General features: G+C 36.7%; 1 protein-coding gene across 2 annotated transcripts; it reads left to right on the forward strand.

Moving 5' to 3' along the window:
* The first annotated feature begins 6,528 nt into the window (after window positions 1–6,528).
* On the forward strand, window positions 6,529–56,705 carry MDFIC (MyoD family inhibitor domain containing). 2 transcript variants are annotated; one of them, XM_082280427.1, is made up of 5 exons: window positions 6,529–6,568; window positions 7,002–7,157; window positions 18,412–18,543; window positions 40,626–40,901; window positions 53,249–56,705. In XM_082280427.1, the coding sequence occupies exons 2-5, from the start codon at window positions 7,067–7,069 to the stop codon at window positions 53,494–53,496; spliced, it is 747 nt and encodes a 248-aa protein (XP_082136553.1). In that variant the 5' UTR covers window positions 6,529–6,568; window positions 7,002–7,066; the 3' UTR covers window positions 53,497–56,705. The 2 variants fall into 2 exon arrangements, with proteins under 2 accessions (XP_082136553.1, XP_082136552.1); XM_082280426.1 differs by lacking the exon at window positions 6,529–6,568 and adding an exon at window positions 6,624–6,748.
* The last annotated feature ends 15,384 nt before the right edge of the window (window positions 56,706–72,089 follow it).

Below are 72,089 nucleotides of genomic sequence, written 5' to 3' on the forward strand. Positions count from 1 at the left end.
TGAGGCAGAAGACTATTTTCCCTCATCCCCTGTCTTAGAAAAGTACAAGGGTTTTCAATCCTTACTTGCATGTGTTGCCACAGTGCTCATCTGTCAACCTAGACAAACAATAACTTTTTGATCCAAATGAAGTTTTGTAATTATGTTGTGTAGTATTATTTCGTCAATGTAGTTCTGCCCAATCTAGAGAATTGCATGTTCCTAGCTGCAAAAACACCCTTTATTTTAGGCAAATATACAAATAAACAAAATAATGATGGTTAAAAGTACTAGTGGAACTGACAGAGGTTTATATTTATGTTTGGTTTTTTTATGATCTGCATTTTACATATACTATCTGAATGAGCACTTGATGCTAAGACTTTAGTCCAGTCATTTATATGGATACCAAAATGAAAAACCAGGAGCATATATATTCAGGCAATTAAAGGAAATATTGATTATGATACAGAGCAAAAACCTTCACGAAATATTTTACTTCAAGGAAACTATAACTCCCAGAATTGTTGTGGTACTGGTATTTTTTTTCTTTTTTCAGTTGTTAAGATATAGGTGAGAAATGACTGTGCAAGACAGCACAGTTGTGAGTGAGAAGCATGAGAAAATAAATTCTGTTTCTATGTATAGCAATGACTTTTTGTCAATGATTTGGTTGTGCATTCAGTATTATGGACTCATAATATGCAAATGCATTTGGCTGTTAATACACGTTCACAGCTTACATGTTAGTGATTCCAAAGGAGCTGTTACAATATATGCTCTGAATATGTATGAGGAGTAATACACAATATGTAAGAGCATTCTATATTATGAAAATATAAGATAGAATGCACAATATTTTTAATACCCATTCACAGAGTACTCTCTTGCAGCTCAAAACGAGCATCTGTAGTCCGTATTATGAACTCCTATTAAAGATGTCCAGAATTAACTAAATTTTTATAGAATGTGTTATTGTGATCTCACACAGCAATATAACATACACTATTCTGTTCCACTGCATTATTTATTCTATTTGTAAAACATATTTGGTTTAGTATTTTCAGTTTTTAAATTTTTGGGAACAGATGATTAGATATTCTTTTCACATGGAAATACTTTTGGTTTCGTAGAATTCTAGAAAAGGTATTTTTTTTAAACATCATTTGATATTGGCGATTAGTTTGATACTGCTGAGAAAAGGTAATGTAAATTTCATGAATACTCACAATTGTAAGGAATGTGCATGAAATACTAATGTAGAATATTGCCAGATCCAGATACTTCTTGGGCTGCAAAAGCATAAGGAGCCTCATTAACCTGAAAAGCATCAGAAATATTTAAAATTTTTTTTTGGATGCTATAAATACAGCCTCTAGGATTATTAGGACTAAATGTTTCAGGTAAATTCATTATGTGATTATAAATTTACTAAGTCTCTATATAGCTCCTATTACAATATTCTGTGTTAAGATAGCTACACTTTTTAATCACTATTCCCTTAAAATTCCTGCCTGGTTAACTCAAAAGATGCTGCTGTCCATCACTTGCCTTTGCTGCGATGATCTTTTATGTCAAGACAAGTTCCAAATAAACTTCAGTGCCTTAAAAATCAGTGCAGAATTTGAAAAATTAATTTTTTCTGAATTTTAAGTTTCTTCTGATGCCCTAAATAAGTTTTTTATTAATGCAGGTGCAATTATTAACTGTAAAGTGAAAAGCTGAATAACTGAAGGAATATATGCAAATTAATTTAACTGTTGCAATCCTGTACAGCTGTAATTGTATACCGAACACTTCTTGACTTATTTGTAGAAATGTAGTGAATGACTAGTTGACATTTTGTTGTGATAAAACATCATTTTGCATGCCTCAATATATTATCTCTTATTTTTCATGGGATCTATTACCTGCTTGAGTGAGCTACTTGCTTGAGCTTGCTAAGGAATAGCTGAAACTACCATAAGCCAGGCCATGTGACGTGCTTCGCCCTAAGCAGGACAAAGCTTGTTCACCTGAGTTCATCTCCATGCAACTCCTTGAACTTTATTAAAGTTACATCAGAACTAATTAACCACAGAGAATCTTCTTTGTTTTAGTTATTAATTTATCAATTTTACTGAAATCTTTACCACCTGTGGTAGACAACTTTTTACAGAAACAAACTATTTCTTATACTAGTATATTTCTTATATTTAGTATAAACAGAAAAACAAAATGGAGAAAAATACCTCGAGCCAGCAGAAAGCATTAAGCCTCATATTCCCTTTCCCTCCACTGTGGGGTCCATCCCATGGTAGAAAAACATCAAACCTAGATAAGGATTGTTTATGGTAGAAAAACACCTTGCTGCCAGGTACAGTATTACTGGAATGAGTTGCTTCTCTAAAAAATAATGTATATCTTTATTCCAGTTATGGTTACGGAAGGAGTTAAACCAGCATGTCTCTAGTTTCATTTTAGACATTCAACTGTTTATTTGTTTCTATGTTAGTGCTCTTTCGAGGTGGATTTCCTTGGCCTAAAAGGGGTTGGTTGCCCTGTTAGGACCATCTGGTGTCTAAGGCACCATCAATCCCACAGCACTTCATGCTTTATGAAGTACAAATCCTCATCTAGAACACAGCTGCAACCAGCTTTGCCCCGGCACCTGACAATTTACATGGCTTTATACAGGGTGCTTTGCAGAGGGGTAATGTACAAGCTAGGTCGTGAACACCAGAGACCGAAAGTACTCCAAACCAAGCAAGACAGTGATTTTCAAGTTCTCTTTTACTGTCCTTTTATACATACATTGTGGGTATTTCTGCTTTTAATCTATATTAAAAAAAAAAAATTAAAACCCCCCAAATTGTGTCACTTGTAATTATGTTATTTTACAATATAATTTGGTTTTAACTCCAAATGTAGTTTGTTATTATTTAGTCCTTTATACTGTAACTGTCTTTCCATTTCAGCATTGCTGCACTATAAAATATTTAGGAGAGAGATCCTGCCATGATCCTAATACTGGAAAGACTGGTGAAGTTTAGATTAATACACATATGTAGAATTACATATCACAAAGTTCATGTTGTCAGACACAGAAGAAGAATAACTTTAACTCACAGGTACTAAGGTACAAGCAATCAATCACAAAAAGATTCAATAACATTATTGTCCATTATTCAGAGCTATTTAAGGGTGTTAAGAGGGAAGTAAAATGTTTTTATGACAGAAGGAAATCAGCAAAAGTAAAAAACAGCCTGGGGAAGGAAAGGGTAGTGTTAGGATGTAGGAAAATTTGACTACCTAAACTTTAATTGATCCTTAAATAATAGCTACTGACTATATTTTTAATTTGAAGAGTTATGCACAATTTATTACAGCATTTCTGAGATGGGCATCTCTGCTATCCACAACTTCCTCCAACACAAACTATCTGAAATTCAAAAACCTACAAACACTAAAAGTTTTCCTTGGAAAATTCAAGCTAGAAATATAGCTCCAGTTTTTAATAATGTGAGTAAACAACCTCTGCAGCTGTTAATTTTGGAATGATGCGGGTTTACTTTATAAAAACAACTTGCATCTTTCTAGAACACTTTATTTTGTTCAGTGACAAGTCTATTTTGACTGCAGGTAATATCTTTTGTATGGCTTGCATAGGAGCTCAGTCTAGGAAATGATAATAAACAATTCTGTCCTGAAGAAATATGATTATATTCTACATTTTGTGCACTTTTAATATAAGTGTGCTTTAAAGAATCTTTTTTAATAGAGAAAGAAACTTGGAGGGTTTTTCATGGTGACAGTGGTGTATGGGGTTTTTTACGGGGTGTGGTTTTGTGTCTTTGTTTTGTGGGGGTTTTTTTTGGTTTTTTTTTTTTTTTTTTGTTTTGGTTTGGTTTGGTTTGGTTTGGTTTTTTTTGGTTGGGTTTTTTGTGGATCTTTTTTTTAGGTTGTTTTAGTTAAGGCTTTTTTGGTGGTTTTTTCTTCCATGAAATTTTAACTTGCCTACAAACTGTGTTTATTTTCTATTTACAAGGCTTTTGAATTTCTCTTCACATCAATCCCAAAATCTGCCATTAATTGCCTACAAGACCTGAATTTTATGGTTTAGCAATGGAAGACTATATTGGAACACATATCTGCAACAGTCTGTAACTCAGTTGCTATAGTAAGATACAGTATATCTCAAATTTGAAGCCTACTTGAAAGGCTGCTGGTGTTAGTATCTGAACTGCTCACTTCCTAAGAATTTTTAATAATATTTTAGAATGACACGTATTTTACAGGAAAGTAATACAACATTTATTTTAGATTTGCTGAGTATTTGTTAGAAGTATGTTGCACTGTCAGAAGTGCTTATGCCAATGAACTTTGCCTATCTGTGGTATCTCATTAAGAGGCACCACATCTGGACTCATCTTTTTACAATCACAGCCTTTGGTATGCAACATGTTGTGCATTGCACAGTATTTTTAATGTACTGTTTCATGGAATTGTGCTTTTGGTGTATTGAATTCTCTTACCTTTTCTTAATCTGATTTTGTTTAGGACTACCTCTGACTGCATCAGTTGTAATGTCTGCTGAAGATCCTGTAAACTCAGTTGCTTTTAACTCTACAACTCAGGCATGTCAGGGTGAGCTCATCCCATCATCTTTTTAAAGAAGATAAACTGAGCGTCATGGAGGTTACCATGTGGGTTTCACAGATAAGGTTAAAAAAACCCACCAAAATACCATCCCTGGGTGGTATTAACTCTTCATAGGCATTTATTATCCAATGAAATATTTTGGAAGCAGGGTGTGGTTGGCTAAATTATCGCTCCTCCCACAGCTCTCTGCTGTGTTTCCAGTTTCAGAGGGAAAAACACAAGCTTGTATGTTGAGAGTGAGTCACAACCTTTCTTCTGCCACTGACTCACTTGGGAGTTTGAGGTAAATCATGCTACCTTATGTCTTGATCACTCTGCTCCCAGGACAGCAAGGAGGGGACTATGGAAAGTTATGCAATGTTTGCACAGATGAAAAGTGTAGATATTGAGAACAATATTATTATTACACAGTAAAATAATAGCTTTGTGTGCCCCAAATGGATTTTTTTTACACAGCTGCTTTCCTACATAAAACATCTTTTTTTTCCCCCATTTTCCCATATACATGTTTAAAGAAAGACTATGCTGCATCAAAGAACACCTTAGGTTACTAAAATACTTTAAAATTATAGTATTTTTCAGAGTAAAGCATATGCGCCTTTCACCACACTTCTTCTTCTGCACCACCAATGACAACAATAAAGCTGTACACTGGTGCAAAATTACTGATGACTTCTGAAATAAGTTAGCCCTGAAGGGTGTGGAGTTCACACAGAACTGGCTCCTAGTCAGGTATTTACACTTTGCTCTGGTTGTTTTGCAGGCATGTCAGGGAAAGGCTAAACTTTAAAAAGTTAACTTTTAATACCTGAGCATATTCCTTAGCATGTCTGATATCAAAATGAATATCTATCAATTATAGTCTCTTATGCTAGGATGCTGATAGTCTGCAAGTTGCATATTTTATCTTCCTACTTTTGTTTCCCAAAAAATGTATCTAAATACCTCACTGTAATGAGATGTACCAGTAAAGCTGGCATATTTACTAAACCACAATAAAAAAATCTGCTTGTAAATTTTAAGGAAAATGCATTTTAAGCCTGGGCACACTTCAGTCGAGAAAGGTGACATACTGTGATAGCGTACGCAAGGCAAAGCATGTAGCTTATGGACACCAGCACATGTGCAAGCAATAACTGCAGTACCCCATGTCGTGGGCAAGAATAGAGCATGAGACTGATGATCACATCACACTGTGCCATGGGAAAGAAATGTATTTCCTATATGGAGAAAGTCCAGGTAACACTGCTTGGCGAACGGTAGCAGAGGAAGTAGTTTGCACTTGAGGGTTCTACTTTTAAAAACTGCTTGTTCTATTATTCTTCGTGTTCTTTGAGAATTTCTATGTGCCCGCTGTGAAGTCCTTTTAATGGATATATCAGCATGTTACCAGCCAGGGGCAGGGGTAGCAAGGTCGGCCGCGCCAGCAGGGCCCGGCGGAGCGTGGAAAGGCCGCAGGGCAGCGGGGCCTGCGGCGCTCCACGTGCCGCTCCGCACTCCGAGGCGCAACTGGTGGCGGGCGATCCAGAACACCGCGGCCAACTTGGGAGCCGGCGGCTGCGCCATGCAGCGTGCCCCGCACCGCTGCCAGCGCTGCAGCTGCAAACCCTGCCCAGGCGGGAAAGCCTCACTTTCACATTCTCCTGGGGTTTTTTTCCCCTTCTTGCCTACTTCTGTCTGACTGGTTACGATCTCCTGGGGGAATTTCCATGGCTGGAGGCCCGGCTGCGGGCAGCGAGGCGTCCCGCGGCCGGCAGACCCCGCAGACCCGGCCCCGCGCAGCCCAGCCCTGCCCAGCCCGCGGGCCCGTCGCTGGCGGGCGGCAGGACCTGCACAACCGCCGCCCCGAGCCGCAGCCGCCGCCAGCCGGAGCGGGACGTTTCGTCGTCCGGAAATGATGGAGAAGGAGTGACTGTGGCGGCGGTGGGACAGCGGCTGTGAGTGCCAGGTTGTGCGCGCCACTGCCGGGGGAAGGCCCGCGGGCGCGGGGCGGGCGGCGCGGCCCGAGAGGAGGCGGCTGCCGGGACAGGCGGCGCGGCGGCGGCAGAGCGGGAGCGGCGCGAAGGCTCCCGCGGCCGGGGCGCGGCGCAGGGCCGGGCGGCGCGGCGGAGCGGGAGGAAATGCGGAGGTAGGCGCGCCGCGCTGCCAGCCGGCTCCGCCGCGGCGGACGGGCCCCCCCGGACACCCCCCGCGGCCGTTCCCGCCCCGCGGCCGCCGCCCCCCGGCCCCGCGGGTGCTCGCTGCAGGGGGCGGGGGGCGCGCCCGCCGCGCCGCAAAGTTGCCGCCGCTTCCCTACTGTCCCTCTTCAGTCCCTCGCCCCGAGCCGTGAGTTTTCTGCTTAAAATACATTAACAAGTCCTTTCGTTTGCTTGTTCCTTCAGGGTCGCGTGTTAGTTTTGTTGGAGGGGGGTGCAGGCACTCTGTTACTCGGGGAGAGAACTGGCAGATGTCCCAAGTGAGAGAGCCTCTTCCTCCGGGGCCTGGCGGGCCAGAGCAAGCTCCGACTGAAAACAGCTCTTTGATCTCGCTCCCTCGAGGTAAGTTGCTTTAAAGTTTCTCTGTAATTGTTACGCCTTATATTTGAATGATACATTTACTGATTTGATTTGTGGGTTTTAACCCGTCTTTTCTTTCACCTCCCCTCTTTAGGGTATCTCTGTAGCACTTTCACTTCACCACTTCATTGTTTTAATCTGAAATTCCCATAAAAAAATGAAAAAGCAAAACAAAACAAAACAACAACAAACCCCCCCCCCAAAAAAAGAAGGAAAAAATGCGCTGCTCTCAGCACTGATTTTCAGTACTTGAAAAACTGCAGTGATTCAGAGGCAGATGTTGCTCCTTAAAAATTGCTTTTGTTTTTCTCAGCTTTGTGTTTGTGTTTAGAAATTTTTTCCTGTGAAGCTGTCCTTCCAGGTCTTGAAGTAAATTATGGAGGCTTGATCCAATAGCAAGAGCATTGTTGAGGTTGGAGGTCACTTTGCTGGCTTTTTCTTAGATTACTCTGTGACGCTGCCGCTAAAACCAGTTTCTCAGAATATAACTTGTTTCCTATCAGCTGTTCAGAAGGTTGTTTAAAAGTACTTTCATCTTAAAGATAAATTATTTAAGTTATGTCTTATTTGAACAAAATACATTGATACCCTGATCACCTTCATGTAGGGAAGTTTGACAAGGTATATTGCAGATTATCCTCAAAACTGAGAAGTCTGTTTGCCTGTCAAGTCCTGGTCTGTGAATATGAGACTTTTTTTGTTTATTCATTTACAGCTATGGTTTTCCAGAATTCTCACAGGAGTTTAAACAGTCTCTGAAAAACAGACGAATAATCTTGTTCAAGAACTGTAACTTTATTCATAACTGGTTAACTGGAGCAGAGCCTGGTAACACAGTTGTGCAACTGTGGATTAAAGATGCAGCCTTGTTTTTGTAGCTAGGAAAATCAATAGCTATGTGTAATCAGAGTTGAAGACTCCTTTCAGAAACCAGAAAATATCCGTAGCTAAGTAAAAAATGTTTTGGCAGGGAGATACAGCAAGTTGGCTTATACTTATCTTATTGTTGGATGGTTTTTTTTGTCCTAGAGAATGACTCATTACTTCTAAACAGTAAAAAATAATAATAAAAAAGATTAAATGCAGAAGATCAAGCATGCGGAACTGAACTGCTGGAATCACATTTTTGCCAGAACCATCAGTACCTGTGATATGTGTTTATTTTCAGTGTGGTGTGTTTATCTTTTAGGTGGTCAGCTGGCCACACTGGTTAAATTCTGCATGTAGGCCATACATCAAAGTTGCTGAAGTTATAAGTCAGTGAACTAATAGCATGGAAAGGGGTCTCGTTCTCACAGTGCCACTTCAAACTGAATTTTCACTGTGAAGTGAAAGTCCTATGTATGATTGTAAATACATGCCCTTTTTTTTAATGAAAAGCAGAGAAATACTGATCTGTCCCTGACAAGTAATGCACAGAAAATCCGAATGACACAATTAAACCTCACAGCTTTCTTAGGGATCAGTAAGGTACAAACAAGCATAATGATTATAGTTTGCGCGCTGGCCACACCTATCAAGGCATGTGCTTTTAAAGCTTATATACAGTTCACATATAGACAAAGCTGGTTTGTAACAGAATTCAGCATCCAAATACATAATTTTATTCTAATGAACTTAGATTTAAGGATAATATGGATAATATTGGATAATGTGGATATTTGTTGCTTTTTTCTAGTCTAAGTCTGTTGGGGAAGTGGGGGTGGAAAGAGGAAAAGGTGAGTTCATAACATTTCCAGTCTATATTCCAGCATTTCTGTTGTCAGCTTTGCAGTGTGTGGTTACAGGGTAAGGTAATTCAGATATTCCAGGGCTGAGGAACTAAGATAGTATGTCTGGGACTTTCAACAGCCCCTATCCTTCTATTCTACCCCCAGGACATCCAAAATGACATTGACTTCTCTAGAATTTGGTGATAATTTTAAAAGCTTTGATTGAAGTTCATATTATTGACCTATAAATGACTTCATCTATTTACAGTGAGATACTTGAAATCTGGGTTGACCTAGAATTAAAGATTCCTTAATCAGGAAAAGATGGCTTATCTTCTATGTATAATAAAGTATTAAGTGCAGTCTAATGAGAAGGAATTTCTCATTTTTAACAGCATACTTTAATGTGCTTTGTATATTTGTTTAACTGATACAGATACCTTATACCCTGGGAACAAACTTTCACTCTTCTGTAGTTCTGTGAGGTACCATCAAGAAATCCAGATATACAAAGTGCTCCTTTTGCTTGCTGTCATATACATGCAGATGCTGAAGATTAATTGTATTTTTCCATGAAAGGAAAAGAAATTTCAGTTGAATTTTGCATATTCAAAAATGGCTATCCTACAACTTAGTTAAAGACCAGACAAACTCAATAAAGCTTAGGCAGTATGCAGGGATATTCATCAGTTGTGGACATGGTGAAAACTGGGTTGAGGCATAATTTGGCCTACAGATGTTGTGTGCTCTGGCTTTCATGATTTAAAAGAATTTTTCTGTGTTACTTTGACCAATATGTTCTTTCAACATCTCCCCCGTCACTGTTCTTCCTTGTTAGTTCATTTTTGAATAAATGCATAAATATTAGTGAGAATCTGGACACCACCCCTATACAATTAGTGTGCTGTGAGAGAGAGCAGATGAAATCCTAGCATTTTCTTTTTTAACAATGTCAAAATTCAACTTCAGTCTTTAAACCATTATCTGTGTCAGTGGGGTCTGCTGCTCTAAGAGGCTGGAGGGTGGAAGGTTTAACCATTTCTGTGATCATGTTAATTTCTGCCACATCCTTCCAAAAGTGTAGCTCTACTTGTGCAGCCTTGTTCAAGATCCTGTTGATGCCCTCTTTCTTGTCCTGTAGCTCATGGACCTTGGAACCAAATTATGATTACATCTAGTTGTATTATGTAGTCAGTAAATAGTGTCATGCCTCTGCTCAGACCACTTTAATTTGGTTGTGATCAGGTATTTCTCAACTTGTAGCTACCAAAATAATGTCCCTGAGGAAGGAATGTGGCAATTCATGACCATTGGACTGTTCGCTTTAAGGAAAATATTTCATATATCAGAGGCTATGGTGTGATTATTGCCTGGACTATGGGTAGACTTTTTTTATTAAATCCTCTGCATTTGAATAAACTATGGAATACAAGAGAGAAATTCAGTGGACATGGAACTACATTTAGAGAATCAGGCCACATTTTAGAAAATGCAGGACTGTCATCTATAAATTATTTGGAATGCCTTTATCTTTGCTTTTTGGTAACTAACTGTAACCTAGAATAACAAAGGAATAATGTTTAGCTTTCTCAATTAAGAAAGAAAATCAAAACAATAATTACTATGATAATTAACTTATTATGAAATTGAGACTGATAATTTCACTATGATTACTCTTTACATGATGGAAATCCACATTAATTTTTTATTTTAGTGGGGTGGGGAGGATGGAGAAACCTAGTAGAAATATCAAGGGTCAGATTCTATAAGTGATTGTTCTCTCTGGTGCAAATCATCTCACTGTTGCTGGATGGAGATGCAGTTCTGATTTGCTATCTCAAGAAACCATATGCAGCAACTAATACTTCCATTCAGAAAATGTACAAAGTACTCCTCTTCAAGAATGTGATTCTAATCTCATCATGTTTTCTGTGCTTAACTGTTTTCATGATGAGGAGCACTATAGGAATCTGATGGCTACATGAGATTGGGTGACAAAAGACTTAATGCAGAGAATGTTTGGACGTTCTTGGGGCAACAATGATTGCTATCACAATAATTATTCCACTTTACCAGCAACGCCTCAGTGTTATGAGTAATGTATTTTTATTTTAATGTTTAACCAGTGTGCTCAGATTGCTCAAACTTACCAAATATTTCCTCTGTAATTGTGTTGTCTCTTGCTATTTGACAAGAGTTGAGAGAATCTGTTTTGTTTCATTGCTGTGTGGCAGTACTGAGGCATTTATTTAATATTACTGGCTAAAATATCTAAGACTTTGGTAAATAGGTGTCTGACTCTAGTTTGTCATGAAAGTATACGTCTGCTTTCAGTTTCACGTGCATACCGTTCCAGTGAAGTGATTCATGCCCACATGGGTGTGATAGACTTGTATTTCATAGAGTTGACTGTAAAGGTCTTGTGTCGAGTTTGAAATTTTTTTGTTCCATCTTGTATCACAGGTTTATTTTATATCACAGTAATTCTTCTTCAGTTCAGCTCTGGGCTCTCAGATTTCTCTTTGCTTCATAACGCTTCTTTTTTTTTTCCTGATAAGTAACATCCAGCAATGAGTGTGTTATCCTTCTGTTTTTATTTGGATCAGCCCTGCAGTTTTGAAGTAAATCTGTTCGCCTCTACTTTGATTTGCGTTGTGGAGTGATCCTAGGGCGTGACCTGGATGGGATTCCTTTTGCTCAAAATAATCTGAAAACTGCAGGAATGTGCCCAGTACACTCCAGCCACTAGTAAGCCTTCAATCTTTGAGATTAAATCTGAGAACTAGTTCAACGTAGAAAGCCCCTGGAACATGTATAATATGGAATATCCTTAAAGTTAACTCTTGCTGTACAGGCCCAGTTTTATTGGCCCATGCTTTTATTAATACAGCCACAGCTGCCAAGTATTGCTTAGCACTTCCATGAAACTGGTTTTGTATACATGTGAAACTTCTTTGGATGAATGGCATACATTCATAACTGACTGCATAATTAGTGTGATTATTTTTGAAAAGTTTTCACTTGTGTGTTTGACCTTCGTAACACTTAAAATAATGCAGAATACCTATTTTCACATTGCTGTTCATTTTTACTTTATCATGACTCAAATTTGTTCAGAGCTGTCGAACTTCTAGTACTTTCATAGTTTTACCATAGCTTGCACCTGCAAAATTCTTTGTAAGTTTCCCAAAAAACTGCTCAGTTAAATTGCTCTAATTTTCAGAAACTAATTTTTTCTGTGGCACTTCTGAAGCCATTGAAAGTTGCAACAAGACATTTAAGGGAAAGCCACTGAAATTAAATTGAATCCAAGTAATTTTTTTTTTTTAGTTTTAAAACAATCAAACATCTAATTGGATGCTTCCAACTCCATAATTTGTGGATTATCAGTGTTTATTAGATGTTCTTAATGAAGTGAGATTGTTTCAGGCAAATGCTGGAATAAGCATTCTGTTACACAAACTGTTGAACTTATTTGTTGCGTAAAATGCCTAAAACTTTTAGGTATTTCATGAAGTAGATGGTAGGTGTTACTGTTAATGATTACATTGTAAAATGTGGTATTATTAGGATTTCTTTGTGTTATTGTTGTGAACAGTGGAATTTTCAGCAGGAAGTAGCATTCCTTGCCAGCAAGGTTATTAATGAACAGAGGAAGTGTTAGAAGTGCAGTGTTTGCCACATGCTCTTCAATCCCTCCCAACAACTGTAGGCTTGAGACAGAGAACTGATTGTTACATTTCCTTTTGGAAACATTCTTTGACTTTTTTATTCCTCATAGATCTTCTTATGCGTTTGTGTTTATGTTTTGTGACAATTGTTTTTCTTTTGTAATTTTTCTCTTCTTTGAAGGACAAAATTTCATTTGGGATGATTTGAACTTTGCACATGTATTTTTAAATCTGCATCTGCTTGTTATAGGATAAACTCAGGCCTTCTGAGGATTCATCCCAACAACTGGGTCAACTTTAGGTGCCTAAGTAAACTTTGCCCCATGCCTCCAAATTTTTCCTCCGCCCCTAAGCCGTAAAACTGTTGAACTGTTTGTGAGTGCAGTTTTTGAGATCACAGTGACCACCGTGCCAATGCATTTTGCTTATTTCTCTCTCTTTGATGAGAATGATGCACTCAGGTTTCCAGAAACCTTTCTCAGCAGTTATTTTTTCTTTACTATTTGGAGTCCAAATGCAGTCCACCACATTGCTGGTGAACAGAAAATGGATGTGTCATAGCAGCAAAGCCTTCAGTTGTTGCAGCAGAATTCATTAAATTCATTTTATGTACAAACTCATACATTTTATAGACAAGCTCTAAACCTGTTTCTCAAGTCCAGTTTGTCATTTTGCTAGTCATGCACTCTTATGATTCACATTCTTGGAAGTGATGACTGAGTCAATGTATAGGGTTATGTGTCATCTAAAGAACAGAAATCAGCTGCCAATCACATGCTGGGGACATGCAATCCACTTATTGTGGGCACTTGTTTGCATTTTTGTTTTGTATATGTTACTTACTTCATGATACATGATACCATGTGTATGAACACACAGAGACCCCTTTCTGAATAAGAAGATGTGGTGGAGCTCTTGGGGGCAGCTGGAGTATGGATGTACAAATGGATGAGCACTTGAAGAAGAGGAGTTGGTTATTTGTCAAATACTTGAGCTCTTTGAAGTGTGTCTTGCAAATACGCATCCATTACCTATCTTTTTTGTACTTTCTATCAGTTTTGTGTATTAATTTCACCCCCACTTTATATCCTTTACATTATAGAGAAAGATACATAAATATAGCTGTGAAAAGAGAGATAAGTCACTGGGATGGTCTAAGAATTTTTCAGTAATTAGTTTGACGTATGTCCCAGCAACTTCCCAAAGACATAGAATTGGAAGAAATTGGGGGAGATTGCCCAGTATACCCTTTTTGCCTAATTTACAGAGATCTTTCTTGACAGCTTTGACTATTTGTTAAGTTTTCTTTTTGGTAGGGCTGTTGTAATAGTAGCCTTGTTGCTAATCCAGACTGCTGACATTCAGCTGGTGGAGTCCTGCAGGATGTATTTGTCACGTTGCAAAGAAGTGTGTGTAACCAGAGGCATATTATCCAAACTCAAACAAAAGTTAACATTCAATATTACAATAGTCTCAAAGATGAAAACAAGTCTTTACTCTATGGAATATATATATTGCTGTGTATTTTAAAAATAAATATAACACGATTATGGTAAAATGAATGTATGTACTATAAAAATGATTTATGTATACTTAAGTAATTCCGTAGAGAAAAAGCAATAATTCACTTTATTCACTTATTTAATGAAGCAATAATTTTGAGATGTGATTAAAATTTTAATTTTTTTTCACTAAGTGGCTTACCAGTTGTCTGTATCATAGATATTATTTGGCTGTTAGTCATCTCAATTTTATACTTTGTTAGCATGTCATATCTCTTACTTATTTAAATCTTAAACTTGCATTAATCTCTGGCCAAGTAGAGTTTCTGTCTATGCTTACCTTCAGGATAAACCACAAGGTGTTTTGTGTGGGTGTCACTCCCTGGGGCTTTTGACTAGAAGCTCTTCAGCCCTGGCACTGCTGTTAGTTTAGGGGAAGTGCAGAGCCACACAAGTTGCTGATTTGGGGCTGAACTGTGGTAGGTAAGAAGTCTGTGTTTCTTTTGTGGCATGACCTAGAGTAACTTACTGTGGTTTTGAAGAGAGATTGGATTTATACTTTAGCACTGCCAGACTCAGAACATAATGAGTCTTTTCTTTCCATTATTTGAACTGTTAAGAGGAGCATCTCTTTTTCTTCTTGGCTGTCAGTATTGGAGGTTAGCCACATGAGAGTGGAAGGGTGTGCTAAAGGAAGCAGAAGCTGAAATACTAAGGAAGTTTTACAAAAAGAATTCTTAAAGGTAAGCTTGATTGAAACAGAAAAGTGTTACAAATTTACTTGAAGATGCAGTGGAAAAAAGTCATACTTGTCTGTGGCCAGATCCATTAATATTTCTGTCAGACTAAGGTCTTTGTGTTGATTCTTCATAAACTACTGTTGTGATTATTCTTAGGCACCTAATGTAAAAGTAATGGCATCAACAAAAGATGGGAATGTTCTTGAGGCTGTCTTCGTCTGTGACTGGGTGTAATTGGTATGTTTTAGGGGCACCTCTAGTATTAAAGAAAATACAATCCCATTATCAACTGTGTATTATAAGGGAATAATCAGTTAATTCCTTTGTACAAAAACTGAGGTGTGGTACGTATTCAAGAAAAAGCAACTGAATCAAGACACCAGTGTTTGTCTGTTTTCAGTGGTTTGATGCATCAGAAACAATTTATGAAAAAATCAAATAAAGAGATCGTAAGATCTACTATTTCTAAAGCCCCATTGTACTAAGTCTGGGTGTGATGGGTTTAATTTTCTTCAATGCAACCTCTGTGGTGCTGTGTTTGGGATCAGTGAGTCAAACGGGGTTGATAGCACACCAGTGGGTTGGCTATTGCTGAGCAGCAGTTGCACAGCACCAGTCAAGGTTCTCTCTTTTCCCAGTTTTCTCTACAGTGACTAGACTGTGGGTAGGCATGGGGTTGGGAGGGGACATAATCCAGGCAGCTGGCTCAGGTTGACAAGAGGGCTATTCTGTGCCATAGAACGTCATGCTCTGCAATAAAATCGGACGGGGAGGTTTATGGGGAGGTAGCCATTGCTTAGAGACTGGCTTGGGCATCGGTCTACTTGTGGGAGATGGTGGGTGATTGCCTTTGCATCTCCTGTTTTACTTTTCCTTCCTCTTTTCTTCACTTACAAACTGTATCTTGACGCATGAGTTTCCTCCCTTGGGTCTTTCTGTTCTCTCCCCTTGTCCTGCTGGGGGCTGGGGAAGGAAGGAGAGGCTGGGTGGTCCTTAGCTGGTGCCCAGGGTGAGCTCACGGCACCACAGAGCAGCATCTACCAGGATCAGCTGCTCCAGTGGGCAATTCTGGCATGCAAAGGATACCAAACACGATTAATGGTGCAGGTTTCTGTTGTGCACATTTACAGGGAAGTCTTCATGTGAATTCAATAGATCAAAGAAGAGATAATTAATGTTGTTTCGAACGTCCTATAAAAATTGTTTGGTGTTTAATTGCAACATTGTTTCTTTTAAACTTTTTAATATTGCTTCTTCTTTCTTGTTAACTGCTACTATTGTTTACATGGTCTTGACTGGCCGTTTACTATATCCAGTTAGAATAATAGAAGTGCACATGAAAAATACACATACAGCCTACATAGTGAGAAAAAAATACTGAACTGAAAACAAGCAGAGGGATGAAAAATAAATTTGTATGAATAATGATGACTGATTGTATTCTGCACTCCTTCAGATTTCTTAGATAAAAATGTAATCTGGAACACTGAGGGCCCCATAATATTAGCATTATTGTTTCCTTACAGCTGTTCATTGTTTACTACATGAAATAATAGGGTTCTGCAAAGTCATATCCTATACAAGAGAATTCTATACAGCTACTCTGCGGGTCTGTACTAGCACTGCTGGGTACATATTATAATTTTGGTGTCATTGCTGTAGTAAAGTAATTTAAGAGCAAAATCTCCTAAAATAGGTCATTTAAGCTTAGTGTTTGTGGAAAGCAGACTGCTTTTACACTAGCTCTGTCAGGACACAACTTATTTTTATTCAGTCCCTTCCAGAACACTTTTCAAACACTTTTGAAACACATTTGCACCTAATACTTAACTGCAGAGGCTAAATCATCACACTTCAATATGGTCAATTTGTATTGGATAGATACCAGGCAGAAATGATTTGTATCTGATGTCTGTCAAAGAGGTTGAAAAACTCTGTGTTTTGGTTTGTTTTTGTTGTTGTTTTTGGTTTGGTTTGGTGCTGTTTTTTTGAGGTTTTTTTTGGGGGGAGGGGTTGGTTTTTTTTGTCGGGGGTTTTGTGGTTTTGGTTTTGTTTTCTTAATGTTAATAGGATGAGTATCTAGGTAAGGTTAAGTCATCAGTGCAAGGGGCAAAACTCATTAAAGTCAATATCTTCCCATTCATTTCAATAACTATGCCAATCCCAGAGAAACAGTTCCTCTCAGGATGGGCTTGAGGAAATATGGACAAGTGGTTGGGAGGGAGGACTGAGAGCGACGTACCATGGAGGTAGCTAGGTCAGACATTTCAGAGGTGGAAACTGATAGAAGGGGAGCAGCAGTGCTTGAAGGCATATGCTACTATGCACACAAGATGGCATATATTATTTTGAGTGATGTTCAGTGCCTCAGTTTAATAGGGTGGATAACAAAGGCAGAAAGTTAGGATTTAAAATCAAAGTGCTGTGGGTTGCATGAAAAACTAACCTTTACTATGTCATAGTAGCAAAAAGTGATTTTTCTGTGTCTCAGGACTGGAATAATTGCTTTACTGGAGGATACAGTATGATTCATTGTAATATGGGATTTATAAACATGTTCTTGTTTGAAACAAATAAATAGAGCTAACAGACTTTTCAGCAGTTGCTCATTTAGATTTACTGTAAATAATAAATGTAGGTATACTAAAAAGAAATACATGACACTGAAAACATTTAGTGTTTTACAGATCCCTTGAGTAAGATAATATAAACTGATAATCTGTTGCTGTGAATAATGAACAAAGTAATGCCAGATTTGAAAATGTTTCCTTGAATGCCACTAGGAAAAATCTGTGGCAATCAAGAACAAAAAGATCTCTGTGTGTGGCTTTGATTATTAAAACATTAATGACAGTGAAGATGTAAACCGTCACTTACCTTGGTTTGAGGAAATTCTGGTCTGCTTGTGATAACTGGCAAAATCATCAAAACAACAATATCTGTTACATTGTGAAATAAGCTGAAGAATCTCTCAAATAACCTTACTATGGAATTTTCCTTGCATCTTATGTATACTTGGAGAGAAGAAATACTTTTTCTTTTCATTAATGGCTAAATGTTGACTTTTAATCAGCAGTAGCTTTTGAAAACTATTTTTTAAAATGAAAAATAGGTAATTGTGTTATAATATTTTTTTCTGATTTTTTGTACTAATCACTTTTGAAGTTCCAACTATATTTGTCTTTGATTATGTGTATAATTATAAAAAAATAGAGAACAAAATTTTGTAAAATTACTATGTGGGTAAAAAATAATGGGTTTTTTGTGTGTGACAAAGCTATTCAAATTTTTATATGAAAATTTCGTGGAAGCTAACTAAATAAGAAAACACCTCCCCCCCCCCACTATAATTCCTTACAGAAGCTGCTATTTTTTTGCACAGTTGGGTACAATATGACTAAAAGTCTTTCTTAAAGAGAAATTATATTGATCTAGGCCAGAAAACAAATGGAAAATCAACTTTATTGGAAGTTAATTCTAAGGAAACAAAAGGGGATGCTAGGACAAGTTATATTTTATGCCCTCTTACTTTTAATTTTCAAAAATTCATTTTGCTGACATAGAGAAAAAGTACTGTAGAAACTAATATCTTGAAATTTCTTTTGACTTAGGAAAAACTGACCAAGAGACTACTGTGACAGGAGATAAAGACATAAACCAGCCTTGCAGTAATCAAAGTATACAAGCAGAGATACAAGAGCAGTCCATCTGGGGAAATCGCACTGATGGTGACCTCATCAGAAGTAAGTATTTCCAGAGCAAATTGCTGCCATTGAGGCTTGCTTTCACAGTGTAATGGGATACTGCCTGTTGACTCTGTTAAATGTGTGTCAAATGCAATTGTGTTGCAACCGTATTGCACATCTACTGAATTTATTTCCCAGATTGACTCCTGTCAGGATGCATAAGCAACGAGTATAAAGAAAGGTGTGATTCAAGTGGTGCAGTGTGGTAAAGACCTCTGTAGCATCAACGCTTTCAAAGCCTTAGTGTTGCATTCTTCTCTTATCATTAATAGTACTATAGTTAGTACTGCATGCATGCAGCTGTGCTAGGTGTCATCACCCTCAGTTTCCCAGGTTACACATATATATAAGCAGTAGAGTAAACTATGTTGAAAGCAGTTGCTTCCAGATGCACTGAGTACTGGTCAGGTGTAGGTTTTTTAAGAGTTTTGAATCCTAAAGTAGTTACTCTTTTCAAAACTAGAAGAATGCTGTAAGATAAGGTTTTAGACCTATGCTGTAAAACTGTGGAGTTTTTAAATTAGTTCTTATCGGTCCACATTTCTAGTGTATGTCCTGTATGCTTTAAAACCTTGCATAAAAAGGTATGCAAGATTATTCCTATTGTCCTGTGTTGGACTGAAGATCATATGCTATCCATTGAACCCTCCTAAGGCAAAAATATTTCTGTCCACTGCCAGAGGTAATATTGCTCTAAAATTCTGTGAGTGCATGAATGTTAGTTGCTCAGGGGAGGGGCAGCATGACGAACTGTTCTCTAATTATAGGGTGTATTCAGAAAGAAAATGGACTAAATGCAGAGTGGTGCTCCAGCTCTCTTGAGGGCATCTGATCACACATTTCAGGGTTAGTCTCTCTTTACAGTGTACACTATACTGTAGAAAGTGGGGTAAATTCATATTTCTGAGCCTGCTGTTGTCAAAACTGGTGATTTTTTGCTGCAGTTATCTGTTTCTTTTTAGGTTGTTTTTTCGTTAGTTTTGTTAGTTTGCATAGTTGTTTTTTAGTCTTATCTTTACATTCAACTTCTCTGGAACTTTGTGTTAGCATTTAGAATTCTTTCCAAATCTTCGTTAATCCTTTTTTTCCTAAGTAATTAATACCAGTAAATACTTACACCTCTAATGTATTGAATAGTTACCTAGATCCTTACCAGATATTTATCTGACAATTTAAAATAATTTTTAAAGGACCACAAACAGGGAGAATTGTCCTGCACACCTTGAGAGTTTACTTAGTTCCAAAAGATTATTATTTTAGATCTAACTGTCCCTCGACAAACAATTGCTTTGTGGTTATGTTGAGGATATGGAAAGGTGTGTATGGCATCTTCTCCTTCTGGAAGGGCCTCCTTCTCATTCCTTCTTCCTATAGAAGCTTCTTTATTCCCAAACCCATGAGAAAGCAGATTTATTTCATAGCAGTTAGCAGCATGCCTGAGCTATGGAGGAAAGGACCAAGGACTGCAGAGTGATGCTGTACATCCTCTAATCTGTTCCTCACCAAGACATACTGCAGTGGCTGCACTGGGGAGTGTGAGGAAATGATATCTTTTTTTCAACATATAGTAGAAATTGCAGCAGATAGTGGAAACCCCTGGTAAAGTGACTTGATGATTATATGTAGTTATATCTCTGCGATGGGAGGGTTATTTGCTGCTGAATTATATAAAAAAAAGGAACAGGGAGCACGGCAAAGATCGGATAAAATGTAGAGGTAAAAGGTACTATTCCAGTGTGCATGACTGTCCTTATCCTGGAGCCACGAGTAGCTTTACCTCTGAGTTTGTGAAAAGCAAGTTTAGCTGAAAGCTGTAAGTTTCTTAAACACTTAGTCTTAATAAGTGTGTAGTAGAGGCTTTATTATGAGTCATATTTGATTAGATGCTATGATGCAAACCTCTCTTTGCTTCAGGTAACTTTTACATATATATATATATATATATATATATATATATATATATATATTTATAGTATAAAGTCTTCCAGATGGAAGAAACAAAAATTATGAAATCAAAAATCAAAGCAGGTTTTTTTGGGGTTTTTTTGGTGTTTTTTTTTTTGGTGGGGGGGGAACTTATGAGTAGGGAAGTTTGTTCTTTTAAAAATTGAGAAACAGTGCTTGACTCAGTTATACGTCTTGTAGTTTGCAGACGTTTTACAACTCAATATACCTAGTAATGTAAGTTTGAAAACTAGAACAAGTGCAGCAAAGAGAAGCTTTCTTATCAGAAACATTACTTAGGTATTTCATGTAAAAAATAAGTATTGTAGCTCAGAATGGTCTTGATTCAACCAGATCTGTTACCCCACCAAACTAAAGTTTGCAGACTGTTGCATAGTGAAAGAAGTTTGAGGTTGGAATAAACAGTGTTTTGATTATTACACTATATTTTAAAACTCTTTCTTAAAATTGTTTTAGACAGCGCGTACTTCACAACTGTTCACCACTATCTTAGTGATTCAGTTTCCTTTTTTCCCATACAGATTGTTTTCCATCCCCACAGCTGATACATACTCCATTTGTCTTACCATTAGCTTTTACTTTATAAATGTTTCCAGCATTTAATTTCCAAGGTTTTCCTTGTTTGCAGCTGTTTTATCCTGCTGTTATATGGAATTAGATTAATCAGTCAGTTCTACTGGCACACTAACAACGAAGTCCACTGTTAGAGCCCCTGTAATGACTTCATTATGTATGATTTCTCATTTGCACTTGTGAACTCAGTTTACCAGGCAACATCAATAAACTAAAACACTGCCCCCGTTTTCCACAGTAAGATGTTTTACATTCACCTTGCTTTGCCCTTTCAGTCCTTTTACAAGCTCCCTTTTTTAACCTCCAGAGATTTTCTCCGAATTAGCCTTTTCCCCACCTCCTTTGGAGCATCCCTTCTCCCCATTAATGAAAATGTTCATAATATCCTGGCTATGTGGTTAATCTTACGGGAAGCCTCAACCAAGGAATTTATTGTTTTTGAAGACAGCTTGAGAATCAAAAGATTACTGTATACTGACATACAAACAAGGAAGGGCTACATAAGAAGAAAGCAGTTGTATTACCTTTCTGTCGTAATTGTGAATACACTTGCATAACTGTTAACTGGAAGACTGTTCAGTTGGAGAAGGGTCAGGGGAGAACCACAAATATCTCAGGAATGACTGGAGTAGTTGAAAACATGCCTTATTGTGGAAAACCTCCTGGAATTCAATCTGTTTAGTGTTAACAAGGGGAGTAAAGAGGGGCTTTGCCTAGTCCCTAAGAAGCATACCACAACAAACAGAAATTTGGTAAGACAGTTCTTCAACTATAGCAAGACAAAGGGAGAACTCAATGTAATGTCCGGAAGTTCAGTTAGACTAGGAATAAGGTGTACATTTTTTAACAGAGTGAGAACAGGAAAAACTGCCAATTACTTGCTGGTTTTATGTGTGTTAAATTGGTTTTAGTCATCACAAGGTGGCAACTGCTATCCATATCCTTCAGTTTTAGGATCTGAGTGAGAGTCTTTCCATAGTGGCTCCCCCAGTTGGAAATACATCTATTTTTCAGTACAGTTATTGTTCAAGAAGATGTTGAGACCTGTTCCCTTCCCTTCACAGATGCACACATATTTTTTATTTTATTTCTGACTGCAGAGGTTCTGCTTTTCAAAAGAGCTTTAGAATAACCCCATCTGCTGTCTTTTTTGGCAGTGCATTTTAAATATCTGCAAACACCTTCTGCTTATTTTCATTGTATGGTCTGGTGGCCCATAATGGAGTGGTTCTGCTTCTGTTATCACTCACTGTTGGCAAGTGAGGAGGAGTGCATATTAAAATATGCATCAGGGTAACCTGTAGCTGTGGGAATGAAGCCATAGCAGTTTTTGCTGCTCTGTACTACTACAATGCTCTGCTTTGTTCTCTGGAAGAGGTATGGGATATTTTTTGCCTCTTAGAGAAAAAAAGGCTGTAAAGATGGATTTTAGAATATTTAGGCAGGATTTTTGCAGGGGGTACTAGGTTATCTTCAATGTGTGTTGCTATGCAGGGAAAGGAATGTTTAGGAGGGAATAAAATGCCAGTCTTCAACACTATTTGCTTGTGAGGATTTAATCTCCTTTCTGGTTCTCAAGCAGAACCTTAGCTATGTGATATTTAAGAAAACAAAAAACATCTACCATAGATTCAAATTGTCATGAATAATTGATTAATAATAATTCAATTCTCAAGATTAAATACCTAAAATATGCCCATGTTTTACAGATAGAAAGGTCATTGCTATCCATCATTTTCTAGCTTCAATTGCCTCTTTCTTGTCCATGGAACACCCTCCTGATAAGAGTGGTTCTTCAGAGAAAGGGATGCTTCTTTCAGCTCTGTGGGGATCAAACAATTTTATGTGTTCTTGTGGCAACTATTTTATTTACTATATTCTTCTGAAATATAAACCTAGATTTTTTATCTTTTTGTTTTCTATATTTTTATGTTGACCTTTTCACTTTACATTATTATTTATTTAATTTTAAGGTTTGGAGATTCCTTTCTTTGTCTGGCTAAGTGAGTGATTTCTGTAGTTTAAGTTACGCTGTTTGTGTTTGGAACTGTTTTTTTTTTTTCCAACAAGAAGTAGATAATCTGCTGTTAGAATTCTTTGTTTTGTTTTACATTAATCCAGATACCTTTTCTTGTCTGTTCTATGATGCACAGTCATCTTACAATTGCTGTGATTTCAAATGGTCCTGTTTATTCTGTCTATAAAATAGTGCAAAGTGCTTGAGTTAACTGCAATGGTTCTTTTCAAAGCTAGAAAGTATGACAAATACAGTCTTCTTGCAGCATAACAGTGTGTGACTACAGAAATTGTGCAGAATAGATTAATGGAAATTATGCAAAATATATTACCGAGTTTGAAAAGTGTATTCTATTAGTTAAAGAAGTGATTTATGCACGTGTTCCAAACACACCCAAGTATAAAAATCTGTTAACCTATGAATGAACAAAACTTAATCAGTTCAATATTTATACAGCAGCACAGTATTTGATATTTAGAACCTTCTTTTAAAAAAGATTAATCTTTGAGAAATCTGGCTAGTAGAAGTAATAGAGGAGTAGAGGTCTTCCCTGAGAACTCGTGTCCCAGAGATTTTCTAATCCTCTCCCCAGCAGAGAACTAGCCTGTGTTGCTTTGGTTTCTCCCCTGACCTGGCAGTTCTCTTACTACAGCTGCTCCAAAAGTCTTTGAAAAATTTCTCAGGCTTGTTTAGGGGCCTGGTGAGTTGCACAACCAAAGCCTTTCCCTTTGATTTTCATTTTACCCTCTCCTGGGCAGAGAGGGATTTTCACAGATACCTGTACCATTACAGTTACGGTCTTCGGAGTCTGACTGAGTCTTTGGTGTTAGCCTGGAGAAAAGGAGGCTCAGGGGAGACCTTACCACTCTCTGCAACTACCTGAAAGGAGGTGGTGGCCAAGTGGGGGTTGGTCTCTTCTCCCAGGATAACAGGACAGAGTCTCAAGCTGCACCAGGGCAGGTTTAGATTGGTCATCAGGAAGAATTTCTTCACAGAAACTATGATCAGATGTTGGAATGGACTGCCCAGGGAGGTGGTGGAATCACCATCCCTGGAGATGTTTAAGGAAAGACTGGACATGGCACTTAGTGCCATGATCTAGTTGATACGGTGGTGTTCTGTCATATGTTGGACTCAATGATCTCAGAAGTCTTTTCCAACCTAATTGGTCCTGTGAATTCTGTGTTTACAGATGTCACTGTGAAATGATGCGAGTGTTGCTGAAATTAGTAGTCCCTTGCAAACAGAGCTGGTGCGAGGTGCAAATGTTTTCTGTGTAGCGTCTTCCCTTCAACTCTACGTTGATTGCTCTAAGGAAATGCAGCTAATGATGGACTGAGATAGATCAGGAATTTTTATATTCTGTTGTCACTCCATGTCAAGAAATGAACTTCTTGCTGCTGTTGATCCATTTACAGTACAGTAGTCAAACTTCAGTGAGAACTTTAAACTATTCCAGATGGCCATAAGATAGATGTATGTATTCTGCATATCACTAATAGCCAGAATTACTTGCAGCCTTTTAGTTTCTGTTTTATTTTACTTCTGACTCTCAAAACATTATCTGAATTTATGGTCTGAGGCTGAGGAAGTTTGGATGGCAGTAATCATCAGTACCAGACAAAGGTGAAATTCTTTAAGTAATGTGAAGATTGCTCTGCTTGCTGTGTTTGGGCCTGAAGTAAATTGTATCTTAATTTCAGAATATTTTCCTGTGTTGTATTGGTACTGTCTCAGAATTAATCATGCTGTTATGCCTATATGGGAAAGAACAGTTATATACTTTTTCTGATTAGTTCGTCATATAGGGGAAAAAGTAGAATATGCTTGTAGTAGTTCCTTAAAGAGGAAGAATAATAAAACTCGACTGCATTGTATGTGAAATACTATACTACCAAACCAATGAGTCAGTATTGTTTCAGTCTTCTGTTTTCAGTACTAACAGGATTTAGTTAGCCATATTTAGCAAAGAAAACACTAAATTACAAAGTGTGAGAAAGTATCATCATCTAAGACATACTTTTAGGAACCTGTCCACTGGCAAAAATGTCATGAACTTAAACCATGGCAAAAGTTCTCTTTTTCCCATTTTAGATTTAATTTTGTATTTATTGTCATGGGTGTGAAAAGCACGGAGTAGGTTTATACAGCTCAAAAGTAGTACTGTATATTGTGTTTACATCAAAACAATTAAATGAATTCTTCAAAATTTAAGAGTCAAAATAGTTTTAAAATATTTTTGAATTTTTTATTTACTGATAAAAAAGTGAAAGAGGAGGAGGGACTCACGGTCACAGGAGCAGCCTTAGCTAAGTAATCATGGTTAAACATTTTTCTTCTTTATATAGCTACACAGGAGGAAAGAGAGGTCTGAATACTGCTTCCTTCTTATGCATTCTGACAATATGATATCTATAGTGCAAAAGTACCCACAAGTACCTTTCCCTGAAGGAATTTTTATAAAAGACAAGGAAAGACAGGAGCTTATGACCTATTGGTATGTTGCGTAGTGTGGTTTGCTGTTTTCCCCTAAAAAATTATTCATAATCCAAACCCAGAGGACCCTTTTGAAAAACATTAAGATGTCAAACAGCTGTGGTCACTCAGGCTATTTCTAATACCAATTTTGTTAAATCATTTTACTGATGAAGTAGGCCTCCAGATATATTGAAGCTTGATTTAAGAGAATGATTAATTATTTGCTACCTGAGCCTTAACTCTTTTTGAATGAACTGTAGTGTTCTGGCATGTGAGAAACATATTTTTGGGTGGAGACTGCTCTTGAAGTTTGTGATTATAAAATGCAAACTCATGCATTCTAACACAACAACTTTTCAAATTCTGAGTTTGTCTGGACCCATTAATTTTAGAGGCTTAAATTTAGCTTCTAAACTATCTTCCCTCAAGTGCTATGCAGTATCTCAATTATCATGTTTTCGCTTTGAACTATAAATATTATGACACTTGTTTGGAGAAAATTTAGCAATGCTAATGTTAGTTACAGAAGAATTTCAACTAAGAGGCTATTTCCTCTTGCAGAGGTTCCTCAAGTTTAAGTGAGTTTTATTGATTTATAGCTCAGACTTAAGGTTGTATAATGTTTGCATAAAATGTTAAGAAGTTTGCTTTTGAGACAAGCCAAGTAGAGCAAACTGTTAGGCAAACCTATAAAAAATGGCCTATGAGTCAGATTTGACCTTCAGGGCAAGTTTTTGCTACTGAGAGACAGCATAAACTATTTGCCCATTCTTTGGCAGATCACGGGCAAGTCTGTCTTCAGGTATGGGTAACTCTGAAATACAGCTTCAAAAATCAAACCTCTTAGCCAATTAGAAGATATCTACGTTTTCCCATCTCCTTTTGTAGGACAGGTGCATATTTTGACCGTATTCCATAAGTTGCGAGTTGAAATAAAATGCACGTTTTGACAGAAGAGCAGTGAAAGTTTATTATGCTGACCAGAATTGTTTGTAAGGGCAGTGTCAAACCAGAATGGAACATCTTTTAGGTCTGTACAATTCAGGAATACAGGAGATCAGTGAACAATGCTCTTTTTGCTAAAATTTCAAAATGAAGGAAATAAAGTTTTGGTGGAAAATTTGGGATTAACCTGCCTGGAAAAGCTTGTCTGAGGGATCAAACTCAGTTTTTCACAGAGGTGATGCAGAAAAGTATTTGGATGGTGAGGTGGGATACAGAGCTAGCTTTGAATAATGTACATTTAGTTTTCTTACAGGTGATTTTATCAAATTACACCATCTTATTTAGTATTTCCCATGTCATTTTGTAACTATTACTTTGTGAAGTATTTCCCTACCTCAATATATATTCTTTTTAATGTGTGATGACTTTTTAGTGATGAGTCACTATCATATTTATAATGTAAAAGCAGTATTGGTAAATATTTTTGTATAGTAATAGATCTTTCAGCTAATCACACTATGAAGTAACTGGCAGTGTACATTAAAGCAGCTGAAGTAGCTGTAAAGATCTCTGTGCTTCATGAGACTCTTCTGTACAGCCCTTCTGTAAGCTGTTCTGTGCTGGATCAAATCCTGGAAACTTGCAACTAGTGTGAGTTTTGTATTTACAACAAATAAGACAGTGTTTAATTTCGGAAATATGGAAGGGGAAAAAAGACAACACTTCTTAAAGGAGGAATTCTAGTAAAAGGTACCTTTTTAAAATCTGTTACTTCTCTTGTTCCACTCCTTTGACTGTTACTTGATGTACTTCTTCTTGATGTACTTCTGACTGTCTTCTTGATGTCCCTGTCTCTGTCCACTTGATTTTCTGATTCTCATTTGTAGCATAGTGTTTTGCCTGAGGAATCTTTTACTTGCAATTTAGTTGACAGACTCAATTTTAAGTAAATCACTATTTGGTTTTGACTGTTTGCATTATTACAGAGCATCTGCTACTCTAACATTTTGAGAAGAACAGCAAGATCCCATTTGCTGTCCTATGCTCCCTCCTTGAACAAGAGAAAACAGCCTGGTAAAAGCTTTTGTTTGTTATCACATCTGCATCCACACCAGGGATTCTGCTGTGATAGCTGGAATAGGGCAAGAAGTTCAGGTCTCATTATTAATATTTGTTTGAATATTTCTGGAACAGGTCCTTACGGAAAAGGAGAGAAGGCATGTTTGATAGAATAGGGAGGGTTTTGATAGAATAATACACTTTGCTTTCAAAACTTAGAAGCGCATTTCATGATGGCTATAATGGAATGGCACTTCAAAGTATTGATTTAAAAAAAATTCTTCAGAATTTAGGGTACTTTTGGAAGAAAGTAAAGGGTGTGTATCAGTGATATGGTGGAGTCAAAGTTGGAAGAATGCTGAAGGTTTGTTCCCATTTTTAATAAATTATTCTGTATCCTCTTTCCCATATTTGTCTTATAAAGCAAAAAGACTGACTAAAGAAAAGAGTGACCCATCCCTATAATAATTCTGACGTCAAGCCATTTTTATTTTTTCTGTTAGCATCATTTTCTCTGGTGCCCCCTTTTCCTATTTTTCTTACCTTTGTTGAACAGTCCTTTTTTTCCCCACTTCTTTCTCACTTACAATGACATACCTGTAAGCAATGAGTAAGGTTGTGCTTAGAGGCTGACTGGAAATATTTTAAAGTGCTTCAGTACAAAAGCCTGTTTCAGCATCCATGTGTTAACATCAACATTTTAGCTGGTTTTTAAGTAGCAATGAACCTTCTTGTTAGCATGAGTAATCTGACTATTGGAGAATTAACAGTGAATTAAACATTTTGTAAAGATGCTGTGCAATTCAGGCAAAAACCCCAGCTGTTAAATTTTACAACACACTATGAAAATCAGCTTCTAGAGCCATGTGATTATGTGATTTAAATTTTCATAAAATAAAAAAAATTAACCTGTGTTAGTTTGTAGCTACTGACAAAAGCAAAAAGTTAAAGACTGAAAATTGGGAATGCCAATAAAAAGGATGTATTTAAAAATAAAATATTGATGATTTTCAAGTAGTCTGGCTACTCAGTACCTCACTGTACAGAAACAGGGAATTCTGACTAGATTATCATAATGCTAATTAAATAAAAGGTGGTAGGGAAATATTCCCATTGTGAGTTGTTAGTTCTAGCAGCCTCAGAAAACATTATGGCACAGTAAAACGTAGCTAGTTATACTGAAGGAACATGACAGAAAAGGGTGCTGGAATTAATTCCGAATGGCAAATAAAATGGCAGATTGGCAGGCTTTTCAGCAGAGTGGATAAGGTAGTATTAAAAACAGTGTCGTTCTGTCCCTGTAGCTGTTGTTTGAGTGGTTTGGTTTCCTAAGTGTTTTTGTTTAGTGCCAAGAAATGCAAGAAGTGAGGCCTAGATGTTTACCCTGCAGGGAATAGCTGCACAGCACAGACGGATGGAGGCAGCAGTTTGGCTCACCCATCACCAGCCTGGTCAGGTGCTGCTGTTGCTGCTGATGCCATGAGTGCTTTTGTGTGGCTGAAGGCTTACATAAGCAACAAGGATTGTGTTTGATGTAGTTGCTATCTATGCTATGCTGTATGTTGGATCTTTTTGGGTAAGAGAAGCTGGCTGTCTCAGCTGTGACTTTTTAAAGCTCCTGAACTGTAAAGGGACAAAAAAAGTAGATAAATTCTAATGCTTTCACTTAAAATGCTGTTTCTTTTCTGTGAAATCCTTCATCTTGTTGCAAAACCTTGTAACAAAACGTTTTTAAAATCAATAAATGGGCATTTTTCAGTATTGTGAATAATACTGACATAGCACAGATTTCACTGCTGTCTCTGCACTCCATTAAAAAAAGTAATTGTGATTAGTGGGCAGAAGGATTTTTTTTTTCTGTGAATAAAGAGAAGTATGCCTTCTAAATAAGACAAAACAAATGGTTTTTAAAAAAAAAAAAAAATCTGTGTTGCAAGAAGCAACGATTCAAAGCATGGAGCTAATTCCAATTTAAATGCTACTTAAAAATATTTTTAAACAAAAGGTGAACCAAATAAACTTCAGCGGGTCAAATTGCATAGTTTTGTAAGTTGAAAGAAATATTTTTAATAGAGAATGAAAATAATTCCACAGGTGATATTGAATGCTTTTAAACATGTTGGAATGAGAATAATCCCTATCTGCATGTTAGAGATAAAAACTAGTATTTTACTGTTAATATCATTTGGACGCAACAGTTTCATAGGGAATTATATCTTGCTTCATGAACAGAGTGGAGAATCAGAATTTTAGCTCAGTTGTGGAATGAAAGAAAAATGTTTTACAGGTAATTTCATGCCATTAAGACAATTTATCTATTTCTTCAGCTAATCTGATGCTTTCTCCTTTGAGTTAGTGCATTTGTTTCTCTGAATTTTTGTGTCTGTAGTTGTTGGTCAATGATGTGCCACTGTATTTTTCTAACAGGACAGATTTGTAACTGTGTCACTCAGATATCAGGGCTTTCTTGTCTATTGTTTGAGCAGCTTATGCTTTGCTTCCTTTCAGGAAACCAAGTGCACCATTTTTACAGGAAGTTCGGTCTTCAGGGCATGGTCAGCAGTGTGACTTTTGTGCTACTCTAAGGGATGTACCCATGAGCAACAGGCAAAAGTTCATTTAGCTTTTTTTTTTAATAACTATGTTGAATTCCTGTAATGGAGGTCATTATGAAAACTTGGCCAGGGTGTGTGGGTTTTTCCAGCCAAGTCAGAAAGAGGTCTTCCTAGATAATTGTGGTAGAATATGGTAAATAAGCAGTTAAGTAAAAAATATTTGCCTTTTTTGCTTAGTATTTGTGACAATGATTGCATGTTGAGTACATTCAGTTTTGAATTTAACACACAAACTTCTCAGTTGAAAAAGGTTTATATTCTGAAATACTCCTTTTCCCTTAGCGTATAAAACAACCGTTTTTGAGTCAAAGTTAAACTGCTGGTGGGGTGGGGTGAGGAAGGGAAAAGACAGTTCTGATACAGAGGTTCAGCCTTTTAGTCCATGGTTGCTTGTGGCTTTGAATCTAGCGAAGAAAAAGAGAATTTAGCTTTTTCAAGGACTCTGATAAGAACACTTTTCAAAGCATATGCTCAAGAATGTTACTTGTACAGCTTGCACAAAAACATTTTGGGTTAGATGGTGCCTTATCACTTCAAGGCACAGCAAAACAGTTCAAAAGAGGAAAAAGAGCTCTCATTTCTGGGTCGTCCTGATGTCGAGCTGGTCCATTAGTGGCATACAGCAGCCCATGAGACAGCACTGGTGATGGTAGCTCTGCCTGGACTTTCCGTGTGTGACCTGGGGTGACCTGGGGTACCTAGAGTGCTTTAGGGTGGGGAAGCCCCACTCATCCAGCCCATGGGCATGGGAGCCAGCTGGATTGGTCCTGTACCCATCTGCTAGACCCTGCATGCCATAAGGGAATTCTTGCAGCTGAAGAACATCCATAACAGAGACTAAATCTTCTCAGTGTGTTTAGTGTTGTCTGTGCAGATAGATGCTGCTTCTCTTTCTCCTCACGCTGTGCTTTTTCAGGATCAGGAAATAGGTGGACATTTGCTGCTCTCTCTACCATGTTTACACATCTTTTTTCTCCTACTGGCAGTCTCTCTGTTAACTATGCAGTCTGCAGTTATGAAAAGCTGGATCATGAAGAGTTATTGTTGTGGACCTCAAGCCCTCACCCTGCTTTCTGACACAGAATTTCCATTTTCCATTATGCTGCTGTTACTGAAATGGCTGATTTTTGGCCTGAGCTCCAGGATCCTCTCTGACCTTGAGCAGAAGGGGAGCTATTGCTTCAGTGCTAGATCACTGTATAAGTATGAAGTGTTTATCTTTGTTATATTTCACTGATTATCAACTAATAATCTATCATTTTATTCTCTTCTAACTTGTAAAATCTGTAGCAAATACTTCAGATCTACTGGGATTTTACTTGTGAATTTTTTTGTTTCTTCTCCCATACTCTTTTCTGCCCTCACAGAAGTGAAGTGGCTCAGCTCACAATGTATTTTTTCTCTTTATCTCCTTCCCCTCCAGTGCTGTCTTCTTCTGGGCAGTTCCTATCTGCTCCTTTTTCTTTTGATGTTTTTGCCCTGCTATTGTTTTAATAATGTAAAATCCCAAGTTTTAGCTTGTTATTTGTAGTTACTGTCCGTTTGCTTCCTCTGTTACATTTTTCTTGCAGCTGTGCTTTTTTTCTTTTTTTCTTTGGTTTTCTGGGGTACTTTGTATCAGCTGATGCGAAGCTTAGCATCAGCTATAGGTTGTGAGAAAGAATAGCAGAGAGAAAGTAAGTGCAGCAATGGAATCAAAAACTTGGTTATCAATGTATATATTATTATATTTATACTCATGTTCTGTGTTTCCCAGGCATCTTTTTAAATAATCCTCTTTATTGCTGTTACTATGTTTTCACTCCTATTTTTGATTTCTGCAATTAGTTATTATTGTTAATAGTAGTTAAGTAATTGGTTATTACTTAAAATGGTAGAGATTACAAAAGATAGTGCACTGAGAGCAGGCGATCACATTTGAGGTGGAACACTTTCTAGAAGCTTCTGAAATTCTGTCACATGAGTTGAGGGCTAGAAATCAAGGGAGTAGTGAACATTAACGGAATTGCTCATTCCAAGCATTTCCCTTCAAGTTCTTTTTAAAACCCAGTACAGCCAGTTTGTATACATTTTTTTGTATGAGTTTAGCTGAGTTTAGTTTAGTTTAATTTCTGGGCATAGGGCAGCGATATGGGATATACATCGTAAAGTCACCCAAGACACCACTGTAATCTTGACTTCTGGACACTTGTTATATATGGTCAGTGGAAAATAAACCTGAGCTCCGAATATCTTCTCACTGAGAGGTGAATGCTGAATTGGCTTGGCTGAGAAGCTGTTGCCTCACCATCCCACATTCTTTCCTGCAGTGAAACAGTCTAGTTTGTCAGTGGTTGCTGGGGTTTTGAGGAAGGGAGCGGGAGGTGCTGGAGGCAAGAGGACCTGTTTGTGCACTTGCTCAGGTTATGGCTTTTAATGACATTGAGGTTATCTCTCCTGTCTGGTGCATCCTGCTGTGCTGCTTATGAGGCGATACCCAGCAAGCGATGTCCTGTTGTTTGTAGCTTCTCTTTGATGTTTTTTATTTTATTTGGGAGCAAGTAACACAATGGTGAGTGACATCAAAACTGTTTCAAATATTTGAAACTTAATGTCTCAAATTCCATGGGACACCAGTGTGTCTTTATGCATTGGTATAACTATATGTTGTAGCAGGTATGAATAGCATAACTACTGTAATGTCATGCCAACAGTTTGAATTACCTTTAGTGGTTGATAAACTTTCTTTTAAAATTGGAGCTCCAGAAGCAAAGCATTCTGTTCCTCAGTGAGATGGATTGTATTGCACTCCTAGTGCCCTTCATCATTTCAGGGACTGTCTTCACATTTAGGAAATTGCTAATTATTTGTGTTGAAGAAATAGATTGATTTCATTACTTAAAGAATTAGCAAAAAGCTAATTCTCTGATTCTTAATGCATTGATTGTTTAGTTCTCAGATCCAGTTTTTACAAGCCACTGTGCCCTATAATGGAAAAATTAATAATAACCAATCAAACAAAAAACCCCCCAAGTAGATGAAGATGCCTCTTAACAAATTATGTCTGTAGAAAACACAGGACAAAATAGCTAAACATCTCACCTTAAGTAAAGAAAAAAAATCTTAAAGAAAACCCCAACCGAATAAGCAAACAAAAACAACCAAAAAAACCACCAACCCACCAAACAACAAACTAGCTGCAGTAGTAATTAATGAATCTATTAAATTCCATAAATATGCCCTAGGAGTCTTGGAATGGTGACCATGAGGAAACCTGCCATTCCATGCCTGTGCAACTGTTACCACTTCAGTACATAGTTGTAACGCTATGAAACATAAGAGCAAATACAGTACAATTCTCTTCTCGTCCTAGCAGAATGTGTGAGAAGAAAAATGGATACAGAAATATTACAAGTGGAAAGCTTGCAGTAAAATTTCCTGCTTTTGAATGAAATTTTATATAGGGATTTATTCCCCAGGTGTATGGGTGTCTCTTACCTAGAATGCCCTGGTTTGTGTTTGGCTCTTGGTATTTTGTGTACCAAGAAGTGTCCATTCTCAAGAAGTGACAAACTATGCTACAGTAAGAACTATATTCAGCTTTATGTAGGTGTAGTTTAACAATCATTGCATTATGTGAATTATTTTTATTTTTAATTATATTGTGATCTACCAAGAATTGCCAGATCATCTGCAAAGTTTATCATAGATGACAGTGTTTGCATTCTCAGAAAAAACACCGCTAATGTCACAAGATGTGTGTTTGATAAAGAAGAATAATTTACAGACAGTCTAATGGTAATTAGAAGCCAAAGGGTATTTTGATTCTGAGATAATTGTTACAAGATAGGTAACTAAAAATGTTAGGGATTTGCTCAGTTTAGCAAAGGCTTAAAATTTGCTGTTGTGATGGTTAAAGAAAAGCAGTGAGCATTTTTTCATTTTCCAAAATCATATCAGGATAAAGGATTTGTAAATACAGAAATTTACTCCATATTTTCAGTTGGAATGGTTATCAACTCTGTAAACCCTGGCTACCAGCCGTGGTCATGCTTCCCTGTGGTAACTGCGTCTTTCTGGGTATGTCAAAGACATCTTTATACAATTCCTGCAACCCTTCAAACAGTGTGTAAAGCCCTGCAGTGCTTCCAAAGGAAGGCACTGCAGGTGTCTTTGCACAGGTGTAAGAGTACTTTGGGCAGTGTCTTGTTCACTTTTGTTGCTTCTCAGCCCATTACCACACATGCACACATGTGTTTGCCATTCTTGTCCACCCTTCACCAAGTGAAAGCTGACAGGATAAAATGTCTTTTCCTTTTGTCCCCTGGCAGCCTCGTTTCTGTTATACCAGGTGTTCCCTGGATGTGCTCTCAGACGTATTCTAACAAAGTGTTCTCAGTGTGGATCCTGTAAAACTCGTACCAGCAATTTCACTACAGTATTTTCATTACAAAGGACATCCTGTTTCATAATAATGTATTGTATTCATTTTGAAGATGTCCTCACTTCTTACAAGAAGCAATTCTAAAAAGGTGGTTGATGCTGTTAGTTGATACTTTGTTTTCCTTGTAAAGTCAGCATGGTATAAAAAATTCAGTGTAAAAAAATGATTTTAAAAGATAGATGGTGTCTTGATGGTACCTTGTTATTTAGTTAATGTATGCCTTCTGTGATATGGTAGCTGCAGTATATGCTATTTATGTCCCAGAAAATATTCAAAAATAATTGCTGACAAAAGCCACTTCACAGGTTGACTCAGAGGTACATCTTGTAATCTGAATGTTAATATTCTGGATAGCTAGACAGAGAAAACTATTGATGTAGTTGGAAGATCATATTAGAGACTAGTCAGGATTTTAGTTAGAAAGTGGGGATGGAGGAGGATTGAGATACTTGAGTTCTCCCAGTTTCACTAAAATGTTATTTTTATTGAGCGTATAACACATAAAATATATAATACCTTTGAAAAGTTAAGATTTTTTGCTAGTCAGTGGGAAATGTTGCCTTTTATATCTAAAGAATTTATGTTTTCTCCAGAAGTAATTTCGAATCGCCTTAATTTTACTCTAGAATTCAGGCAGCCCGTGGCTTTACTGTGCAATTCTTGACTGTCATCTGCTTTATTTTCTCCCTTAAGCTTAAATTGTTGTTATGAAGAAGCACTGATAAAAACCGGAGGCCTGATTCTTACCCTCCTTATGTATGGTCCATGGGATCCATGCAGAGGGAGTAGGAGCAGTGACCACTGAGATCAAACAGTTCTTCCTGCTCAAATCACCGTGTAAATCTTGGCTTTCAGTGTTAGAGGACCCGATCAGGATCTCTGTATTTCCGAAAAAGCTCTTCTTACTGTATTTGGAACTGTTTTGGGAAGAGAGAAGTGTTAAGAATACTGTCAAGTGAAACAATATGTTGCATTTTCTCAATATTTGAAAATACCATTACAGTTTTTACAACCAGGAGTTGTGCGTTTTATTCTTCCCACATCCACCTGCAAAATACTGTTACTGTGGCCTGATTTGTTATCGTAAACTATTGTGTCATACATAAAGAAAAAAATAGTTCCTACCTCTCTGGGTGTGTAGTCATAACGCAGGCTGTAAACTGGAAAGTATTTTTTCCATCACTCTCATTGGCCAGACTAGCGAACTCCACGGGTGTCTGTATCAGCTGCCTTGGAATTGCTTTTGATGTGATTAGGCTACTAATTAACTGTCTCAATTCTTCTCTCCCTCCTGATGTTTTCTTTTGATTCACTTTGACTCAGAGGAGTCTGCATTCAGTGTATGTTTGGTTTTGTGTTTTGTCTAAAATCCCTAATGATAGCTTAGACTGTCCTCTTTTGGTTGAGAGTTTCCCTCTGTTGACATACATTTTTCTGCTAAATGCATGCGTCAGGATTTTTCTTTTAAGAATAGCTAGGATTTTGCAGGGTGTAAAAACAGTGTACGGTCAGAGTGCATATATACATGCATATTCGTTTAAAGTGTGCTAAGGCTTTTACAGGCTGAAAGAAAATGTGCATAGTTACTTCAAAACCATCAAAAACCATAATAAATATTTACTACTTGAATTCACCAGATAGTAACCTTACAATTAAATTATTCTGTAAAGTCAGTTAAATAGCAGCAGAAGTTATTGTATTAAGGCCCACTTTGCAGGGAAACCAACTACAAGGAAGTGTGAAACACGCTAATAGATTATATGCTATAGCAATATATTGCCTTTTTATTGCTTTTCCACAGGCAGCAGATTCATGTGCAGTTATTACTACCTATATTATCTGCTAGTTTTCTATCAAAAAAGATTCAGTCTATTGAATCATTAATCTAATATTTATCATTCTTATTGAAAATCCACTAGTGTTAGCACTGTATAAAATATTGACTTAAATCTACTGGTTTTGCTAAAGATTAAAAACATGTTAACCTGAAAAGCAGTTTCTTAGGACATTTTGAAACTACTCATTGTAGATGTTTGAAATGACAGTTTTTCTATGTTGTCTGAGGAATGATTTTTTTCTTAAATCTTTAACATATAGTAAGTGACCAGTACCATTCTGATTTGATGATGCTGAATGTTCATCCAACACACATTTGAAATTTTGATGTGCATTGCATTAGTTAGTGAATATCAAGAATAACATTTTTGCTCATACATAGAGTGTAAAATGGGATCTTTTGTAGCAGCACATGGCCTGTTTAGAATGATATAACAGGCGCTGAATGTTCACATATCAAACAAAATGCCATCTTTCTGTAGAAAAGAGGTGTCAAAAAGTTTCTTTGTACCTTTAACGCATGTGATTATGTAGTACAAAATGCAGAGTTTGTAAAATTTCTTGAATATACAGGCAAAAAATGAATAATTCAAAACAACTCATAAGTTCTACATTCTATTGTATCTTTTATAACGCAGGCAGAAGATAGCATTGTGTTCCCAGTAGAGCTGAATTTGCACAAGTTACACCTCGGAAAATGCCAGATGGTCTATGGTCTACTTTTGAGAGCTGTCACATATGTAAAGATTTGAAAAAAGAAAGACAGCTGAATGAGAGCAGTGGATCATTAAAGAGAGAGTGAGAGTCCCTGGGTATCACTGTGTTTTAAGAAGCATTGTGTCGTTCTCCATATTACACCTTTTTTTTTTTTTTTTTTTTTTAAGATATACACAACCTTTAAAAAATAAGGTAAAAATATTTCTGTTACAAACTGAGTGGTTGTGGTTTAATCTTGTAACTGTCAATTGCTTTTGTTCTTTATGCTAGAATGCGGTCATATGGTTCCTAATTGGTTTCAAGTGTGTTTTAACTATAAGATTCAAGTCTCCCTAGTGCAAAATTATCAATAAAGTTAAAATAAATTTAAATTGAGATAACTAATCCATTTGGGGTTTTATTCCATTTTGATTTGACCTGGGTATCACATGTGAATACTGTAAAGCCAGTCAGCTAAAAAGTTGTATGTTAATGCTAAAAGACTCAAGTAAGAGTACTTTGGGAACAGGATTACTTAATAAAAAAATTAAAATTAAAAAACCATAGAAAAGTCCCTAAACCCTTAGTAAAAATAATAATAAAAGCGAAAACATAAACATCTTGTTTAGATTTCCAAGACTTTCCATTTACCCCTAGTTTGACAGAAACACACCTAATTTTGAAAATTGAATTTTGGATATTTTATCAAGTTACTGTATTGTAGCAAAGCCCCAAAAATATACAAACAATTTGTAATCTGCCACCACCAATTTAACTGGCTTAGAAAAGGTCATAACTGTCAGTTTTATAAACTGGCATCCAGACATAGAGAATTTTTTTAATAGTCTATTGCTTGTGTTTATTGAGGAAGGTTAACTGCTCCCCAGCAATTCTAGTTCATTGGTACAACTGCACTGCTCTACAGCAGGGAATCATAGGCCGTGCAGGGTGAGGAAACTTCATTACATGAAACATGAAAAACACTGTTCCTTAATTACAAAATGTATACTTAAGTGGGTGAATGAAGATAAAATTATGAGGTGCTGTGGACATAAACACTGAATTTTTAGAGAGTAAATTTTAATTTCTGACATAGGCAAAGATTTTTGACTGTGGTTACGTCTACACTGACTATTTTTAAAATGGAAGGAATTTCTTGATTTTTAATGAAATTAATTTTGCACATACATGGAAAGCAAATCTACTCAAAGGGTTCCTGGTAATATACTTACAATAATACTTATTCAGATAGGAGAGAGTTCACTAAAAATTTGTTTTGGGACCTTTATGCGAGTTTGGAAATGTTAACCAAATGCATAGCACAAATTGAATTGCAAAGTGAAGAAAGGGCCTTGCTTATTCTTCTGTTCTCAGATTTTGCAAACACTAATACAAAATTGAAGGAGAAGCAGTTTCAGCATTGTCAATAAAAAAGTCTTTGGGCAACAGTTAGTTCTTCAGGTCTCAGATAACGTGCTCCCATTTTCTTGGCTTGGAGTTTTCTGAGCAGTTACTACTGGTAATGGAAGGGAATGATCTTTGATCTTTCTCTTCCATGTAACATCTTTGGGGAGTCTAAAACAAATGTTTCCCCCAACCTGTCCTTTCTTTCCTGCAACAGAAAATTACCACTTTGGTCAAGTAGGTTCAAGCAGGGTTACTCTGACCTAGATAGGTGTGGGCAGTCAAAGCTATCTTCCAAAAACCTTAGTGGCAGTGACTAAAATATCAAGTGGCAAGAAAAGCATGAACCAGTTGATATTTAAACTATTACGAAAAAGAATCCTTTGTTGCCTGTGAGCATGACCAGGATATAAAGTTTAAGATTTGTGTGAAGTTTAATCTGGAAAAGTTTATGATAGTGGAGAAAGCAGTCTGAGAATGGTGTTAGTGTTCTGAATAAAAGGAAAGCATTGAAGATTCGTTAGGCAAATTTAGAACTGAGTCCTTTTAGAGACCATGTTGGTCTGTGTCTCCCAGTAATATTTGTTGGAAAATTTGTTAAATTGCTCCTGAAGTGATCAGAGGAGATGTTTCTTTTAGAGCAAGCTAACCATAATTATCTATGTGTATTTTTACCTTGTAAACAGTTTAATCTATATGTGAATCCATACTGTGAAGTCATCAGAAAATTGATATGAGCCATCTGAAAAGAGAATGAACTGCAGCAATGTTTTTCCTTACTGTTGGGGCTAATTTTCTTGTCCATTGAGTATCTAATAGAATCTGAACTTTTTCTTTGACATAATATTTTTGAATAGTTGAAGATTGGACTGTCTGCAAACCTCTTTTTGTCCAAGCATGATGCAGTAGTGTTTTGATTAGGAGAGGTGATTGGGCTGATGCTTTTTGATTGTGAAATCCTGTTGTGTTACTGTGTGTACAGTTTAATTAGTTTTCCGCCACAAAATCTGCATTTTTTTTTTTCTAAATAAGAATTGTTAAATTGAGACCACTTTTTTTTATTACGAAGCTTTACATTAAAAATCATGCATCTTTTCTTTAGTTACAGACTAAAGAATACATGGGAAATCCCTTTTCCATGTTGTTACAAATATTCTACTTTATGATACAGTAGCTCAACACAGAATGGTCAAGTTTCATGCTTACTCATTAGAATGAGTTTATAACATGTACTCTCAGGGACTTAGTCAGATCACTGCAGATTCTTGCCTTGATGGGGTTGGGTTTTTTTTTCCTTTGACCATTTTAGCATTGCTATTAATCCCTAACTGGCCCATTACAGCCATTTCTAAAACTGTGGTTCTGAGTTGAAGAATATGGAGGGGGGACTCTGGCTTGCCATAGGTGTTTGAATGCATGCTCCTTCTGGTTACTTCCTCCACAGAACCACATTTTGATAGGTTTTGTACTTCTCAGTAATCCATGATCTTTTTGAATTTAAGCTCAAACTTGTTAGTTTATTATTAGATATTCCTGTTCTTCTCTAATATACTGGTCTGTGACTGCTGAGTGTCAGGGGGACACTGGGTTATTTTCTGAAGGCTGGCAGGTTGGCCAGCCTGCATCTTAGCCTGTTACTAGTATGCATGTTTACTCCTATACTTTTTCTCTCATTTGGGTATATTTCACACATTATTCATCAATACATCATTCCCTCAATACAAGTTTATCTCAGTTTTGTTCATTTGTTCCCACTCTTGCCTTTTCCCTTTGTTCAAATTGCTTGCATTATTCTCTCTGTGTAGTTCACAGAGCCTTGCAAGCCTTTCCTTGCACTGCTGAATGGGCAATCTAGGCCTCATGCAGAAGTGAGGTGCTTTTTGAATACCTAATAGTTATTGTTAATCTAGAGATATTTTTTTGCTTTGTTGTCTTAATGGGGGAAGGTTAAATTGTCAGTCTGTTTTTAGATCAATAAGAGCCAGGAAAGTTGCATTCCCAGTCTAGCCTAAAGTGTTCAGTTATCAATTTACAATTTAAATTAACTCTTTCTTTCTTGCACTTTAAGCACAACCTCAACGTTTGCCTCAACCAAATACTTCAGCACTGGAAAGGAGTGAGGAAGAAAGTGGCAAAATCCAAAATGGCCATGTGGGTCTGAGTAAGGGAAGTGGAATTCACAACGGGGTTAAGCACATGCCTGCAGACAACAGAAAGCTTTCGGCTCCCGTTTCAGAAAAAATGCACAGGAAAATTCAGTCCACCTTGTCTGTCAACAGCAACAGCAGCAAGAAGAGTAAAATAAGCTCTGCATTTTCTCAAAAGCCAGGTACTTCACCAGAAGGTAAGCTGATATTCTTATTAAAAAACCCAAACTGAATAAAGACCAACCAAACCTCAGTAAAAATTATACAATCAACTGAAAATAATGGAAAAGCATGACTCATGCTCCAGAAGCAAATAGAAGTTACTAAGATAAAAGACAAGCTTCTTTCCCAAAGAAAAATGTTAAGTATTTGAAGGAAAGGGAAGGAATGGGAGAGTTCTTGCTTTCAAATGTTTGGTCAACATGATCTGATAATGTTTTAGTCTCTGTACTTAGTATCCTGAACTGAGAAACTCCTGTCAACATTGTCACACATGCACCAGAAAAAAAAAATTGAAGTACTACTAGTTCAAAGCATAGTAAATATTTAAATCCAGTAATGGCAGGCTCTGTGAGGGTAGGCTTTGCTTTTGAAATGTTCTGTTAGCTGATATCCTTTTTAGCCATGAGGTCTGGACACTAGATAATAAAACATCGACCTGTGCTTCAGTGTGCCTTATGCTATATTTGGGATGTTGATAATGTGCATGAAAAAGCTTCATACTCCTTCTGCATAGCTTAAATAAGCAAAAGTAAATAATTTCTCTTATGTTTTAGCTGTGTCTCTGTGCTCTCATTTCTTGCATTTACACTCAGGGTTCCAGAGCTCCATGGCCTTCCCATTAGCACTAATATACTCAATGGATTTTGCTACTGCCCTTAACAAGAAGAGTGTAGAGGCACCAGAAATTTTATTGGTTTGAGGCAAGCATAGATGTGACTGGTTAAAAAAACACCTCCAGAGGGAGGGGACAGACAGATTCTTAGAGAAATGGGAGACAGTAAGTGTTCAGTGAAATGGGGAGGATTGTCAGTCTAGATGAAAGGAAGAGGGATCAGAAGGACCGCGTGTAGCGGCCTGAACGAAGACTACTGATGTCAGTGGAGTGACTCCTTTTGACTTCAACTACTTTAGTCAAACTTACTCAGTGAATATGTGTAGTAATATCAAGAACAGCTTCACTCAGACCCTTCCATGGGCTGGTCCCCCTTGCTATTGTTTATTTTCATATTTGTCTTCAAGAATCTACTGTTAACTTTTCTGTTGCACTTTTAGTCCTCTAACATTTCTTTCCAAAATCACAACTTCATACTTCCTGTATGCCCTTTTCTGTTATGTGAAATATTCTTATATGGTTCTCCTTAGTGCACTTCGGCAAGACTCTACCTGAAGTCTTAGATCTGCTCATGTGACTGAAGGAAAGTGCAGGCCTCTGAATTTTAAAAAATTCAACCTCTGAATAAAAAAAAAAAATTGTAGTTTCAAAGAGGCAGTGCCTGCCCTGTTCATTCCCCTATATCATTAATTATGGCAAACATTTCCTTTTTCTTCTAAAATTATCCTGTAATAAATACAGTTGTTGAGGTTTTTTTTGTTTAATAACTGAATGTAATTATGTCAAATGACTAAATGATTGAGGAGAAAGTTAATGATACCTTCAGATTTAGCTTTAAATTCTAATGTCTGATTTTAATATCCAACACAATTGTTAGTAGCCTGAAACTGCCGTTATATAATATTTTTATATACAGTCAGAAATGTTATTATTCTTAAATGCATGTCTGATTAGAATATAGATAATTAAATAGTGTTGTCACATTGTATAACTTGCATTCTTTCAAAGCACAGAAATACAGGGTAGTCCTATTGTCACATGCTGTTTCTCCAGTCACCTAATAGCTAAGGTTAAATATAGTCAACATTGTACATCTGATACATTGTAATGTTTTCATTTTGAATGTGAGAACTTGGATATATGCTCTGAATAGCGTGTCCCGTTTTGCAAATGTCTGCAGCTCTGCAGTTTGCTGTTACCCAGTCCCAGTGAAGCACAGGTTTTATCGTGCAGTGATTAAAGTATGTCTGGTGTATTGGAATATGCCCGTAAGGGAGTATTTGTTTGTAAAAGTGATTTTCTGGTTTTGAAATTTATTTTGCTTTACAGTTTTCTGACAGACATGTTTTATATTTGTGTAAACACATCTACATGCACACATGTACAAGCCTTCTGACAGCTTCTTCTGCTTTTCAGCAAGGTACCCTATGGGGCTGCATGACAGAACTCTTAAACTATAAGTAGTATTCTTATCAAGCTGTTGCCTTTCAGGAAGTATCAATACATACTTTATTTGTTCTATCAGCCCAGTTTTTTGGAAGATGCACAATCAGAAAGTCTGGCAACAGTCACTTGAAATATCTAAATTAACACAATGAAGAGCTCTCTATTTAAGGGAAAAATGATTTGCTGATAACTTAAAAATAATTGTGTTATTACTACAAGTTATGTTAACCCCTTATGACTACTTCTGGAAGGCTGCACTATAAAAACCTGATAAAATTAGCCCAGTTACTTGTTCAAAGGACTGTAATTGCATTTAAATCAGGAATATATGCATATATATGCATATATATATATATGCGCTTGATAAATACATCTGACTATACTGTCAGAAGAGTATATTAATTGCATATACACTCTTTCAAAATGGTATACACAATTTGATTTGAACCTAACTTCTACAGCTTCTTTGTATAATGAACATTTTTTGGCAAGGAGGTGTTTTTCTGAGGAGTTGCCTCTTCTGATTCAATGACATTTCTGTAGAGGCTATTGACAAGGCTTACAGGAAGATGGAAACTATTATGGAAACTATTGAAAATTATTTGCAACATTGCTCAGCTACTTGGCTTTGCTTTAACTTGTACCATGTTAACCTCATAAGCCAGTAGTTAATGCTGAAGAATGGCTGGGTTTGAATTTACTTGAAGATGTGGATTTGTATTTGGGCACATCTATGTAGTGTACTAGTATGAATTCTAGGCAGTTTTTTAAAGGGTCTTATGCAGAAAGAGACAAACTATATTTATTTTGTACTGTGAGTAATGAATCACCTGAATTAACTCACCTACTTTGTTTACTATAGCATCCAGAAAGTTTTAGTAGAAAGAAATAAGGTAAACTTGTACACTTTCAGATATTTCAATTCACTTTAATTTTGCTATTCCTTATGTAGTCCCTTGGATTTTATAATCTAGTTGCTAGCCTTGTTTGTTTTTTCACACCTGAAAATACACACCTTGTATTTTTACTTCATCTGCCTTGTCTTCCTCCTTAAGTGTTCTGTTCTTTTGTCAGTCAGGAGACTAACTGAATTAAGTGAAGGAAAGTGGCCAGAGAAAAGAAAAAAGGAAGAGAAGTGAAAATTCTGTCTGTCAAGCTGAGTTTAAACTACAGAAAAGAGAAAAATACTTTTCATTTTTTTCTTATTCCCTCTCAAAAGCTGCATTCTTCTTGATTCTTCCTAAAAGACAAGATGTGAATATTTGGACCACCACACTTGGTTGTAATGCAAAGTTTGTTCAGGTCTGGTAATTTGCTCTAGAATACTGTATCTGTTGACAGAACAGAGAGCCTGGAAAGGCTTGAAGCAGGATAGAATCAAGAAACATGATAGGCTTGCCTGCCATCCTGCCCAGGAATATATTCATGCTCATGCTTATTTGAAATGTAGCATGCTGCTTCATATACAGCAGATTCCAGTATATTTAATAGAAAGCTAAATGAAGCTCAGTATTACTTTACCCTGGGTAACATGTCTTCCCATGACGGTCAGTACTGCTCCAAGGTACTAGGCAATCCTAACACAAGCTATGAAGCCTCCCGGTCTGCCACCCCTCAAAAATCCACCCACCACAGTTAAGAACTCTTCTATCAATTGTTCCAGCAGCAAATTTCCCTTGTTCTGCGGGTCACACGTTGTGAGCTTTCGGAACTGAATATGTGTAGGAAATGCTTAAAATGTAACAGACATTTTGGTAGCAGTAGTATAAAAGCTTTAAAAACTTCTTTTTTAAATGAGTCTGTAGTACATGTAGTCGTGTCAGCATTCCAGAATATGCTGGTTAGAAATACTTTCACATCCAGTGAGACTTAGGAGGGTGTGAGTGCACTCACCAGTTCTGCTTTTCCTCCACATCTATTATTAATCCATATTGTCCCTGAAGAAATCTTACTCAGCTTCATAACTTACACTACAAAAAACCAAAGGAATTATGAAATAGTTGGAGTGTCACTCCTAAAAAGCAGTTTTTAAACACTGTTTCAGTTCTAAAGATTTTTCAAAGGGATTGGATAGGTTTCAGTGAATATTGGGAATAAAAAATTTTTTAGCTCAAAGAAATTTTAATAATATTTTGAATTATTTATGCCAGAGGTGTCACAGTACTTCCAAAACTCTGGTTGGTAGGCCACTAGCAAAGAGAATTGTTACTGTCTTGCACCTGTTTGTTATGAGCAATGGAGAAAAACACCTTGGAAACATGAAAAAGCAATGTAAATGAGTAAAAAGGAAGGCAGTCTAGCTGCTGTGATCAGATGCATTGGTACCTGTCCAGAGCAACTTAAAAGAGAGGAGGTCTAAGGGATACAGCAGTGAGGCAGCAGAACAGTAGATCTAGGTGTCAGGAAATGAAGACAGATGAGTAACTGAATACATACATACATGCATACATACATACATATATCAGAGTGGTGGACGGTAAGTAATAATGACATGCAGCGTTGGAGGAGGAAAGGAAAGAAGTTGGACGGGGGAAGGGTGGAAGAGGAATTTAATTAAGGGAGTGAAGGGCCAAGGTATGTGCTTATTATTTTCTAAAATACAAACCAAGTTTTCCTACCAAATCCTTATGAAGCTTGATGTTATGCATTTTTTGAATCAAAGCAATCATTTTTGAAAAGTTAAGGATGGAGAGAGGGAATACAGGTTTTAATTAATTTTTAACATGGAGCTCTCGCTTCTGGTCAAGTTGTGACCTCAGAAGTTACTGTGTTTGGCAGGGAAGTTCCCACAATTCCAATGACTCGATAATTTGAGTTTAATGTGGTACTTCACATGCTCAAAAGGCTTTGAGCACACACAATTGCTGTATTCATTTGGAAACAGTAGATAATGGTGAACAGATCATGAGCCTGCCTCCTGTATGGACAGTGAGATCTACTCTTTATTCCTTCCTTCCCAGGATCTCTAAACCAGAAAGGCATGTTTTTTCAATGGGTTTCTTTCAGGAGAGGTCTTTAGGAAGTGTAGGAAGGCTAGATGCAGCAGTGAGCTAGATAAGGAAAGCCTGTGGCATGGGGACAAGACTCTGGGGAAGGACAGTCAGTGCAGACTTGCCACCACATTTAGGTTACCACTCATACTTTTCCAGAAGCAAAGCCTGAAGCAGCCTTCCTCAGCTTTCTGGACTGTGCTTCTTGTGGTACTGAGCTTAGAGATGCGATGAACTATTTCACCCAAAGTGTGGGTGTTCTTTTAAATTCAATGTTTGAATTTAACATTTCAGGGTGCATTTAAATGAGATATCCCTCTCCCCCTCCCCCTTTTTAGTATAATGCAACTTCATCTGTTCTAGATTTTGAGTCAACGCATGGGGTTGGTGGACACTATTTAACTCATGCTGCTGACTACATTAATTTATTAGAATATCCCAAGTGATACTGATGGCTTAACTGAAGACAAAGCAAGTCCAACAAATAGCCTTTGTGTTAAGCTAGGGTCTTAAGAGCCACTAGGTGCATATATACATGGGAAATAGTGAGTGAATAGTTGTCTTAGATGCTAGCAGACTTCTGTTTAAAGTAGGAGTGTTTTACTTTGGTTTATATAACTTTATATATGGAAAATGGTTTCCAGGAAACTTTCCTTTAGTGTACATGATTTTCAATAGGACTGTGTTGGGTTTTTTTCCTCTTGAGGGACACCAGAGCAGCAGTAAGTTTTCTTTTGTATAGTGTTCAGTCATTTGATCAGTATTATTTCCTGAAATTCAGTAAGAGTGTGCATCAATAGACTAACACTGCAGAAATATGTTCGCCATCTCTCAACCAGGCTTCTTATTTTTTTAAGTATACATACACTTCTGAAATCCATCCCCTACTGTTAGGTAGTATTTAGGCAGCTACTTGTTAATATCCTGCAATCTTTGTACTTTAGCCAACATTTTATTTGTTGTGTTTTAGAAATTGGTTCAAAGTGGATTTGTGTCTGAGCATGAAGTGCTAAACAGGGGGTTTTGTTAGACAGGGTTGTATCAGAACACAGTTGTCAATCAGGCAGTGGACAAATAACTATCATATGGTCAAATGTGTGTTTTTTAAGAATGCATTTTGAAGCATGATGTGTTTTAAGCATGGTTTACATCATTTTTTGTACAGAAGTCTTGAAAGGTAATTTACATGTTCTTTAACTGGATTGAGTGGAAAGCAGGGCCTGTAACAAAAATAAGGGCCTTCCAACAGCATCTGTTTGTTTTATAAGGACATGGGCTAACTAGCAGCTAACTTGTCTCAGTGTTTGCAATGATGAGCAGTGCAATGAAGGCTTCATATTCTAAGGAAGTCTTAGGTATTGGAAATTAACATATTTCTTAGTATATCTGTATGTTTGAAATGGATCATTTTACTCTGAGGTTATATCTGTATTGAGAGCTGAGAATATAAGCTTTGATGAAAGTTTCCATGTGTTCAGTGTGATTTGCCTGTGCAGGCAACATATTCATTTTCTTGTTCAATAGAGATAATAGTTTTATTTTTTAAATGGTGAAATATCACATATGCTAGGCTTTGTAACTATGTTTTCCCCCGTCTAAATAAATGTCACTCTATTATTTAGAAATAACCATACTCCATACAACGTGTCAGTTTGTTCTTTCTGCCTTTTCTTATTTTCCTGTGAGCATTTTCCTGGGTGCAGTGGGTTTTCTCAAAAGAAAGGGAATGGGTCACAGAGGCCGCCCATGGGCCCCGTGCGTTGCAGAGCGGTGGGAGGTGTGATGGCGTCTGTGCCTCTGGTTGGGAATTTTGCTCCTTGCCTCTGCAGCTGTTTAAGAACCTTGTGCTGGGGTGGTTTCTGGCTGTGGGCTGTGTGTTCATTCCTGCCACTGCCAGCCCGCGCTGCCGGACTGTGGGACGCCTGTAGCACCTGCTGGGGCTTCTGTTCAGGGCTCTGCGGGGGCCCGCAGTAAACCCCTGCTGAAGACCTCAGCTGTCACTTTGATTGTGGGTTTGCCCTTTTTGATTCTCTCTGTGAGACAGCAGAGTGCCTAGAGATGTGTTTTGAGTTGTCTGAACTGGGTGAATATAGTTAGTAAGAAGCTGATCAAGGTCGCCGTCCTGTAAGTGAGCTTATTTACCGCTGTAGACATGAAAAACTTTTATCATATATGACCTGCCTGCTTGGTATGAAAGCTTTTTGAGTCAGTTTGTGACAGGTTAGTGTCAAACATTATGAAAGCAGGACATACCAGCCTACACATGCATTTCTCTGTACATTTTTCAGTTCACCTTCTGCATTTCCTGTACAGTTTTGATGGTTTATAGCTCTCTTAAAAATCTGTTTCTTAAGTAGAGTGGCACCTTTTCTTAAAAATGAAGAGGAGATGATACAAGGGAAATTGAAGTAAAATAAATATACATTTCAGTATTTGAAAGGAATTGGATACCATGGTAATATCTGTACGCAGAGCTTTTAGAAGTAAAAAGTGGTGTGCACATGCAGATGTTTAAAGACATGGACAAACATTAAAAGAGTTTTATTGTTGATATTGTTTCTTTTCCTTTAATGAGCATAGCTGTTGTAACTGGGGTAAGTTAGAAGGGGGGGCCTTCTGGGCTTTGAATAACAGTGTGTAAACAGTTTGAAGGGATCTTAAGCCTATTTCTTGTCTGGATATTGTCTGTGGTAACATTTAGAGTCCAGTTAAAGTAGATGTTATGTGTACTGTACACACTCTTTGGTTAAATCAGCACATAGTGAGGGAGGGGGGTGTGTGTGATATAAAGCAGCAAAAACTTGAACGTGTTGGTTGGGTTCTACTTGCCTTGGCATTGTTTAACAGTTTTGATGAAGTTCTGTAACAAATCTTTGCCTTTTGGGGACATGCCAAAGGATTAAGGAAACACCTTTACTTAAATTGGTTTTAAAAAATGTCAGATGGAGTGACCCTTTTAACTTGAGGTCTAACTTTCATCCCAGACAAAATGAGAGAATAATTGAAGATAAGCTTGAGTATCTGAAAGTTCATCTTTTTTCCCCAAATGCGAGTTGGTCTAATAAAATGTACTAGCCCTGCTGACAGACCAAGACTGTTGTAATTTATGCCACTCAGCCTAGCTTATGGGAGCTTGGATCCAGTCAACAAATGTGATATAGTGCTTCAGTGAAATCAGGAGCATTTGGTAAAAGAACTAAGGTAGATGTACTGGTTTGGAATATTTATTTTTTCTTTTAAAGTATGCCTCTAGAGAATGTTTGTACCTCACATTCTCACTTTTGTATAGTGACAGTCTCTACTGCAGCATTTTTCAATTAGAGAAGTGTGTAATGTAAGAATTGAAAAGCAATGGAAATTTGAGATTGGTGTGGAGTAGTATAGAAGTCCTAAGAAAAAGTTTATCTTCATTAATGATTTGCCTGTGTGATGAGACTTAAATACTTCCACAGAGAGGGAAATTGGTTTAATGAAAACTTAAACCTCAAGGAACTTGGGAGTTAACTTACTATCAACAGTAGTGCATCATGAACGTCAAGGCTGATGGAGTTTTGTCCACAATAAAGACATGCCCCTGATTCTTGATTGCATTAATGTATCTAATGGAAAAATAAGAATGAGAACCTCTAATTCTGAAAAAAAACCAACCAAACAAAAAAGAGCCAGTGTCATAACTGGTATTACTGTATCATTTCCTTATTAGAAAAGACTAGAATATACTAAAAGTTGCCAGAAAACACATTATCAGACATTAAAATCACCAACTTTACAAATACATAAAATATGTTTAGTTCTAGTTGGATTAAAGTGTTCCACTCCTCAATCATCTGAAAAAAAAATTAGGCTTTTGATGGGGTAAGGTTAAAGAGTGGAGGTTAAGTATAGTCTTTATTCTTAATATACTAAAAAGTTTTGAAATTTAGAATAATATGTAACTTAAAATAGTCTCCTTGATCTTATAAGCAGGAAAAAATTACTGGGGTGTCTTGTGCAAGCAATGAAATATATTGTAGTGGTCTCCAACATGGTAATGAAAAACTTGTGGTCCTCTCTTTTGGAGTGAGCTTTGTATAGCACCTTCATGGCTGCATTCCACTGATCATAACAGCAGTCAAAGGAAGTCAGTTTTAGCTGTATAATGTTTTCTGTGGAATGGACAGGTTGCTGTAGGAATGTAGATACTGGAGAAGGATGAGTTTTGTGTGGCATGTAGGTTTGTTATTACTACAAAAATACAGTGTAACTATCTTTTTCCTATAATTGCATCTGTAGATAAGAAGCCAGGAAATGGGGGTCATACGTGGAAGAAATTATTCTTCCACCTGTTTTATCGAAATGTATTACAGCCTTTTAGAGTCACGATTCTGAATTCAGCAAGTTAGGTAGGACTAGGTAACAGCATGCTTTGTCATGTGTTGAATAATTGCTACCTGGATAGCTATTAAAAGTCAATAACATGAAGAACATAAAAGCATGATTATTTCAGGTTTGTCCTTGAAATGTGGATCAAAGTATATGTTCATTGTACAAATGAGTCATTGCAAGAATGAACAGAGCACTAAAGGGTATCTCTGCTTTCTGTTAATTGTTTGTGGAGGTTAAGTAAATTTGTTATATAAAGATTTTCTGAATCGAGTATTAGGTTTGCCGTCTGGGGAGAAGGAAATAAAAATAAAGAGTAGCTAAATAAATCCTTTTAGTGTTTCAGTCAGGGAAGAAGAGATGAAAAGAAAGACCCTCTACAGAGTTTCCATAATAACACTAATGGCCAAAATTTATTACAGTGTCTTGGACCATTTTTGATAGCTTATACCTTTGAAATACCTTTATTTAAACCAACACAGCCTTTTCTTTTAAGTCTTGATTTGGTGGGTTTTTTAGATTAGGAGGGGAAAGTTCTTTTGTGGGTCCAGAAAATGCTTTCTGAGTACAGTTCCTTTTTTTTAACCTATGAACTCTGTTCCTTGTCCATGAATAAAAACATATTATAATGTCTGTGAATGTGTATTTCTCTCCCTGCAGTTTTACATATCCCTGCATGAAACAGGAAAGATTTTTTGAACATCTTACTCACAATACCTTTACACACAAAGTTTTATTATGTTTTGTACTAAAAAAAAATTGTAGAACAACATTTGTTGTTGTATTAGCTTCTTCAAGCTGTATTTTAAAGATGCAGTATACTAAAACCTTAGTTCCTCAAATATGAAGGTTTCTTAGATAAAACTCTTAGCTTCTTTATCTTTTTCCTTCATATTCAAAGAAAATCTGAAAGGAGATTTTACCTGAGCATATTTAACACCATCTCCATGACAACCAGCTAATTAATCACTATCAGTCTGGCTTTGGTCCTCTTCAGTGAATTGATACTCCCCAGCTTTTTTTCACATACCTTCTGTGTTTTCTGTGAAGGTCATTTATTTAGCGACATTATGTCATTGGGAAAAGAAACCTTTTAATACAAGAAACAACTTTCTTTAAAGCACCCTAAATGTACCTGTGGTTTCCTCTCAGTTTTGCTTCCTGCACAGTAGTAGGGAAATTTTAAGGTTAGGGTTTTGGGATTTTTTTCCCCCATCTTGCTTTTCCTGATGTTTCCATTTTTTCCTTTTAGGCATAAGAGTTCATTAGTAGATTATGACTGTGGCCACATTTCAGTACAGGAATGTGCATGCTAAGTTTGTGTCTAAGTACTATAGTAAGTAGGAATGGGCTAAGAGTTCAAGTAATTCCTTGGCTTCTTGGAACAGATTTGGCAGGTCTGAGCTTCTGTCGCTGCACTGCTGTAAGTATTCACTCTTGCTTGTGTAAGTCATTGCTGCACTATCATGCAGTCAGAGTTTCTGCAATGGTAGAGGTATTTGGAATCAATCAAGATACTTGCCATGGCTACTGCATAATTTTTTACATTTATAAATTTGTTTAGAAAGCCTGATAATAGTATTACTGTTGCAAGTAATTGCAAATTTTTCCCTATGAAAACAGACTTCAGCCTGTGAACTGTAAGAACATAACATGTATAGAACGTAATGTCTGTAGGTGGTCAGACCAGTTGTCCATATAGCTCAATATCCTGTCATTCCTAGCAGCCTCTCATAGAGGATACTTGTGATAGACTGTAGCAAGAGGGAAAGGGTGAGGTTGTGCAGGATATTTTCCCCAGAACATTTTCCCTATCTTCACCTGTCTGTGGCTCAAGAGCTCAAAGTTTGCAAGCAGTAAAAAGAAAGAAAGCTGGGGCTAGGAAAGAAAAATATTTCTCCATCCTGAACACTTCTTGTATTTTTAAGTTTTCATTTTGTTTCTGAATGACTATTCACTGCCTCTTACAAATTAAATATGTTTATACATATTATGTACAGTTGAGTATATCCCTCACTCCTGTAGCCTCCTTTTCACTGGCACATGTTTAGTTCAAATCTTTGTTTTCCTGTCATGTCTCATGGATGTATTAATTGTTTGAAGTTATTCCATTTATTTACTCTTTGGGTGCCGTATTTTTTGCAGATAGTTTGTGCGACACCTTAATTATCTCATATAATTTAATAGTACTTCTAAAAGCTGGATATTGATGTTCAGGTGTAGTTATGAACTCTCTTGAAGATTGAAGCGGTACATTAAAAGGATTGCCCATAGATTTGTGTAGAAAAGCAGTAGAAAAAAATCTATGTTTTGACTGAATATCTTACATATTGTTGAAAGTAAGAAATGCATATAACATGCTGTTAAGCTGGTTTTAACATGTGCGTAAAACAATAAAGAAAGCAACAATGCTGAGGTAACTCCTTTACTTTTCTTCATAAGTATCAAGCCAACAAAACAGATTCAAAAAGGTGAGATGAATTGGGAAAGGCTGGAAATAATTTTAGGTAATTTCCCTGATTAGTTGTTTGTTTGCTTGTTTTTTTTTTTTTTTAATCAGTTTGTGTAGGAATGTATAACTGAAAATAATATATATGGATATTTTGCATAATAAATGACTGAGGAGATTGATCTAAGCAGATCTGAGCATTTAGGATTTGCATGAAGTGGTGACGGGAAACTTGCACTGAGTTGGAGATGAGTTAAGGTGCAGAAGTGACTGTGAAGATGGGAAACACATTTTTTGTGGTAGATTATGTCAACTCTGAACCATTTTCATCTAGCTACTTATTTGCCATTGTGATATATCTGGATTTAGAATGACACATTAATGATTTTCTCTTTTCTTCTTTGCTTTTTTTTTGTTTGTTTTGTTTGTTCCTGACATGCTACTGAACTATTACATATGAAGATTGCTGTGTTCACTGTATCCTGGCTTGCTTGTTCTGTGAATTTCTCACCCTCTGTAACATTGTTCTGGGACAAGCATCCTGTGGCATCTGCACGTCAGAAGCCTGCTGCTGTTGCTGCGGGGACGAGATGGGGGATGACTGTAACTGCCCGTGTGATATGGACTGTGGCATAATGGACGCATGTTGTGAATCTTCAGATTGCTTGGAGATCTGCATGGAATGCTGTGGGATCTGCTTCCCATCATGAAATATTTATCCCATTCTATTTTATTCTCTGTAAAACTGGAGAGCTTTTCTTTAAATACATTTGAAGAAAGACAAGGTAAGATTTTCACACTTGCACTGTTAATTCCCTTTATATAAATATTTTTTTAAAAAGCAATCCTCAAATCTGTATTCTAACACAAAATGTATAGTTTTGTATGTGAGACTAAAGCTACATTCCATCTTCCTTTTGGCTTTGCAAATGGAAGAGTTTATTGAAAGTGAATTATAGGCCTGATACTGCAGGCCATATGAAGGCAAAATTGCTGTTTGAATCAAGTGATAGGTTTTGGTCAGAGAACAGACTGCAAGACAAAGCCTTAAGTATTTGCCTTTACCTACTTTAATGTTTAAACACTCAAATGCCTGCACACATTTACAGGCATTCTGAAAATCAAAATGTCTTTATTTCTCTCTCTTTGGGTTGAAAGCAACTTTGCTCTATTGTTTTAAACTTAATTCAAAAGCCAGCATCAGAAATCTACCGTTGGTTTTGCTGCAGTGGTCATGTTGGCAGTATGTCCTTTGTTTTGAATATGTAATTGATTAGAGAGCAATTCCTGGTATTCCATTGCTGAGATTATCTGACAAACTAAAGTGAAATATAATTTTTGCCCTGGACTAGAAGAGTACCAGGATTTCTTTGTTATCAATCAAGACAGAATAGAGAACTTATCATTTTACTTCAGTACTATTATTACTTGAAATGCTTCGTCTCAGAAAGAGACTTTGGAAATCTGTGTAGACATGAAATATATCCTTAGAGTAACAAACAGATAGACTAACAAATCTTCAAAGTTTGTCTATAACAGGAAAATTATTAGAAGTTTACTCAAGAATCTAAACCTGTACATTAAGTGGTCTGGTCAGTGTTACGTGGCAGAGCCAGTGCACATAACCTAGAATTTGTTTCTTTACGGTGTGAGAAAGATCTGCAGAGGGTAGCAGAATTTAAACAGGGTATAAAAACCAAATTAGAACTGACTTGACCAAGGAATTCTGTCATTAAATGCAAAAAGTAAATGAAAAAATGTTTATTCTCAGATACATTTTAAGTGTTATTTTTAAATAACTGTGTAAAAAAAGATCATTTAAAAAGTATATGCTATGCTTTAAAAATAAAAGGATTGGGGTTTAAAATGTTTGAAAAATACAGTTAGGATCTGTTGGACCTAACTGTATTCCCTGTTACGCCATTAAGGTTTTCTGAGAAATACGTCTCTTCTGTAATTGTAATTGTGGAACACATAGGGGTTTATGGCATTCCCAGATTTAGGGAATCAAAGTACCAATTTTCTTCTTTACCATGTGCTAATTTCTCCCCTCCATGTCTGTAGCTCATGCAGTTTTCTGTGTAAACCACCTACACATCTTGATCTCACATACTTAAACTTTCCTGTTTACCCAGGATATCCCATTTGTAGATTGTACATTTGTAGATCTCCTAAATCTAGTCCTTGTTACAAGAGTCATCAATAGCCAATAGCATGTGTTGAGTGACTTGGCCATAAATGTCTCTTTCTACTACAGTGAATTCAGTTTATGCAAATGTGACAAGCTAAAGATCACAGGAGTGTGAAGCTAAGTCAACGAATGGTCTGATATTAACCAAAGCTTCTTCTTGTGAACACTGATTAGTAGTGCCTACTACTGCAAGTTATCACTGAAGCCAAATCCTTAACTATAGGAGCTGGGAAGTGTTTTGCTTTAACATATGCAATATTGTGGTGTATTCTGATGCAATGCAGATTCACCCTCAGAGGGTTTCCTAATCTGTTTTTTGATAGTTGCTACAAGTATTATTCTTATTATGGTTTTTTTTTCCCATAAATTGGGCCAGATTCTGATCTGTGTTACATAAACTGAGCGCATTTCCATTCATGTCAGAATTTTCCTTTGGTTAATTTCCAGTTAGAGAGCACAAAAATATTATGGTAATAGGCAGGTTAATAAGGAATCATATAGTTAAAATGATAAATTCCCAGTGCTCAGAATCAGGCCCATGGGGCTCAATTATGACTCCTAAAAGGCTGAACCACATTGGGAAGGGGGAAGAAGTGCCTTGGTTGAGTGGCATTGCCTGGAGGCATTTTGTCTTTGTAAGGCATAATGCCTCTGGGGAAACTGGGGGCATCACATTGAGCATTGGGACTCAATGCACCTTGGAAAAAGTCTAGACAGTGCTTTGTCCATTGTGGGTCTATGGTTGACACCATGGTTGTGGGAACATGTTCTCTGGGGATAGACAGCACCCTGAACTGGCTTTCCTCATGTCCTTCTGGTCACAGAGAGGTGAATTATGGCTGTTTCTTATCTGATTGTGCTTTTGGGACAGAGAAGATGACTTTCAGTCTCTTGTCCTGCCCCAATATCCATGACCTGCTGGAACAGTTCCAGTTCTGTGCTTGGAAAACTGCACATTTATATATCATGCTTTTAGTGAATGCTAGATCTTACTAAAAATTACTTTTACCACAGGTTGATATGGTTTAAAAAAAACCAACTAAAACAAAAAACCAATCTAGGGAGTTCTCTTCCTGTGTAAAAGTTATCTATACAGTTTGCCCTGTGCAAGCCCTTGTTTCTACTTACTGGAACTCAGTGGGTTTTTGATTTATTGAAATTATGAAAACAATAATTACAAGAACTTTGTTCATGCATATATGCATATGTGTATATACCTTTTCTCACACACATGGACACACAGGTTTGTCTTTTCCCTCTTTATTTGTGAAATACTAAGAAGTGAAAATAGTGTTATTAAACCTCATATTGATTAGACGTATCAAAGTATTACAGACAATTGAAAAAATAAAAACTTGTGTATTTTGTTTGACATTTACATGTAATCTGCTACTGTTTGACATAGAGATATTAGCACTTTTGAAAAATGTATCTTTGTAGCAGAGAATATTAGCATGTAGTTTAAGGAATTCCTTTTTATATTCTTAAATTCTGTTTTGTAATTTTCACTCTATAAGCAATCTTGTAAGCACCTTGTGTAATGAAAACAAGCAGAATTAGAAGTCAAATGTGAAAATAGAGTTTAAATGAAATTAAAACATTAGAGCTTAACTGTCTATTTTATAATAGTTCTTCTGAACTTGTACAGTGTTTCAGTTTATAATTCTGCAAACTGGTCCATTTAAAAAACATGCTGTTTGTATTTTATATCAATTGGATGTGCTACTTGCGAACACTATTTTGAAATAAAGATCTTTATTTTGAAACTTTGGGATATCATTGTCTTCTAGTCTTGCCCTGTTACTCCTCTGAAGAATAATTTCATGTCTTTTGTGTTTTTTCTTCTTCTTTAACAATTCCGAAAGGTGTTGGCCTTTGGGTGATTTACACAGAGGGTGAACCAGTGTACCAAGTTGTCCTACAGATAGAGCTAAGCCAGTTTGGGCACTAGAAACTGTGCTAGCATGAACCTCCAGCAGTAAAAAAGTTTGTCATTAAGAGGGCAAATCCGTTCCTTGGTGAAATTGGATTAATTAGGTGAAATTCCAGTAATGATTAAATTTTATCAATATGAAAATTATTTTAATATATCCACAGCAAGTCTTCAGTTTACTAAAAACAAGCTGATCCAAGAGTGTAATTGGCTTTTAGTATTCAATTTTTTTTTTTTCATGTTGGCCTAAGCTAAGTATGAATCCTTATACTACTTTAAAACTGCAGAAACTGCATGTCTACAGTCTTTCACACTAATTTTTCTACATCTATACCCCTGTAGAGGGTAAAATAAAATTGCTTTTCTGGCCATTACAGAGGAAAGATGTTAAAACCGGCAGAAATTGTGTTTGAGTAGGTATAATGAAGTCTTGCATTGAGACTATGCATGAAAATAATTGTTTTAGTAAAAGAACTTATAAACACAGACAAATAGCACCATTTGACACCTATTTTAGTTGGTTTAGCCAGTATCCATAATACATATTTCTAGAAAAAATGGCTCCTGTGAAGAAGGATCAGGAACATTCAGGAGCATTTGGATTGAATGATGGCTCTATTTCAGCCATAGTCCTCATGTTAAAAACTGTTTGTTGACTTTGATGAATCACTGATTTTATAACATTCTAAATGAGAAACTTTTCTGAGCTGTTCACACATTTAGGCTTTTTTCACATTATCTTAATGGTTGCAATATTTGATGTATGTTCTTGGAGAGCAATGCCAATTGTATTGATGTATCTCAATGATAAAGCTCTTATTGTCTCCAGTCTTGTAACTTTCTTAAAGGCAACAGATAGATCATAGAATGAATCATGTAGCTGAAATCTTACTCTTGGCACCAAAATTAAGTCAAACAGATGATTAAAATATTACAGAAATACCGCCCTAGTCTTAGTCTTTAATTGAGTGCATACACTATGTACTGGAAAAACCCACGTGGTGTTGATGGTGACAGTAGTAACTCTAGAATCCTACAGACATTAACCTTACTTTTTTCCTTACCTTCCAAACTTTTTGCCAGTTCTTCGCACTTCCAAAGAGAGCAGGGAGACCTTAACTCAATTTTAACATTGAAAGAAGTTCAGTAAAAATAATACTCTGCACTCACTTCCAAGAAGCACTTGCTGAGTGTGCTCAGTACGCTTGATGTGAAGTTGGTTGCTTGTACAAAGTTTAGCCTTCTCTTAAACACTTGCTTATGCTATTTACCAGTGATTTGGTGCTAGTGTCATAGAAGGATGGGTTTTCTCTCCCATAGAAATCTTTAATATGCTGGGCTGTTTCTGGTATAGTTGGAAAGAGAATGTTCTCTGAATTACCATTCTGCCAAACAGGCAGATGTTGAATTTGATTAGAAGTTCTTATGGGTTTTACGGGTTTTAACCAAAGGTTCATAGAATGGCTTGGGTTGGGAGGGACCTTAACCCACTTGCCATGGGCAGGGACAACTTCAACTAGATCATGTTGCTCAGAGCCCCATCCAACCTGGCTTTGAACACTTCCAGGATGGGGCATCCACAACTTCTCTGGACAACCTTTTTCTAGTGCCTCATCACCCTCATACTGGGAATTGCTTCCCAGTATCTAATCTAAGCCTCCCCTCTTTCAGCTTAAAGCCATTCTCCCTTGTCCTATCACTCTACATGACCTTTTTCCTTTTAGGCTCCCTTCAGGTAACTGGAAAGCTTCAGTTAGGCTGCCCAAAAGGTCTTTTTTCCAGGCTGAACAATTCCAATTCTCCTATTGGTTCACCACGCTCAATAAAACACTGCGTACAATCCTGTTTGCTTATTTTATATATGCATATTATAGCAATTGTTAGTACATTACCATTCAGTACTCATAAAAATGGAATGTAAGATGAAAGACTGTATAATACCTTTTATACATTTAATAGTACCTTACTGATTTTTATTCAGGTATGCGTATGCTATTTTAACTGACAAAATACTCCACTATAATTGGGGCTCTTTATATCATCTCAGTAGGGTATGTAATTGGCGCCCAAGCACTACACAATTCCTCTTCAATCACTGATGTAGGATTCAGAAATTTGTCTCATCTCCAAGTTGCATAAAGTGACCACACTGTGAATGTGCTGTACTCCACTACGTTTCATGTTACAATCCTACTTTTTTAGGCACCAGATTCACAGCGCCTACCTTTGTTTCCTTAGCTTTATTGCAAGGTAGTATGTTTGGTTTTGTTTTGCTTTTAAATTTTGGTTCAAAGAGAATTGAAAGGGTCTTCATTATGGCGGTCTGGGACAATACCAAGATATATGTTACATTGTAAGTTATTTCTTCATCTTTTTATGTGCTCTGCAATATGCAACTTCTAGTCAAAGAGCCTTGTAAGAGTGATGTCTTTGGAACTTTGAACTTAGCATCTAAATAACTGAAGCTCAACAGTGTTGAAATATCTGAAAATGAAAACGTATTGGTCATGTCTTTCTTGCTCAAATAAAGCACCTGAAGTTCTATCAAGATGGATTCTGCAGAATCTTGCAAACTGGCAACCTTCAAAATAGTTCTGCTTACAAGAATAAGACTAGCACATTAGTTTCAAATTAGTACATTTTACAGTAGCATATATATATGTGTGTGTGTGTGTACATATGTATATATATATGCACCAGTTTTTTGATTTTGAGCTACTTTCAGTTACTGAGGACTAATAAGAACAAGCTGGGGAGAATAAATGTATTAAACAACGCGGATTTCCTTTCTTCCCTTGGAAATGCAACTCCATGTGTCTGTTTCTTCACATAAGGAGGAGACACCTTGATTACATATTTAATGTAGACTAACAGCAGTGGCTTAGAATCCACAATAACTTCAAGGTCATTAGAAGTAGTGTGTGAAGGATAAAGGGAAATGTGTTGCAAGGATCCCACTACTCTTGACAACTGCTGTCTCTGCCTCCGTAATCTGCTTTGCAACTACCAAGCTTTCATGGGGTTAAGTTTAAGAAAATTAAGGTATCCATGACTGAAATTTTATATTCACGCTTGTTTCTTCAGAAAGAGTAATTAGACATATTTACACAATTGGATTGTAGTAAACTATTATGTCAGCTTAACTGTAACACATATTCTGGTAAAAGTACATTAAACAGCAATCCAGAAGTAATTTAGCTGCTGAAGGCATTATTTTCTATCTAATTATTTGCAAATTAATGAATAAAATTAAATTCCAACTGCTGAAAAAAAGAAGCAATGGTAAGAATCAGAACTACAGATTAGTTAAAGCTATGCAATGCATAACAGAATTAAAGCCGCCTTTTATTCAAATTCAATGCTTAAAAAAGAACAAATCCATCATCTTGAAATTTGACTTGTAGCTTGACATTAAAAATAATATGAGTAGAATTTTCAGTGGGGTAAGCACAAAACTAGTTCAAGTAGTGTCACTCTCAATTAATGTACTCAGGTGGTGTGCCCATTAAAATTCCCACTTGTGGGTTCAGCTCTCTATGCAAATGGGGTCATTACCTGGAGAATTTAATTGGGTATGACACTGGGAGTAGGAATTTTCCTTTCAAAATAAACCTTCTTGCACACATTTTCACTAGAAATTTGATTGTTACATATACTTCATATTGTTTGGCTCTATAAATATTTACCAAAATTGAGACTGTCCTCACTTACTTATTTTACAGGTGATTCATAATGCATCAAAATGATTTTTAAATTGTTCCATGTATAGCATATGCAAGTCTTGTTACAAAAGTCTGTGGTGAAAATCTACTTTTAGGTGTTAAAATGGTATTTTTACATGTATCACATCCTTTTGAACCTGATACTAATTTTTATAACATCTGAAAGCAGAACCATAATATTTTTTGTAGTATATGGACTTGTAAATGAAAAAAAGGTTATTTCGTACTGAATTCCTATCTTACACATTGTTTGGAAAGGACAAAATTATATTGTGTTTCTGAGTAATATTAACTTACAACTTTTCGGGACATTACTTTGCATAATCACTTGTATAAATAAGGCTAATGCTGAAAGATATTAATCCCAAAATGTGCATACAAATCTTGTGGAAACACAGAAGTACATGATTGGAAGAAACTTCTAGAGAACTTTGAGTTCAGCAGTCTAAGCTGAAACGGTGTCTAAAAACATGTTCTTGGAAACCTCTGATGAAGGGAGTTTTGGACACCAGAGATGGTTCTCACTGGTGCTACAGTAGAGTCTTACAGATAGAAAGCTTTTTTCTTTCATCCCATTTAATCTCATTTTCATTTCTGCAAATAAAACTGATGTACCCATGTTCTATTCCCAGTGGATGTGTAGAACAATCACCATTCTCTTGTCATAACCTTTCCTATATTAACCTTTCATATAGCTTGTATGCCCCTGCCTAGTTTCTCTTGCCTAGTCCAATCAAATCTGGTCTCAACTTGTTTTCAGTGCAACATTCATTTCAGGCGTTATAAACTGTATGAGCTGTGCTTCTCATTTCAAACTATGACAAGACTGAGGGAGCAACTCATGAAGGAATTTTTTTTCTGCTAATAAGAAACACAGATGTTGGAAAGTGTATTGAGGTAAGAGATACATTCATGTCTATAATACGCATGGATTTCTGTGGCATGAAAGTTGAGAGCATTTCACTTGCACCTTAACTTCTGTAAAGGAAATGGTCCAAAGAATCAGCATTATGATCATCTACATAATCCCTTGAAAGATTTCCATGGGATTTGCAGAACACTTTTTAAAATTTCCAGGATGGAGACCTGCAAGTGTTGTATTAGCAGACAAACTGAGAAAATGAATTGACCATGTCATTAACGCTTATCTATGTTTGTTAGTTCTGTGTTTTCACTCCATCTCAGCTTTCAGCTTCTTGCCACTCTTTTGGGCACTTGGTTTACTAATCCAGCATCCTCTGTGTTTTCACTGAAACTTCCTGTCCAGTTCTGTTGGGTCTCATTGCTTCTTTGATGCTTAATACATATTTATGAAGGAAAAACTACTGAAGAGTGATGTTTTTTCTTATTGAACTTACCTGTAATCTTGTAACCTTGCAATTTGTTTTTAAGATCATAGGTGAGAGTGGATTTTAACATAAACTGTTTCAAAAGGTTAGTGCTCCCTTACTACTCTTCATGTTCAAAAATAGTAATTGGAATCATTTTATTCACAGAGAAAATATAATTTTCAGTGTAGTTTTATGGAAAATACTTCTCGATTATTATTATTCACTAATGAGAATAAAAGTTTTATAAAAATAATTATGTAGCCATAATATACCTGAGTTCTTAACACTTGATTTAGGACTTATATGACATCCTGATTTGCAATATTATTCTTTAATATGTACAGGTGATGTAGACTGAAACCACGTAACTGAAAGGTCTCAAAACAGTAGTTGTCAAATGAAAACATATTAAAAGGGTGATTTTAGAGAGGTTCTGAGGAAATTGGCACTGTGCCTGCCACTCTTCAACATTTTAACCAATGATCTGGAAACATTTCTAGCAGAATTTGTAGATGAGTCAATAGTTGATGGAACAGTAAATTAAATACATTCAGTTACTTATTTAGAGCAAACTGAGCCTGATAGGATGGATCTCTTCTGAAAAAATGTTTTTCCATGCTATGAGAGGGAAAGGAAATATTCAGAATATACTTCATATAAAAAAGATTAATTTTAAACACTTTGAAAAGGCTTGAGCATCATGGTGAAGAAGGTACTGAACAATGAGTTTCAGCGGAAATCCTGCAGCCTTTTATGGCGACCTTTCAGTATTTCAAAGGATAATGCAGTGAGTGGAAGCAAGGAAGAGTGAGTGTGCTAAGGAAATCAGTTTCAGAACATGCTTTCAGTCTTTCACGTTTTGAAAAACAGAAAGTTCAAAACAGAACATCAGAAATTACTTACAGATATAAAATCACTTTAAAAAGAGAGAATTTCAGAGCTTATTCTACTCAAGTTTATCCAGCAGAAAACTGAGCTGTGACTTCATCATGCTGTACTGGTATCTTCACAGGCACAAATTACAGTGCTTTGAAACTTTTCTTATTTGCCAGAGAGATACAGAAAGAACTAAACTCTAAAGGCAAACAAAAATTGATGTCCAATTTCCCACCTGAATGTAGCTGTGAAGATAGTAATGAGTTGAACAAACCATCTAACCCAGCATTTGATTACCCACCTCCTGGTAGTCTTGGTCCAAAACTGATGCTTTTCTCAGAGATAGGCTTACCTTTAAAAGGCTGTGTGAGTATATGAATGCATATTTATATGTATAGCGTATACAGAGAAAAAATGTAGTCGATAAATGCTGAACTGGACAGAATTTTCTTTCCTTTCATCTTAGAGACGTTAGATGAGATGGCACAGTACTACCTCATGGATTTGTCTAGTGGCAGGAATAAATTACCCTGTGTGAATGGGGTTTATAGCATTCTTACTTTTGTCAGACATTAAAATAAAAGACATATGTTTTTAACCACTGCAGGATCTCCACAACACAAATATGTATGTCCTCTCTCACAGTAGTTGTCTGAGATAACATGTGGTCACATATGATTCCCATACCAGCATTCAAATATGGTGAATGTAGGTTATAGTTCTGGACTAATAATTCAAATAAAGATTAATTTCTATTTCAGAAATGTAAAACACGTTAAATGTTAATTTCAAGGGCAAAATGAAATTGGAGTCCCTAAGATAATACCTTAAATTGGATGAATTACCTGTAAAACAAACATCATAGATAAAAAGTGAATTTGCTTAATATAAAAAAATTTAATAAAATGGGCTGTGAAAGGAAGATAAGCAGCAGTGTTAAGATAAATAGTTCACTCATGGTGAAATAAAGCATCGAAGTTCATCTATGATATAGAAGTTTATGGAAAATTTACAAGACAAAATGCATTCCAGTGTATTAAACAAAGGACCAATGGGATTCATGTTTTGTGAGCTGCCAGTAGGCACATCATAACCATTACAAATCTACTCTGAAATGTTAAAAGAGCAAAAATACAGAGCTACAAGGTCCAATTCCTCTGGGCTGAGAAAAGGAAGTGGATACTGACTGTTCTTTGTACACTATCCTTCCACACCTTGCAATGCAGGAAATTATAGAGCAGGTGGAGAGGTCAGGCATGTGTAGAGACTTTACTGCATATTTCACTTCCCTCCTCCTTAGTTACAGGTTAATAAAATGCTGTGTTACATTGATTCAGCTATAATTTTGCATTCCTTTACTCCAGGAGAAATTTAGCTCGCAAACTATACCATTAGGTTTATTTATTTATTTATTTCCCCTAGGCTTCCTTGGTCCTGTGTTATTCTTAAGGGAGTCAAATGATAAAATGAAAATTGACCCCTATGGAAATCATTAGTAGTTTGTAAGACTGTATTATGTGACAAGGGGATTTCTCCAATGACCAAATGAATTTTACCCTTTTCTTTTCCTGGTTTCTAGAGAGAAAAGGGTTTAATAATCTACTGTGATGTATATGCCTGCATGTGTGTTTATCCATTTTCTTACTCCCTACTAAGAACTTTTAAGCCTTTTGGTCTCGTTTAAATGAAATGAAAAGTTAGAGCAATTTTAAAAAGCCAAACAAAAACAAAGGAGACAGATCTTTTTCTTACCCCAGTGAGAGGACACTGGCAGAATTTGGTCAGCTCCTGTAAGCTGTCAAGGAATCCACAGAAGGGAGACTTACTAAAAATGTTTAGTAGTGGAAAAACCTACAGTTGAAGTTCCCATTTTATTAAATGCATGGAACTCAAGCTGAGAAACTGAAATCACACAAATGAAAATTAATTCTTCTGCTCATGGAACTAGATATTTGGCATGGTTTAAGCTTGACTCTCATACATATGAATAGTTTAAATTACTTTCAAAATAAATCCTACTTCTTTGTCTCCTGTTTTGTAAGGTTTACTTTTGGAAAAGTTATGGTATTCCCCTTTAATGATTCAGGGTTTCCCCCCCTTCCCCCTATATAGCTTTCTAAATCCATTGCTCCAAGGAAATCTTGAGGAAGAAAACTAGAAATGACTGAAAAAGTAATTTGCTAGTAGCCAAGAAAGAAAAGACTGAAAGATTGAAAAAGAATCTCTGTTGTTATTAACATATTTGCTTGTTTCTTTCCTTTTTACCAATAACAGTTTTTGACTCAAGACTAAATTTTAAAAATTTTTTATCCATATAACATGCTGAAGCAAGTTTTTGAAATAAATATTTCATAATTAAAACAATAAATAATATACTGCATAATCGTACTCCAAGTTATTAATAAAATGTTATATGTGTAATTTTTACAACTAGAAGTATCTCTGTGGTTGTCATATTTTACTGTACACATAGCTTGATTGTTGCAGAGCAGACATCTGCCAGAAACATTTCAGTTTAGCATGATGAATTTACTGTAACCCTGTCAAAAATTACATAGCAATGCCAAAGTATCGCTTTGAATATAGGTTGAAAACCAGAAATAAGTGTGTTGAGGAAGGTTTTCAAATTCTCTCAGAATCCAGTCATTACTGCTGTTACGGCCAGGCACATAGGAATGCTGCTGCTCCATGGGGGATTCCTGGAAAGTGAACATTACTTACTTAATCAGGGTAGTGAAAGGCAAAGTCGTGTTGACTGTAGGTGCCCTGCGTAGGTTATCAGCGTCCCAGCGAGGACAGTGCTGCACAAAGGGCAGGCAATTTGTGCAAAAGTGTAAGGGCTTTTTGAGGCCTCTTGTTAAAATTAAAATGGGAAGGGCACACTTGTTTGCAATATCCTCCGTGGTGATTGTATTTCAGATGTCTGATTTTTACTAATTATGTATGAAACACTCTATCCAGCGCTGCTTGGGTTAATATGCTTGTTGAAATCTTGTGTCTGAATGATTTGGGCCAAATTTGAGCTCAGATAAACAATAGAAGAGACAATAAGGAAAAGTACATGTCCTCTGGAGGCTTAATGGTAATTCTCCAGGATCCTGGCATTTCAAGAAATAGTCTATCAGGAAAGGTAAGTACTCCTGCATCTTTGATAAAAGATTCTTCAGTGTCTTATTGTGGTTTAAATAAATGTAGGATATCTTATTTTTTCTCAGGTCTTTTGTATTTTCAATAGAGGCCAAAGGTATTCTAGCATATTTCAAACAGAAGCTAAGATACGATACTGGGATGTTCTCAAACACCATATTTATATATTTTATGAAACTATTATTTATGAAAGAGAATTATAAATCTGCATCTGCACAGGCCTACTGTCTGCCTACCTGTATGAATATTACTATGACCTTCAGGTAAGTCCCAGAATTAAGGGTATTATATCAATACATAGTCTTCTTTAATGGACTTTTAAACCCTAGACAGCAGAACTGATTGTTCATATGTAGATACAATTAGTGTAAATGATTATTTCCTGACATTAATATACTGAACAGCGGACATGCATTGTTTGCTCTGTTATCATTTTCTATTTTTTAGGTGATTTCAAACACCATGTATAAAGGTCTGACAGAAGTGTAGCAAGGGGTCCTTCTGTCTTTGCTGATACCTATAAAAAAACTTCACCATTGAAATGAATATTAAATGAAGGAACCTGCATTTCCCTCTTACCTTTCCCTTCCCAGAATTGTGCCCCAGAGTTCTAGGACAGATGGAGCCAGGCAGTTTGAGAGCAAAAAAACCCAAAACCAAAGTGAAACCAAAAAGAAAACCTCCTGAGAGGCCTGGAAAACTGGAAAGCATGTTCAAAAACAGCCAAAGGGAGAATTTCTTTGTTCCTTCGATGAGCTTTGGTGAGGTGTGTGGGAAAGCACCTGTTTGTGAACTTTCCTTTCAATACCTATAATCACTGTATTTATGTCTATAAAATGTATTGCTATGTGACTATAAATGTTAGTATTTGTACATGCACATGAGTTCCTCTCTAACTAAATATTCTTGCTTGGATTGCTTATGGCTCACATCCTAATCTGCCTTGCTCCTGTGAATTACCAGCCCAATATGCTGACGGACTGACAAGACACCCTCTTCTGCTACAGCTGAATTAGGGCTGATGCACATTACCCACAGTGCTGACTGACAAATTGAATCATCTGCTCTAAGTGATTTTGCCTGTTTCAGAGTACTGGGAAACTCAAAGGGCATCAAGTCAAATTACACATTGATTGCTGTTTGCCCTGTAGCTTTTGCACACAGAAGAAATCACATACAACACTTAGAAGATTAGTGGAGACTGCATCAAGGGAATATCCCATGTAAGCATGTGCAAGTTGGGCTTCTGTGGTTGGTAGTAGCATTGCAAGTCTAGCCATCCAGGAAAGAGCAAAATTTATGCTAATGTGTGCTTCCCAGTTGACACAGATAGAGACTTCATCATCCTTCCTGCAGAGCTTCTAATTCCCAACTGAGCCATACCATAATTCATGTTTGGTTTGGGGTTATTTTTCCTTCATCAAATAAACAAAATGTCAGAATATCACAATTAGAATTATGTCTAGATTTTTTTAATGTAGAAAAACAAATCCATATGTATTAGTGTTCATTAACTACTCTATATTAGAATATCTTAAACAACAGAGATCATTGATCTGTGACTGTATGATCTACAACTATTCAGATTTTGGGTGACAGACTAGCTGGATGCCCGAGAACACAACTTTTATTTTCAATCTTTTCTTTGGAACCCAGAGATTAATACTTCCTTTAAAAGCTGTAGCAAAAATCATTTTAAAGAAAAAGTCAAGAAAACAAAGATTTTCATATGAAAGGAGGTTGTATCCAGGTGGGGATTGGCCTTTTCTGCCAGACCACAAGCGATTGGACGAGGGGACATGGTCTTAAGCTGTGCTGGGGGAGGTTTAGGTTAGACATTAGAAAGAAATCCATCACAGAAAGGGTGATTAGATACTGGGATGGGCTGCCCACCATCCCTAGAGGAGTTTAGGGAAAGACTGGACATTGCACTTAGTGCCATGGTCTAGTTGACATGGTGTTCAGTCATAGGCTGGACCTGTTGATCTCGAAATCTTTTTCAGTCTAGACAAAGTCTGTGTTTCTGTGAACCGCTTATTGCAATACCTGACATTTAAAAGACAGTACAAGATACAATACAAATTGCAGTGATATACCAGGCATCAGCACAAAGACTTACCTTTATTTCATTAGCAATGTTTGCACTAGCTGGGGCCTCTTCTTTCTCCTTCTTATGCTGACAAGCAAAATTTGAACAAACTCATAGAATCCTCATGGCTGGAAGAGACCTCTAGGATCACCCAGTCCAACCATCCACCCAGCATTATCACTGTAACCCCTAAACCACTGACCAATGTCACCCAGTGTCAGATCCAGATGCCTCTTGAACATGATAAACTCACAGCATGCTTCTCAGAGAAGTGTTGTAAATATTGCAAAATAATAAGCCTCTGTATATCTTAGTTTATTGATTTATAATTCATGTAGAGTAGGATAAAGTTCAGCATGGATCTCCATGTTTCAGCTTTTCCGAAAGGTCTTCCAAGTCATTTAGTCCACTAAATGACCATGAAGATTTCTGATTTCTCTCTGTTGCTGTGAAAATTTCTCAATTGTTCCAGTTTTCTTATAGTTAGCTATTAAGAGCACTAACACAATTTCTCTAAAATTTTATTTCTATTTCTGAGAAACCAGTCATTTCCTTTCTATTTTCGGTGTTCTCTCTTACAATCATGGAAATAGATATGATATGTAAACATATCACAAAAATATATTCTATTACTACTTCTATGAACTGAGGTTGCCAGTCAGAGGTGAGAGCAAAGGAAACTGAGGGATTAATATTGTTGTGTATGTACAAATTTCAGTGTTGTTTCCTGTCACATTCTATGTTTTGAACAGATCCTTAAGTTCTTTCCCCTATCGTATATTACTCTGTCATGATTGACACTTTAGGAAGAATATGCTTCTCAGAACTCTTCCTAACACAATTTCAGTTTGTTTGCTGAAAGCCTTTTGTTTGGTTTGTTGTTTCAGTGAATTCCTTCCAAAAAAGCAAAGAAAACTTTCAATTTTAGTAGCTTTCTTCACCAGATATGAAAGTGGTTTGGATTCAAGGACTGATAGTCTTTTGACTTGACTTAAAAATCTACTGTATCTGTTATTTAAGGTCAAATGTCTCAGTAAAACCTTCCACAAAAGTGACTCATTAACTTGTACTTTTATCAGGTCCCTCCTGCAATTTTTTTCCTCCAGCTCTCTTGATTTCAGAAATGAGAATTACGATGTTTGAGATTTCTGGGAATTTCTGCATTGTGATGCAAGTTGTGAACAGAGGTTTTTTTTTCTAGTTCTGCTTCTGGGCTGCCTCTGATCTTTGTAATGTACAGTGCAGTGCTGTCTTCCCTAGGCATTTCTCTTGACATTTTCTTAGCTTGCTCTTCTATTCCTTGTATGAGGGTAGTTTGTGGAGCTATGTAAAGGAATCATTCACAATAGTAGCTAAACTGCAGAAAAACATTTCTAAGGATTCAACAGAAATGAAGAATTATGAATATTTGTCTTTTTTTTTAAGCTCAAAATGAGGAGAAGTGAAGGTCCCACAAGCCTCCAAAAAGCCCTCCACCTTGACCTGTCAAGCCAACAAAACTTGTACCCCTTCTAAATGCAGTGTTCTTCTAGTTCTGTAGAAAATACTTTGTGTAGTAGTTACTAAGGTATTAAGTTATTAAGGTCAAAATGAGTAAACAAAAAGACTTGGACCAAAGCCACATGTTTGTTCATAAACATGTATTTTAAAAACTTGAACACCTTTTCTCCCTCTCCCTGCATGCACCAGCAAATCACCACCCTTAGTAGAAAGCAATACATAGCTGGAGTAAAATGCTCTTTCTCCTTGGAAAAAAAAAAAAAAATTAATTTTTGAATAAATATCCAGTTGTGGGGGGTTTAATCTGTTTTTCAGTTACTGGTACTGTGTGAATTGCTGAATTTGATCCTCTTGATTTAAGTTTTTTGGAGTTTACTCCCTGCCTCAAATCACAGTTGTGGGTACTGGAGCTCCTGTGGGCCAAACATGCCTCCTCATGGGGCTTGCAACATGCATCCTACCAGCTGGCACTCAGAGAAAATCTACTGCTTCTGATCTTCCTCCCATTTTGGCTTCCCTGGAATACATGCTTGTAAATATTTATTTTTTATGTTGCTTTGATTTCTTATTATAGCTACTTTGGGCTTGAGCCAGTGTTCAGTAGCAAAGAAAGAAAGAGATATTCCAAGAGGTTATCACATAGATAATATTTCATCTTGAAAAGTAACCAATGCTTATCCTAAAGTATTTGAATCCTGTGCTTGAGGCCACAAAAGACCTTGCAGAAGCAGCTTATGCTCCTACATCTATGTGCAGGGCTGTCGCTATAAGCTTGATCATAAATTGTTCCCTTTGTTTTCTGGTTACTAGCAAGTGTTTCCTACTTATCATGAAATTATTTGAACCTTAAACTAAACCTGCAACATTTTTTTGCTGTTTCTTTTTCTATAGTGTTGTGTTTATATATTAGACTGTCTCAATTTGGTAGGACCAAACTGACTGCTACTTCAAGAAGCATTTTCAACCTGCTGCCTGGTGTTTTGTTATGCCTGAAGATGAAGATTTATGTTGTAGAATTACTACAAGAGGCAGTCAAAGTACAAATCCATCAAAAACTGTCAAATTGTTCCAATTCTCCTTTTATTTTACAGGTGAATTTAACAGAAATATTTGTACTATTTTCAAACCAGACAGTTGCAACATTTTACTTGGGGCAGTCAAGTACACCTTTTCCCATAATTCGAAAAGCATGTTTTCCCACAGATGGTTTAGCAGTGATTTTGGGATTGCTTTTTCCCAAAAAAAAAAAGTGTACCTTTGCTGGGTCTTTATCTTAATTCTCTTTGTTTATTTTTCTTTCACATTTATTACACTGTGTTTAGGCCTGTCTTTTTCATGGCTGTTCATGACAGTCTCCTGTCTTTGTACAGAGCTTCTGCCCTTGCTCTTTTTGTCACAGCATAGCCAGTCAGCCAGTCTTTCACAGAGAAGTTAGCTGGGACTTGGGTATTTTTCCAGTTAAAGGACAAAACTGTTCCTGCAACTCATATTTCAATAATGAATAAAGTGAAGTATTGTAGTCAACACTAAATAAAAACACATGGTTTCCTGCAGCTGGAGTCTTAGTTTTGCATTAGGCTTCCCACAACCAGAGCTGCAAGAGGCAGCTTTTGAACACTGCTGGTACTGTAGCCCGTGGTTTTGCAATTGCAAAACTCTCCTTTTGGCTAAATTTGAGTTTATGACTGTTATCACAAAACTACCAAAAGAGTAGTTTGCTACTATTTTGCTGCATTTCCTTTTGGAATTACTGCTGGGAAATCAGTGAAGGCCAGTCTGGTTATTTTATAGGAGATGCAGTTTCTGTACTGAAGGTTAAAAACCACTCGACTTCATTTAACAGCACTGCTCTCCATTTAACTAGACCTTCCATCCCCCTGTCCTGGGATATCTTCCTTTCTGAAATTTGAAGAGTTCTCTAATGGTGGAGTTATACAGCTTGTAAAAAATATGTTAATCTTGTTGTTTGAACAGCTGCATGTGTTAGTGTTCACTTACTATGTTGCTCTTGCAGAAAGTGCCATAATCTTAAACCCTCATCTGAAAATGTTATGAGCCTGTCACTTTTTTTTCTCTTGATTCACATTTCAAAGAGATTTGGTTCTTTTTATCATCCTGTCTGCATTCCCATTACAATTTTACATTATGATATTGAAGCAGTCTTTGATCGTTTTGTAGTTTGCGTAGGTCCTTGTGTAATATGTTCACTTGCTTGTCTAGTAGCATGTTCACTTGCTTGTCTAGAAGGCTGCATGTCAGTGACACAACCTGCACAAGCCTAATCTCATCTGCCTCGGTTTTCTGAATGGCTGCTGTATTTTGTCTATGTCCTGTATAAATTGTCTGAGTATTTTGCTGAGAAAACACTTTGGATAATTAATATATTATTCAATGGGGATTTTTATAAATAGATTTCCTCCACCCTTCCCTAGCTTTTCTGAATAATAAGAGTTGGATATGCCCAGACTACTGTCACTACATCTTCCCATTTTTTTCCCACCCCGTACACTGACA

Source organism: Coloeus monedula (genome assembly GCF_965178545.1).
Source record: "Coloeus monedula genome assembly, chromosome: 4".
Lineage (NCBI taxonomy): Eukaryota > Metazoa > Chordata > Aves > Passeriformes > Corvidae > Coloeus > Coloeus monedula.

Bases quoted from the DNA above. Each gene is read 5' to 3' on its own strand.
- MDFIC (XM_082280427.1), top strand. From the start codon at position 7,067: ATGTCCCAAGTGAGAGAGCCTCTTCCTCCGGGGCCTGGCGGGCCAGAG. The intron at 7,158-18,411 runs GTAAGTTGCTTT...CTTTTGACTTAG, and splicing joins TTTGATCTCGCTCCCTCGAG to GAAAAACTGACCAAGAGACT. The intron at 18,544-40,625 runs GTAAGTATTTCC...TTGCACTTTAAG, and splicing joins TGATGGTGACCTCATCAGAA to CACAACCTCAACGTTTGCCT.